Here is a 72,089-nt window from a genome sequence, read left to right on the forward strand (position 1 = left end):
ACAAGGTAGCACCCTCGCATAGCGAGGCTGCCTCTCCTCCTTCCAGGTGCAGCGTCGCGAGGCTAGGAGCACGGATGCCACAACAAAGCCCCCACCCTCGCATAGCGAGGGTGTCTCGTAGTATAGAGCTTCATCCGTGAATAAAATTCTCAAGGAGAAATTTCCACATTTACACTTCCCCCCGAGTCTATAAGTACACTTTTAAGTGTGTTTGTAGACTTTCTTCACTTCTCTTGCTTGACATGCACGGCCAATCTTGGGGGATTTTGCCTTGGCAATTTTTCCAACGCCTTTTGAAGAAGCATGAGGTGAGGCTTGGGGTTGTGTTTCTTTTTAGTGTCCAAAGAAACACAAAAGTCACCCAACACTTGGGGGATCCATGAAAGATCCTAAGATTGCATAAGGACCCATCATCCTCCATCGCAGATCCCAAGGTTACCCATACTCTTGATCTCCACCATTTATAGGGAAATAGATCCGAGGGCTAGGGAGCATTGACTTTCCCTATAAATACTCCAAGGCTTGAAACCACTTCTCTACACAAAGACTTGCTTAGCCTAGTGGTATTCTTTCTAAGCCTCTTCCAAGAGCTCCAAGGTTCTATTCTCAATAGAAGCATTTTTGAGGTACCCCTTCTTTTATTTCCATTCTCCTTTCTTTTTTTTTTTTCTTTTTTTTGTTTTAATAATTGTTTTTTCTTTAGCTTCGTGGTGACGCTGGGCATTACCTCGCTCCTACGGTCTCGCTCCTGCTCCTTCGTAAGTCTGTCCTTGCGTCCCCTCAGCTTCGTATTCCCACAGGTATGTCTGATGGGTCAGTAGAGCGGTACAAAGCTTGTTTGGTTGCTAAAGGCTTTGCTCAGGAGTATGGGATGGATTATGAGGAAACTTTCGCTCCAGTTTCCAAACATACCACTATTCGTACTCTCATTGCTGTTGTGTCTGCTTGACAGTGGTGCATTTCTCAAATGGACGTTAAAAACGCCTTCTTGAATGAGACTCTTCAAGAAGAAGTTTACATGGTTCCTGCACCAGGTGTTCCTCATAATTCAGGAGAAGTTTGCAGATTGAAGAAGGCTCTTTATGGGCTTAAACAAGCTCCCCGAGCCTGGTTTGAAAAATTCTCCATCGTGATTACTTCTCTCGGCTTCTATCCCAGTGCACATGATTCAACTCTCTTTGTTAGGTGTACTTCTTCTGGCCGCACTTTACTCTCTTTATATGTTGATGATATGATTATCATCGGTGATGATGCGAATGCGATAGCGGAGTTGAAAATGCTCTTGACTCGTGAATTTGAGATGAAAGATTTGGGTTCCCTTCGGTACTTTTTAGGGATAGAAGTAGCTTACTCTCCTTGTGGCTATCTTCTTTCTCAATCCAAGTACATTGCTGACATTCTCGATCAGGCTCGTCTCTCTGATGCTCGCACTGTTGATACCCCTCTTGAGCTTAATGCCAGGTATTCTTCATCTGATGGTGTTTCCTTGTCAGATCCCTCTATATATCGCACTCTGGTTGGTAGCTTAGTGTACCTTACTATCACCAGGCCAGACATCGCTTATGCAGTTCACATTGTCAGTCAGTTTGTTGCGTCTCCCACTGCCGTTCATTGGGCAGTTGTGCTTCGTATTCTTCGATATCTTCGGGGAACTCAATTTTAGAGTCTGCTTTTTCCATCTACGTCTACTTTAGAGTTACGTGCCTACTTAGATGCAGACTGGGGTGGTGATTGTACTGATCGCAAATCTACCACTGGTTTTTGTATATTTTTTGGAGATTCTCTTATTTCTTGGAAGAGTAAAAAACAGACTGTTGTCTCTCGATCGCCTACAGAAGCAAAATATCATGCCATGGCCTCCACTACTGCTGAAATTGTTTGGTTGCATTGGTTACTTGCCGATATGGGTGTTATTCTCACAGATCCCACTCCGATGCATTGTGAAATTGTTAGTGCTATTCAAATTACTCGCAACTCCGTTTTTCATTAGCACACGAACACATATTGAGATAGATTGTCATCTTACTCGTCACCACTATCAGAATGGGACCATCACTTTACCATTTGTCACTTTCGCTATGCAGATTGCCAACTTGTTTACGAATGCTCATACTATTTCTCATTTTCGTTTCTTAGTTAGCAAACTCTCGATGCTTCCCGCAAATGCGTCGTGAGTTTGAGGGGGGATGTTAATAATATAAGTTTTATTAATATGTAAGGGTAGTTCAGTCTTTTAACCTCTCATTATTTTGGCTATATATTTGTTGCTCTTGTACTCTTATTTTTATCTTTTTGACATAATGAAAACCTAGCCTCCCTTTTGATTATCTTTCAAAACTGCTTTGTCTATTTGCAAAATTATCACTATGATCCGGAAAATAGCATTCCTGGAGAATCTTACTACATAAGGAATAATATTATGAATATGCTTTGTAAAAAAATAATTTTATTAAAACTCATGACATGCCACTGCCACATCAGATGGTGTAAAAAATGGTTAGAATATGTGGTGCACATGTCATTACTCTATAAAATAACTTTGTTAGTTGTACCAAATATTTTCTTCAAGAAAAAATATTAATATTAAATTGAAGAAGAAAAAAATGTTCAAGTAAAATAGATTATGTTATTACTAAAAAAAAATTTCTCCTTCAAATTACCAAAACAAATTAGTTCATCTCTTTTTGTTGTTGTTGCTAATAAGAATATTACAATTTCTCTCTAGATTTTAGTGATCTTATGAACAAGGTCTCTCATTTGATTACATAATTTATATGATGAAACAAAAAATAATAATAAAATTATGGGAGATCCTACCACAAATATATAAATAAAGAAAGGGAAATTTGTTACAAAGACCTTATTCTAAATTTTGGCAGAGAAAGTACATTCCATCCACTTTCTTTGACGGTAAAAGTATCTTCCAACCATTTCCTTTGACAACTGTTAAAAACTTCTATTATTCGCAGAAAAAAAACCTAATTTATGCATTATTTTACTGAAAAGACCTTAATCTAATAAATTGTACCAAAAAAGACCTTTTGTCTACTTTTAATTTTTTTAATTTAAATTAGGATTTAATTCTTGTAAAATATAAAAATAACTTGTAAAAAAAAAGACTTAAAAAAATAACACATTTATTTAAAAAAAACTTATTTAATTTTTTTAACTCTTAATTATATTTTAAAAGAATTAAATCCTAAAAAAAATAGACGGAAGATCTTTTTTAGTAAAATATATTAGATTAAGGTCTTTTGAGTAAAATAATGCATAAATAAAGTATTTTTGCTACAAATAATGAAATATTTTTAACCGTTGCCAAATGAAATGAACGGAATGTACTTTTACTGTCAAAGAAAGTAGACGGTAGGTGTCAGTCCCAAAATTTGGAATAAGGTATATTTTAGTACAATAATGCATAATTAAAGTCTTTTGGCCATACATTTCCCATAAAGAAATAACAATCAAATCAATTATATATTTTAATATTTACTTCCAAATCAAAATTAAGATAATTTTAACATATTTAAGTCTAAAACAAGATGAGTAGAGTACAAATTAGCATAAAACAATGAGATTGTGAGTCCATGATTAAAATATAAAAAAACGAGAGGCAAAATCACAAAATAGAAAGTTGATTTTACCAATGTAACAAATTGTATTATTACTATCTTGTTTATTAAATATATAACTTCTACATAAATTGTTGTTTTTCGTTAAATTTAATATTTTTTATTGTTTTCCAACACCATTAGTTTTAAAGTCATCTATATAAGATAAATGTTTTTTTTTCAAAAAATAAAAATAAAAATTAATAAAGTCATCTAAATAAGTTAAATAAAAAGTAATAAATGAGCCATAATAATTTCTCATAACATATTTTAAAATTTCATATCAAAGCATTTAAATTACTCTATCAATTATGTTTTCAAAACTATAACTGAAAAATATTTATGTGCTTAAGTTTATTCTTTTATTTATTTTATTAATGATTTATTTTATCATTTAGCGTATGTTTTTATCCAAACATATATGTAATAGTGAAATAAGACATAAATATACTTATTTTCTTATTTTGATGTTTAGTTTTTTTAATAAGAAATTAATTATTTTAATTACTCTAGCCACTAATTAAACAATATATATTTATATATACCTTTTTGTGGGCTCTAAAATTTATAAAATTAAATAACTAAAATTTGATCAAATAAACCTTCTAAATTCATAGTTTTAATTTAGAATTTTATTATATTGAAATTCATAAATATTTTTTCTAAAAGAAAATTAGAAAAAAAAATAATTTTAAAACTAGAATGCACCATATATTTATATTTAAAAAGTGTGCAACAAATTCTTGATTTAGTGCTTTATATTTAAAAAATAAAAATAAAAAATTATCTTTTTTTTAAAAAAAATTATAGACAATATTTTGGTTTTTTCAATATGTTTTGTCATTATTTTATAATATATGATGTTGTGCCCTAATTTCACCCTGAATTTATTCACCCAGCTCGGATACAACAGACAAATAAATATACGGAGACGTAGCATGGGAGTGATATCTGATTGTTATGCACGTGGATAGCTCGGGTTTCGTGTGGTCACCCATGGTGTTAGGCACCCTAGGTCTAACTTGAGCAAGGGATACGAAGGTCTTGAAGTGCGAGCTCAGGATATTAAAATAGCTTCCTAAGCACGAGCTTGGAGGAAACAACCAACTCCCCAGAGACTCGGGTCCTTTTATGCGTTTATTTATGATCAGGCTGTCATATTTAATGTCCCAGATGTTAGGATCAAATCATATCCCATTATAAATGGGAAGTATATGTATTAAATGTAATAATTATGTAAATGCGTGATTGACTCACGCGGTTACCCTAACATGTCTATGGAATTCCCTTATAAATACTAGGAATATTGGACAGGGAGGGGGACCATTATTCTGTAATACCAAAACTCTGCCAAAATAGAGAGAGAAACAGTAATAATATAGACTCGTGGAGTAGGTGGATTTTAACTGTTCCGTGTTCTTGGGTGAAAACATTTATTTTTCATTAAGATTTATTAAGCTTTGATCTACCTTATTATTTCTTAATACACTGTTGGTGAAAACCGTGTTAACAGTTTGGTGCTTTCATTGAGAGGAAAATTAGTACTTTATCAAAATCATAATCGAATCTAATCATGGTGCTCACTCGCTCAATGCATGACAGTGAGATAGAATAGCCTGGTGGGCACGAGGCCCATCATACCGCTGTTTCGAACGAGCATGACCCTGAAGTCCATCAACGTCCAGAAAAACAACTGACGGGTCACGACGAAACTGGGTTAAGGCTGATTCATTAGCCAATGTAAAGTAGCAACATGGAGAAACATTGAAGGCATATCTAAGTAGATTTGCCAATGTCACTGCATGAGCTAGGGATGCTGATGACAACTCCAAGCTCATGGCAATGAGGACGAGAATCCTTGTTGGGGGCGACCTGTGGTAAGAATTACAGAGAAAAAGAGTTAATAGTGTGGAAGTTCTTGGAAAAAGCTCAAAGATGGATTAACCTGGAAGAGGTGCGAGCTTCCGTCGCAAAAACCAAACAGATCCCTGTCTAGCCCATTGGAGCGGTAACGGACGTTGCAGCTACGACTTAAACCGCTACCCAGAATAACCAAGGGGGGAGTAACAAAAAGAAGGGAAATGGTGAGGGCGACCAGAGCGGAACAAAGAAAAATAAGTATGGGGAGAAATTCAAGCCTATTTACGCCACTTATACCGACCTCACGGATACTAGGGAGCGCATCTTCCTGGAAAATTTTACTCGCCTTCCATGGAAGAAGCCAGAACCGTTGAAAAACCAAAGAGCGAAGAGAGATCCTTCGAAGTTCTGCCAATTTCCTAATAATATCGGTCATAACATTGATGACTGTCGAGTTGAAGGATGAGATCGAAACTCTCATTAAAGCGGGACCTTTGGCCTAGTACGCCCGAAATCGGGTGGTCCCTAATCAGCCTGTTGGACTAAACCCTCCATCAGCCCCTGAAGCTCCAGTAAGTCAAACCGGAGCTCAAGCAAATCAGGACGATCCTCCTCCGATAATAGAGGGAGATATAGGCACCATTTTGGGAGGACCTCATCTGGCAGGCACAAGCAGAGGGGCCCAGAAAAGGAACATTAACAAACTAAAATCCCATAACGGAGTGGAGTTCGTCCCGGAATAGTGGTTATTGAAAAAACAACGATTGGCAAAACAACCAATCATTTTTACTAAAGAGGATGCTAGCCACGTCCAATTCCCACATAACGATCCCTTGGTCATAATCGTTCAGCTTGCCAACCGGAGGGTCCAGAGGACACTAGTAGATAACGGGAGTTCTGTGAATCTACTTTTTAGGTCCACCTTGGAAAAAATGGGGTTATTTGTAGTAGAATTGAAGGCAACCTCAATGACTCTGTATGGATTTTCTGGTGCAGGGTCAGCAGCCATCGGGACGATAAAATTAGTGGTAACATTGGGAGAAGGTTCACGAACTGTCTCCAAGCTACTTGAGTTCGTGGTAATCGATTGTCCAGCTGCATACAATGCGATTTTGGGCCGACCTGCGTTGATTGCATATGAAGCCATAACCTCTATCCACCACCTAACAATAAAATTCCCCTCAGCTGCAAGAATATGCACCATCAAAGGTGATCAGCTCGCTACCAAAGAATTCTATAACATTTCTATGAAGGGAAAATCACAACCTGGGTAGCAAGCTATGGTCATAAATGATGGAGGCGAGGAGTCTCGTGAAGTAAAAGTTACTTGTGGGACGGAAGAACCTCAGCAAAAAGAGGACAGTAACGACGCCCAGTGCGATGACATTGACCCACGAATAGGTGAAAACAGGTTAGAACTCCGGGCTATAAAGGAGCTCGAGGAGGTAAACATTGATCCCAAAGAATCTTCAAGAGTCGTGAAGATTGGGAAGAATCTTAATGATAAAAGGAAGGAGAAGCTGGTCAATTTCTTACAAGAGAATCTGGACGTTTTCGCCTGGTCACATGAAGACATGGTGGGAATAAGCCCGAGTGTAATCACGCACACTTTAAATTTGGACAAGAACGTGGCTATAAAATCCCAAAAATGAAGACACTTGGGAACAGTTCCAGCTGAAGCTCTTGAGGAAGAAGTAGCTCGACTATTAAAGTGTGGGTTTATTCGTGAAGCAACATACTCGATCTGGGTCGCCAATCCTGTGCTGGTCCCAAAGCCAAATGGGAAATGGACCCGCATCGATCTCTCCGACCTGAACAATGCTTGTCCCAAGGATTTCTTTCCACTACCAAAGATTGATCAGTTGGTAGATGCCACGGCAGATCACGATCTCATGTCATTCATGGATGCGTCTTCAGGATATAACCAGATCGCGATGAATCTTGCGAACTTGGAACATACTAGCTTCATGACCCCAAATAATGTATATTGTTATAAAGTCATGTCCTTCGAGCTGAAGAATGTCGGTGCTACATATCAACACTTAGTCAACAAAACGTTCACTAATCAGATCGGGAGAAGTATGGAAGTGTATGTCGATGATATGCTTGTCAAGTCAAAGATTGTCGATAACCATGTATCCGAACTACAAGAATGTTTTGGAATCTTAAGGAGGTATGACATGAAGCTGAATCCTCCGAAGTGCACGTTCGGAGTGGCATCTGGAAAATTTCTAGGTTTCATAGTCAACACGAGGGGAATAGAGGCAAATCCCGAGAAAATCAAGTCGTTGTTAGAAATTCCCTCGCCCAGGTCGTGTAAAGAATTTGAAGGGCTGACTGGAAAGGTAGCAGCTTTAAATCGTTTTATTTCAAAATCTACTGACAAGTGCCTGCCATTTTACAACTTGCTCAGGAGAAACAAAAAATTTGAATGGACCGAGGAGTGCGAACATGAATTACTCAACCTAAGAACGCACCTGGTCGAGCCCCTAGTGTTTTCTAAGCCTATGGATGGAGAACCCCTGTTCCTTTATTTGGTCGTGACAGAAAATGTCGTCAGTGTCGTGTTAGTCTGAGAAGAAGACCGTGCTCAAAAACCAGTATATTATATAAGCAAGATACTTCTAGGAGCTGAGTCACGATACCCACTGATAGAGAAGCTGGAGTTCTTTCTAATATTGTCTTCTAGGAAGCTCCGACCATATTTCCTGTCCCATTCAATCAACATCATGACCGACCAACATTTAAGGCAGGTATTGCAAAAACCTGAAACGTCGGGACATATTTTAAAATTTGCTATCGAGCTTAGCTAGTTTGAGATATTGTACGTGCCACAGACCTCAATCAAAAGTCAGGCCCTTCCTGATTTTGTGGCTTAATGCACCAGATTTCCAGAGGAGCTTTTGGAGGAACCGGTCCAGGAGTTATGGAAAATCTTCATGGATGGATCATCAAACGAGAACGGATCGAGGGTAGGGACCATCTTAATTTCCCCAGAAGGACATCGATTCCATACAACTCTGAGATTCAGATTTGAAGCATCCAACAACGAAGCCAAATATGAGGCTTTACTAGCTGGGCTGAGAGTGGCAAGGGAGCTCGAGGAAAAAATCGTCCAATGCTATAGTGATTCTTACCTCGTGATTAATCAGGTGTTGGTAGAATATCAAGCTCGAGGTACCAAGATGGCGGCTTACCTAGCTAAGGTGAAGGGAGAGCTGTCTGAATTTGAGTACAGTATCGTTGAACAGATACCTGGGGAGCAAAACTCTAATGTTGACGCTTTGGCAAGGCTTGCCACCACCAAAGAAGCTAAGACATTGAATGTAGTACCAGTGGAGTTCTTGGAGAATCCGAGTGTAACAGAAATGGTAGAAGTCAAAATGATTGACACAAGACTAACCTAGATGACTCCCATAATTGAATATCTCACAACAGGAAGGTTACCTAATAATAGAAAGGATGCAAGAAAAATACTATATCAAGCTCCGCAGTACTGACGTGGTCATTCATTGCCTCTCCTACAATGTGTTCTGCCCGAGGAATCTAAAACCATTTTGCAAGAAGTGCACAAAGGCTTTTGTGGAGATCATGCTGGAGGGAAAACCTAGCACTGAAAATACTGAGGCATGGCTATTTTTGGCCCACTCTAACAAAAGATTCAATCTCGTATGTCCATAAGTGCGACAAATGCCAACGTTTTTCCATAATTTCCCGAGCTGCTCCAGTTGAGCTAACGATGATCTAAACCTCATGACCATTCGCGGTATGGGGAATCGACCTAATAGGGTCCCTACCTATGGGATAGGAAGGAGTTTGTTACGTGTTGGTGGCGATCAACTATTTCACGAAGTGGGTAGAAGCCAAACCTCTAGAAACCATCACTTCAAAGAGAATCCTAGATTTCGTGGTGAAGAGTATTATATGTCGATTTGGGCTTCCTAAAAATATCGTGTCAGACAATGGGTCACAATTCGACAGTGATCTCTTCACTGACTTCTGTGAAAAATACAACATTATTAAGAGTTTCTCCTCAGTAGCGTATCCGCAGGCCAATGGATAGGTCGAGGCTATGAACAAAACCCTAAAGGGGAGCCTGAAGAAAAGGTTAGACGAGGCCAAAGGATTATGGCCCAAACAGCCCCCGCAAGTACTTTGGGCATACTGAACTTCTTATAGAACCTCCACGGGACATACTCCTTTTTTCCTTAACTTTTGGAAGCGAGGCCGTACTTCCAGTCGAATCCATGGTAGCCACTCACAGGCAATGGACATTCAACCAAGAGCAGAATAAGGGACTACTTAATGCATCCCTCGATCTGATTGAAGAAAAATGAGAAGAGTCGCAGTTACAGCTCACCCATTATCAACAAAAAATTCTCTCGCTATTTTAATTCTAAAGTTAAGATGCATAGATTTGGATTGGGTGACCTGGTTCTCCGGAGGGTATTTCTAGCAAATAAAGATCCCAAGGATGGTGTTTTAGGCCTGAATTGGGAGGGACCATATCAGGTCGTTGAGTTTTTGCGAGAATGAACTTTCAAGATAGCTTGGCTGAATGGGGAAGTAGTCCCGCGGACCTAGAACACCCTACATCAGAAAAAATATTATCAGTAGCACCACCATCAATGTAAGGCTTATTTATAAAAGACATTTTATTAAATAATAGGTGGATTATTAAATAATCTTTAAGATAGTATGATTTCGTGTTCTAGTTTTGTAAAAGCAACCAAGAAAGTTTCTACAATCTGGTTACTTGGGGGCTTAATAAGTTTAAATCATTAAAATCCATGGATACAACCAGGTCCAAAACTTAGAGGCTTGGAAAAATTGATTATTCGACGACTTTTTAAGAGCTCAAGTTTTTAATGAACCTAGCGCGAACTAAGTTGAAATCATTTAAAATCCTGGGCGTAACCAGGTCCGAAATTTAGAAGCTTGGAAATATTAATTATTCAATGGCTTTTTAAAGTTTGAGTTATCAATAAACCTAGCACGAACTAAGTTGAAATCATTTAAAATCCTGGACGCAACCAGGTCCGAAACTTGGAAAGTTGGGAAAATTGTTTAATATCAAGGGCTTGTTAAAGCTCGAGTTATCAATAAACCTAACACAAACTAAGTTTAAATTATTAAAAACCTCGGATATAACCAGGTTCAAGGCCTGATTCTTAACATGTGTGATACAAATCAGCACACAAAACTTGGATATAACCAAGCTTGATAAATATTATCCCGATCTAAAAATCAATTCCTAAAATCTCGAATGTACAAGTCTAAGGATTCATAAACATGAGAGATAGTAAAGGAAAGATAAATGGATCAAAATGTTAGATGTATATTGAAATAAAGCAGGCAAATTATTCCGAGGAGAAAAACCTGGAACTGAGCCTGAAGGCAATTGTTTAATAAAAAAAACTATTAAACAATTACAGACAAATACAAAAGAGCTATCATTGAGCTCCACCAATTCACCCCACCGAGGTGACCTCCTCGCCATCTGCCTCAGCTGCTTCGGAAGCCTCACCAGTCTCTGACGGTTCTTGCAAGAGCTGACCCTTGAATCTTGCAAGGAACGGATCCCACAGCTCGGCCCCCATGATAGAGAAGTTCCCATCTGGGTTGAAGGCCCAGCACTGGTATAGCATATCTTCCATGGACGACAATGAGGCCACCTTTTCTTCTTTGACTGTGGCCTTGGACTCGAGCAGTTTTGCTTTGGATTCATCAACCTTGGCTTGAAGTTGTGCAGTTTGAGCCTTGAGAGCAGACAATGCAGTCTTTGCAGCTTGTTCGCTTTCCTAGGATGAGGCGAGAGCAGCCTTGGCCTCATGTTCACTCTTTTGAGCAGTCGCCAAGGCAGTTTTAGCGGCCTGCTCGCCTTCTTGAGCGGCAGTTAGGGTAGTGTTGGCAGCATTCAGATCGGCCCGGAGCTCATCGTTTCTAGCCCTAGCATGGGCTATGTTGTGATACTAGGCCAGGACGGACTGCAAAATAACATAACAAGTTAGAGATATACCCTTGATCACAATAAGAATAAAATTTTCCCCATGGAAAGACAACTTACAGTGAGGTTCATCCCCATAGCTGATTCTATGACATTCTCCGGGCTGCGCTCCTCGATGGTACTCAGATCCCTCGAGCTGGCCTTATAGGCATGCCCCACCATATATCTCGCAGTCTCATAAATAATACCCCGAAAGGCTTCAGAGATCTTGTCCAGGTCCTGAGGATCTACTGGTATTCGGACGGTAGGAGCTGGGGGCTCAACTTGTATCACTTGAGACTGGAGAGGTATGAATCGAGGTGGAGGAGGAGGAGGGGGAACCTTAGCAGTAACAAAACTCACCGAAACTGATTCCTGAGTTGAGCTTGTGTCTTTCCCCTTGGCAGGGGATCTTGAGGTGTTTCCCGCTGCAGGAGGAGTTTTCTTCGTGATCCTGAGCCTCTTTGCGACGGAGCCCAAGCTGGCTTTCTTAGTTTGGAAAGCAGTTCGTAGATCAGGAGCTCCGGGTTGTTCCATCTCTTCGCCTGAAAAGAACAAAAAGGAATTAGTTCACTAATAAGGTTGTCAGAAATATATATAAAGAAAGAAAATAAACAAAGATCGTACTCTCTAGGCTGGGGGAGAAGTCTATTATCACGACCTCTAGCCTTGGAACTAATGGAGGAGAGGGGGATTCTACAACTAATATTTATAGGATCCTAAGGGGTTCAGGTTCAGGTCCTTCCTCAGGGCTGGATTCCTCTACATACTATCTAAATCTAGGGACAAATGCACCTTGGAGCAGAGAAGTCCAGGTCCTATGTTAGTCCCATACTCTTCGAAAATGGCAGATCTAAAGTTTAAAGTGTTATCTACTACGATTGTGCCCTTGGGATAACTGCTATCATGACGTACCACTAGGTGGTCTACGCAATGGAGCAGGGTTATATTTCAATCTGGGTTATAAGGATGGAGGTGGATGAGCTGATATGGGTTAAATTGAACTAACCTAAAATTGGAAACAACCCTACCTAATTCCATATAAGGGTATGGGTTACCTGGGCCGGACGGGCCGGCTGCTGCCCCTAACGCAACTCATTCTAAATCAGGTTCCTGAACAGCCTCGGGAACCCACCATTTTTGCATAAGAGGCATCTCATCCTCTTCCTCTTCACCGCCTTCAGTGGCTGGCAAGGCCTCCTCTTGAGAGGATGGGAGCTCATGGATCATCGAAAGGGTAGCCCGAGTCCTTAAGGCCAACGTTTGACCTTCATCGATCAACTTTCATGCCAGCATCGTGACGTCATTAATGATCTGGCGGTAGTCCTTCTCACAGGGTGGAAGCCCAGACAACTTCTCGTACTGACCCCCGAGGGTCACACATTTTTCCGTCCTCACAAATATGGCTACACCCAAAAAAAATTTAGTTAAGACTTGGGAAATAAAAATATATATAAATTCACGAGCTGAATTCGCCAAGATGGAAGACTTATGAGGTCGGTTGAAATATCGGTGTTCGCAGTTTTGGAATCCATTCGACATAAAGAACAAGTCCTTGATGTCGTTTGGATGACTGGGAAGTTCGATGATGGAGGCCGAGTTAGTGAATCGCATGAGGTACTCGAATCCGTCACCGCGTCCCCTCTGCTCCAGGCTAGCTTTGAGGTAGAAAAAGTATAGTATATCTGTCGGGGTGGGGACCTCCTACTCATGCTTCAAAATCAAATATTTCAGCCCCACCAAAAGTCTATAAGAATTTGGGGGGAGCTGAAATGGAGCCAACTTCATGTAATTTAAAAAGTTCGCGAAGTATTGGTCCAGGGGAAGAAAGGCCCCAGCCTTCAGATGCTCATCACTCCAAGCTGTGAAGTTGTCTTGGAGAGGGGACCAGCTCCGTTCCCGTTCAAAAATAGGTTGGGCAAGGAGAGTTCCGGTCCCGACCTCTATGTTGTGGCTCAGCATGATTTTATTCACCCTCCCCTGGGTCATGATCTTTGATACGATACATTCAACCTCAAAATAGACGTTGGGGTCAACCACCAGCTCCTTCTCCACCATCGGACTGAAGTACGGGATGTGAGACTCTAGGGCGATCTGCTTCCCCTTGTTCTTCTACTGAGCGGACGAGCTTGAGATTGATGCATTCTTCTTGGGGGCAGTTTTCTTTTGAGGAGCCATCAGATCGCCTAACGAACAGAATGGCCTAGTTAGTAGGAAGACTATGACGCAGAAGTACGAAGGAGGGAATGGTTTACTTTTGTTATACGAGCTGAGGTTAGCCTCAGCCCCATCGCGTGATACCACACGATACCCTAAGTTACGTGCCTCAGTTTCCTAACAGACCCCTGATATTTAGGGATCCATGTGTCAGACTGTCAGACCACTACTTTCCTTGGGAGGTGGTTTAGTGCAAAACCACCCAAGAAACATAACCTCTAAGCTATCTGGTTCTAAACCTATCTATGGAATTCCCTTATAAATACTTGGAATATTGGACAGAGAGGGGGACCATTATTCTGTAATACCAAAACTCTGCCAAAATAGAGAGAGAAACAATAATAATATAGACTCGTGGACTAGGTGGATTATAACCACTGAACCACGTAAAAGTTCTGTGTTCTTGAGTGAAATCATTTATTTTTCATTAAGGTTTATTAAGCACTGATCTACCTTATTATTTCTTAATACATTGTTGGCGAAAAACTGTGTCAACATATGATATGTTTTTTTTTTCAAAATTTATTTGACAATTAAAAAAACAAAATAAAAATAAATTAATACATTTTCTAAATAAAAATAAATAAATTAATACATTCTCTAAATTTTTTTAAGTAAACATGCATTGCACGTTTCTTTTACCTAGTATATATATTAGTTCTCAAATGGTCTTAGAATAATTAGATATATAAATATATTTACAAACTACATATATTCAGAAATTAAAAAAATGAGGGTGGGCAATCTCTCTAATTTAAGTCCGTCCTTGATCTCATCATTCTTTCAAAATTATATGGATGTAGTTGGCGCCATCAGTACATATATGTGGGTAATGCTACATCAACATTCTTTAAGTTAAAAAAAAATTGTTCTGCATATTCTATTTTAAATTTATATATATAAGACCCTATTGACTTCCTTTTTCGCTATCAACCTAAAGATGAGAGATTAAAGAAATGAACAAACAAGAACACAACAGTTTTTGCGTGGTTCAGGCTATAAAAGAGCTCTAGTCCACGAGTCTCTGGTATTAAAGAGATTGAAAGCTTGTTAGGGCAAGCTCCAATGGAGTTTTCTTAGGCATCGTTTATATTGCTCTCAGTACAAGGTTCTCTCTCTCTAAAAATTTCGAACCCTTTACAATGAGATTTCCAACTCTATTTATAGAGGCTGGGATCATTAATACTAATTATCTATAATTAATACACATTCTCCCCGCTATTGGGGTATTAATACCACTTTAATGCATTGGGCTGCATTAATTAGAGACCACGACTAAGGTGAGATATGCAGGGCCCACTCTATAAAGTTACCTACTTTATGGGGAACATCCCTCTGGCACTGTCAGGGCGTGTGCACATCTCTCTATGTCAAATGGCATAGTGGGACTATCAATTGCCAAGTCGTACCATTGACAACACTGTGAACAGTTCGCCAAAAAGGTTGTCAGACGATCCTCTGACGCTGCAAACCTGCATTGGTTGAAACCTAGCTAGCCTTCTAAGTCCTGAGGATAAGGTCCTTGACTTGGAAGACAACTACTTGTAAAGTGCTTGAGGACTACTAACTAGTCCTCGAGGCATGGCCTTAGAGAGACGTCTTGGCCCTACCTTTATCCGAGGGACGTGGCCTTTAGTCTAGATATCCACCCTCCAAGGATTGACCTTTGGGACGTGGCCTCACTTGAAGAGGCATGCGTCTTCACCACGTGCCCTACCTGCACCGGTTTCGCACTACCACGTGTCCTTTGGTGAAAACACGGAAAACATTTGCCCCCAAGTCTTTATTCGTCCTCGGATAGTGGAGACTTAAAATTGGGGAGAAATTGAATAGTCCTCAGATGAAAACATTTGGACTTCTTCTGACGTCACTACGAGATTTCCTGCCACTTTTTCAGCCCCTATTGTTGGGCCCATCAATTCATGCAATTAATCAAGGGTCAGGTCCGCGACCCAAAATGTCTTTTCCGTACCCTAGGTGTCTTTTCATCTTATAATCAAGGTTTTTCTTTTCCAATGCTAATGATGACGATCCATGCCTTTTGGGATCCTGTCCCTTGGATCGCTCTCGAGTACCTATATCCTAGGTAATCTGCCGATCAGGGTGAACTTACTTTGCCCCCAAGCGTTGGGTATATAAAAGGTCGAGAACCAACTTTCCAACATTACCTTAGCTCATTTAAAATTTCCTGCATTTTCTAGTCTCCAACCTCTGTTGGCTTCCCAAACCATTCTCTTTCCCAACATTCCCTGGCTTTGCATCCTTTTTTACTTCTCCATCACCCTGGATGATTGGTGTGAATCGTCTTACTTCTAGATAAAGAGCAAGTAATTCTTCAAAGTTCACACTCGATTCAGCACCATCCGAGTAAGTGCCTTTGAACTATGACTTTCTATTTTTGTGTATGTTTGAGGACTTAGGATGCATTCTTAGTTGTGTTGACAAGCTTTTTAGAGGTTATTTTGACCTTACTTGTCGTTGAAAAAGGTCTAAATGGCCTATTTAGATGTTTTGTGGTGTATTGAGGCATTTTTTGTTATTTTGGACCTTCGACCGGAATCTGGAAAATTTTCAGATTTCGGTGATGTTCATCATCTCCAATGGTGTTCATATTTTCTGGTGGTGTCTTCGGTGCCAGGTGTCTGGCTTTGGGACACTCCAATATCATTAGTTTTTCTTTCCTTCCCTTTTCAGTAAGTAGTAGTCTTAGGGGTTCTCGTTTTGGCCTAGCTTTCTTCGGGTCAAGGCACTAACTGCTTTGTGTTTGTTTCAGATGTCTGAGGAGCTTTATCAGCTCCATCAACAATGTTTCTACGTATTTGCCACAAAGGTCCTCTAGATGGCCCGAGAAGCGGGACAGCGCCCCGAGAAGGGGAAATAAGTGGCTGGTAGCAGCCAAGCTCTTGCAGTACCGGAGAGCTCAGAGCTGGTGGCGGTGAGATCCCTCAGAGCTGGCCTCTCGGAGGAAGAGGCCAATGCAGGCATAACTCCATCTGACACTCCTTACCCTGCCATAGGGTTCAAGGCAGAAGACATCCCAAGCAAGCTACAACATCGAAGTGCCTTGCAGAGGATCCTCGACAACTACGGGGTAGATGATGGCGAAATACTAGTGCACCTTGGGAGGATGAGAGGGCGCACAAGAGGATTCATGGGCCGAGCCCTAGAGCGCCTCCCATCTCCAAGCGGGTGCATCCCTGCCACTGCACAATTACTACGTCGACTTCCTTAAATTTGTCGGCATAGCTCCCTTCGAGTTGTCCCCGAACGGATACTGGGTACTGGTAGGGCTCTACATTTTGTACAAAAGGCAAAACTGGCCCACTTCGTCCCCCGATGAGATATTGTACATCTACAGGTTTCAACAATGCTCAAAGAAGGGGGATATTATACCTTGATGAAGCACACGGTCCTAGGGAGAGACTACAATGCCTCGAGTGGCAACGAGAATCACGCTCAGGCCAACATGGAAAAATTCTTTTGGGTGGATGGGTTCCTGATGAGGACCAATCCTACTTTACTCCTGGACTTCGCTACAGTTGGTAAGTACTTTTGTCCTCGCATAAGTTAGTATGATAGTATTTATCTCGTGACTTATCCCTGTTCGTGTCATCTTAATCAGGTCCGTATCGCTGCACTCCTTTTGTTGACTCTTTTGGCGAAAGGCTTCAGGCAATGGATTCCATTTGCAACGAGGAGCTAGAGCTCCCCTTCCTTGTCATCGATGCTCATCTTTGATAGTATGGGCTTCCACAAGCGAGACAGAGCATAAATCTGGTGGTTCTAACCAAATTTCAAGATTCTAAGCAATCTCAGAATGTGGCAAGGCTACACACAGAGTATATGGCAGCCAAGGTGCAACATCAATACACACAGCGCCTTCACGAAGAGCACGTGGAGAGCATCCATGTCATCAAGGCATTTGCAGAGGCGAAGGAAGACAAGGAGCTCAAGGTGGAGCTCAAGGCGGGGATCGAGTCATCTTCCATGCCACAAGGTAAATATCTAATCATTCTTCATTATGCTAGGCGTGTAGGGGAGGGAACTAGACCCGACCATTCATACTTTTCTCCTTCTCTTCTTGAATGCAACCAAGTCTCGAGGCGTCATTGGTATGATGAGGAGTATCAAGACTACCAGGACCTCATCGACGTGTTTCTCCGTAACCCGAAGAGGAAGAGATACCTTCAAGGCTTCGTGCCTCTTGGAGAGATGACGGCCATGCATGCCTCTTGGTTTTGTCAGTAAGAGATCAATGTAACACAGGAGATGGGTCGACTTATATGCGAATTCACTCATTCTTTCCTCCACTCCGAGGAGCCAGATTGTAGTGGGGCTCTCAAGGAGTTTTATACTTTGTCTCACATTTTTATCTTTTGTGATTTCTCTTTCTTTTTTGGAGACTAACTAGTTGTTTCCTTTGGGCAGAAAGTATGGGCCTCTCTGATCTAGTTTGGTTGAAATGTCAGAGGGTGTCGAGGCCTTCTGAGATAAACACCTAGAAAGCACCAACCACAATGCCCGTATCCACACCAATTGCTCAAGAATCCTCTATGACTGCTCCACCGGTCCCTACCCCCAAGCATAACGACTATCGATGAGGTCATTGACCTCGAGGCCTCCTCTCCCCAATATGAGGGATTTTTTGGGAAGGGTAAGGAAATCCCTTCCAACTTATCCCAAGCTAGGGTGCCTCGGTTGGTTATCTTCCCGGAGCACTATAAAGGGGATGACTCGTATCTACACAGGGAGGTCGTCGAGTACTACAATGCTCTCATCGAGGAGGGAAATGAGGACTCTCGACTTCTAGTCGAATATCTCTGTGAGGACTGGCCAAAGGACCCTGTCATCCCTCTTCACTGCGAAGAGCTGGAACCTCTCCTCGCGGAGAGAATATGAGATAGGGCCATACTGCTTGGCACGGAGCTCATGCAAGGACTAGCAACGTCCCTATGCCAGATGCTTGCCAGCAATGTTGCCCGCTATGGCCGCGACAACAAAGTTGCTCTAGTGGCTACCAGCCGTCACTTTTCCTTGAGGGTAAGTCTCCTAATTTTTTCCTAAGTTCAGTGTGTATTTATGTCTTTTCAGCTGTCTCAATATTTTGATTTTACAGATTGCGACCCTCAATCAACGGCTCGGGGAACTTATGTTGACGTGATCCCTTGAGCTGAAGAAAACTTGGGAGGGGCTAGCCCGGGCGCAGGTAGAACTTGCTCAACTCAAGGAGACCACAATCCCCCTAGAGGAACATTCGCAGCTCTAGAAAGAAGTGGAGGACACAAGGACCCGTGTCCTTGAGGTGGAGGACCTACTGGCTACCGAGTGGTCAAAGTTGTCTATTACGGAGGAAACATCCTCCAAGTTACTGGAAAATGCTGCAAGCCGCACCCGAACCATGGAGGAGGAGCTGGCCAAAGTCCACGAAGAGCTCCGGTTGCAGAGGTGTCTCTAGTTTGTGCCGATAAGCTAGAGAAAACCAGGAGAACCGCCAAAGAATTTTCGAAAGACCTCGATGTGATGGCCGATGATACACTCTTTGTTGAATGGCAGAGCAATAAGGACATGGATCTCTCATTACAGAGAATGCCGATATGAAGACAAAGTTCAAGGCATGTCTCGAGGCGAAGATTGTCCGTGCAGCTCAGGAGAAAGAGGCCTTGGCAGAGGGTCACATCCCCAAAGTTGACCCAGTGATCGAGATGGTTGCAGAGGTGCCCCCACGCCAAGGGCCCCAGTAACTTTGTCCTGTTTAGAATTTTTTTTTCTTTTTAAATTGAGTAGGCCTGTGTGCCATAGTTTATTGGGGTATAGACAAACAACACTCGAGCCCCTGAGCACAATTGTAACTATTTAATGTAATGACATCCTACACTACTTTTAAACTCCTTTGATTCTTTTAGTTTGTCGTGACATTACATTAACGAGAATAAGAACCCTAAATCCTGTTTCACTTGGTTTGGTTCTATAAATTCAACGTAACCTAGCTGCCACGAGAATAAGCACTCAAACTATTTTAAACACTTGACTCGGTTCTATAAATTCAACATAACATGACTGCCACAAGAACAAGAATTCAAACAATTTTGTAGGTGAGTCCAGCGTTTAGTGTCTCATGTAGGCTCGTAGTCCTAGAAGTAACTTTAACGTGAAATTTAGCATTAATCTAACACAGCTCGGCGTCCTCGAGTTCCTACGACTCGAGATGGAGCTGGACTGTTGTGCTCAAACCTTTAGACATTTAGTGTTTTCCCAGGCTTGAAGTCCTCGAATTAACTTGTCGTCCTCCTGTGTCCCCGCAGTCATAACTCGTCGATACATAATAAAATTCTATAGTCTTGCACATCTTTTGCTTCAAAAGTAAAAAACAGAAACACAACAAGATACACAAAAAGTAAACCATGAAGCTTGCTCCACCCTCCAATTCATCATCCATTCCATTGTGCGCTTGTCTTTGTTGTGAGGTTGATTTGCTTAGCTACACAAGAGTTTAAATAATTAATGCTTAAACTTAGAGTTAATAGTAAACTAAAAGAGTACAAAAAGAAAGAAAGTAATCTTGTTTCAAAGACATCAAATTCCCTTCTCCATTGTAACATTCTCCATTCCAAGTAATCTTGTTTCAAAGACATCAAATTCACTTTAGATGACCCTGAAAGAAAATGGTTTAGAAAATGATCTAACCACTATTTTTGAGAGTTGCGTTCTCTTCCATTACTTTCCGAAGTTTACTACACTTTACTTAAAGTTATATATTCCAAAAAATTCAAGTACTGTTTCATTCACTTATGGTATATTTTGATGAAATAATTTCCTTTTAATGAATAATTACCTAATTACTTGAGTTGAGATTATTAAGCTTCTTGAATTTTGATTTAAAATGTGAACTCTGCTAGAAAACATTCAGGCAAAGGTTACTTTAGTTTTGATAAGAAAATGTGTGTCCCTGTGGATATGGGGCATGCCTAACACATCTAATTGCAATTGTATTGTTCTGATTTGGTGTGGTGGGGCAGGGAAAGAAGGGCAAGAAATTGCAGAGAAAAAATGTATTGGAATTTTTTTCTTAAAAATATGACATAGAATCCTTATCATGGTATATTATTTGGTCTCTGTCTTGATAAAAATTTTGCGCTATTAGTCCCTGAATTATACTACTTATTACAATTTGGTCCTAAAAGTTTCAATCTTTAAGCTTCTATTTTTCTAACAATAAAGTATTTAATAATAACAAAAGTTAAAAAATTTACGAAAAAATGCATGTTCTTCATCTGTCAGCATTTAAATGTGTGCAAAAAAATAAATAAATTCTTAATCTGCATAATTCTTGCTAATTTATTTAGTAAAAAATTCAATTTTGTTAGTAAAAAGGACTTAATTACTAATATATTAACATTTTAGGGACTAAACTACTAAATTGTAATAAGTAGAGTATAGTTCGAAGACTAATAGAGACGAATACCCAAAGCAAAATCATTATGGTAAGGTTCAAAGAGATATTACCACTCCTAATCCAAGCATCGTGTAAGTTGTCAAACCAAATCCAACTAGAGAATTTTTTCCAAAAGCGCCCTGTAGATACATGTAAATAGATTGTGACAAATGCTCTACAAATTAATATATTTCTAATATGGTACTTCTAAGAGGACTTATAAAGAGAAATCTGTATGTTTCTCAAAAATGGAACTTCTAAAATAATTTCCCAGCTAAATTCATAATACAATTTCAACCTATATACATGCCCAGGGAGAAAGCTTGCACTCAAATTAAACAAATGGTCAACTAATATTTAGAGTACATAATAATGTGGATATAATAATTGGAATGGTGGTATTTAAATTTATGGGTTATCTTGAAGACGGTTTTGTCAAGAAACTTGCCACTCACTACAATCACAGGGTTCAAAACATGGCTGCACCTAAAATGCAGATTTGGATATTATGATTTTACATCCAAGCTCTAGAATAGTTGTTGATTACAACTAGGCCTCAACCATATGATTCAAGTGGTTGAGGTAGAAGACACAAAGGGGAATATTACCTGCACGACTCTTCCACCGTCAAGACATCCAACTGGAAGCATATTAAAAGCAGTTGTTGTTAAGCCACACCTGCAAGATGCAAGAATGACGTACTATGAAATGCCTATCGCAAATAGGAATGAATCTATGGATGGCTCGGGAATGTTACATTACCAGCCAGCAATCATAAGAGGATGACTTACAACCGTTGCAGCATGCATTGCCCTGCACGTTCATAATGGTACAAGTTTAATCATAAATGTGATAATAGACAAATAACAGGGACTTTAATTTAAATTACAACATCACCAAAAGATGAAATAAGACTTAGCAGGCTCTCATTAAGATCTCTTTTGAATAATAAACAAACTATTATTTTGGCATAATGAAGATTGAAAAAGAAAACAGAGACATACGCATAACCAAGAGTGGCTCTACTGATGAGCCCAAGAAGCAAAGAACCTTGAAACAGCATGCTTGGAACCTGCACTAGGTCTCCCATGGCATCAGGATTAGATGAAAGCAGCAGACCAACAGCAAACATTGAAAAGGATAATGCAGCACCAGCAAATGGCCCCGCAAGTGATATGTCAACTTGTGTACTCCGATCTGGAAGAATGGATTTAAACTGCACATATAAATAGCCATGTCAAAATAAATACATCATCAGAGGGTTAAATGTAGCCATTGATATTGTATTTGATCAAGTTATTGCATCACATAGGACATGAAAAATAGCTATAGTTACAATTAGAGTACAATTTTTGGATTTAAATATGCACAAGGGAGTAGATGAATTCAAAAAATTTAGTACTCAGAATCTAGAATTTCTATAGAAGATTTACATTGATAGTAGTTAATCTCCATTTCTGATGATCTATGGAAATGATTGATTTTCTTATGAACAATAAATCTATATTCTAAAAAACCCCTTCCCAAATCCACTTAGTAGACCAAGTACGAAACTAGAACCCCCACCAAAACCCTACAATCTTAGAAAGCAAGAAACCAGATTATTAACTAGGTAGGATTGAATCGCAGAAAATGCAAGTATGTGACAATGATAAATAACAAATTAATAGTGATGCTACACGGTAGACTTGATGGCAGGGCTCTAGTTCCAGCACTAACTTCCTCAAATGATGGTGTTAGTGACTTTCGGTAGCTGGGTTGTGTACTGGGACCTGTAATGACACCTTAGAACAAATAATAAAACTTATCTCAAACTAAGGAAAAATAATTAAACAAGCTGTTATGCACAAAAATGAATTAAGAACAAGAAATTTTCAAACAGGTTCTTCAACACGCAGCAAGAACCAACACTTTCACAACATTTGTGCTCTCAAAAGTTTCTCTCTTAACACAGAAAAGCTCTTTGCTCTTTCTTGTATTCTAATGCTTACAACCTCTCTAATTTTTCTCACTATATCCTCTCCATTAGAAACAATTCTAACACAAACAAATATATGTATTGATATATTCAAAATGTTTTCTTGATATTAAACTGAAATCTAAAAAAAATAAAAGGAAAAGAAAACTCACTGAGACAAACGACTTCTTCATCAGTTGAGTTGCTTGGGTTCTTGCTTCAGCAGGGGCGTCGTCATGTGTGCTTCAGCAGCTCAACAGAAGAGAGTGACGAGAGACTAAACTGTTTCAATACGCTTAGTCGTGGTGTTACAGTCAAACTAAAGAGTATATGCATGAGGGAGAGAGAGCCGAGAGATTGTGACAAATAAAAAACTTGCAACCTACAAATTTGCACACTTGTACATATATCAATAGTGGAAAAAACTTGTTAAACATATGAAAAATAAAAAAACATGATCAAAGCTTCTATTCTAGTAAATAGAATATCTGCATAACATAGTATATGATCTATTGCTCTATCTCAAGACTGTTTTTATACTCAATCAAAAGTTGAATGCATGAATTCAACCAAACAGACCATTCTATTATTACAGAAAAATTGCACAGTAAATAAAAAGTAGAGCAACCCCATGGCCACAAATGAGGAAAAACTAAACAGAAACCAAATGAGAGACCCAATAAATGGTCAACCTCATGGACAAGGCAAGCCAAAATGACAACCCAAGCAGTAACAAGTTCCTAAAATGCCATAAAATCAACTAGCAAAGAAATATCAAAATATAAACTAATGTCTTCATTTCATCTGCACAAGAGCATTTATGTTATACTTTATGATTATTATTTGGCTAAGTTAGTACTTGGCAAAGTTTTAGTTCTTTCTCCACCACCAAAGAACTCATTTGAAGTACAAAACCAAACATTGCAGTTGCAATAAAAAATGGTTGTCCTACGGTAATCATTGCAGAGAGACTTTGCACCTTAGGGTGTGCAAACTCCTTAAATGAAATCATCCAGCTAAAGTTTGGATTTGACAATGAAAAAACTCATCACAAAAGTAACACATTTATAGACCAAAGCAATTCTTAAAAGTCAAAGCTTCTTTTAATTTATCATGTAACCAGACAAAAAAAAATTGCTACCAAGTATCTATAACATTGATACCTCCAATGAGAGACCTAGCAATTTCACGCTCTGCTGCAATCTGAAGTGGTATTTGAAACTTGAATGTGGGGTCTTCATAGTTCCCTTTTTTTTTTTCTAATGGAGTTGAATTAGTCTGTATACCATAGCTAATTACAGTAGCATTTAGTTTAGCAAAATGCAAGGCTCCGGGGGTCAGCATAGGATTAGAAAACAACCACTCACCCAAAAAGGGATGGTATCAAAACCAAGCGACACAATGCCTACAACAATGCATACCCCTGTAAAAAGGAAAACTACACCAGCAAACCATAAAACAACACTAGATAGTAGTGAGAATAACTCACGACCCCAATCCCAAAATCAAAATGTTAAGTTGCTCTGACACATAGGGATCGATTACAAGATTCAAACAAATAATCCTTTTAAGATTTTCACCAGAAAACCATATTAGAGTAATGATTCTATTGATCTAGAACCAGAAGAGTATCCTAAAGTAACTGAAAAAATGCTCAATAAAAAAGGTAGACAAAGACAAGTGTTAAAAAGGGTGAACTATCGAGCTAAACCATTGGAAGTCCTAACCATTGTTGGCCTAAGCGGAATAACGACACTCAGTATATATATATAATATGATTTAGATACATAGCAACGTAAGGGAGAAATCGCCAAAAATCTGAAACTAAAAGTGTAGAAACTTACCCACCTAAAGAAGATGTTGAAAGTTGGTGATAGTACATGGGGGTTTACGGAGCAGCAGCAGGTGGGAAAATTTTAGGGAATATAACATCTTTAGTTTCAGTTGTGAGGTTTTGAAGAGGAAAGAGGGAAAGAAAAAACCCTAATTTCTTAGAGGAGCACACATTCAGAATTGAAGAGAGAAAGAGGGAAAGGGGAAAGAGGTTCAGATGGAATGAAGGGGTTCTTTCCATAGGTAGGAGACTCCTGGGTTCTTGCTTCCAGCTGGAGAGATGTCGTGAGGGAGAATCGCATGAGGGAGAAGAGAGTCGATGGAGTGAGTGTGAAAGAGAGGGCAGAGGAGGCAAATGGGTTAGATAGAATTTTCATTAGGCGCCAACTATTTCATTTGGTGCCTAAATTGTCTCTGGAAAAAAAGCGTGTGTTTTTCTTAATTTGCCCATTAATAACGCTTTTTAATATATGTCATTTTTTACTGTAATATATAGTCAAAATTGTTGTAGTGAAAACACATCAAGTAAAATATATGGGCACTAGAATCCCCAATACCTCCTTTGATAGAAATCAAAACCCACAAATAACTATGGTCACCCTCTTGATTGCTAGCCTCCAACACCTTATCATCATCACCAAACAATTAGACATACCAAACCAAATTCTCATATCAAGCAACATAAGGGACTAGAGAATAAACTTACCCTTGTAGGTCGAAACCCTAGGCCAACACCTACCTAAGCTCTTGTGAGATTAAATCCTAGCATCAGCATGAATTCCACCAAACTTAGAATCAAGAAGAGGAGGAAAAATGAAATCATAAACCCAAACTCATACCTTAGGGGATTCAAAGCCTCCTCTTCCATTCTTCTTTCCTTCTCTTTTTCTTCTCTTTTCTCTTATTTTCTCCTTCTTCCCTCTAGGTTAAGGCAGCCACAAGACCCAAATGAGCCTTCAAGCTTTTTTCTTATTTTATATTTAAAGGCCCCAATCACCAAAACCTAGCTAAGGACACTACAACAAATTTGATATACAATGACTCCCTACAATGTCTTACACCATTGGTGTAAGACATTAAAACTTATTAGGGGTTTTAAATGTCTAATGGTGGAAGACATTGAAAGTTTATATTAATGGCTACAATTGGAAGACATTAAAAATGGTGGAAGACGTTGGAAATAGGCTGGAGAAGTGGTCAGGGGTACATCCAACGTCTCCCACTAGGAGACGTGGGACATGTGGCACGTCTCCCAATGGGAGACGTTGGATGTATTGGGAGACATGAGATATACACCTACAATGACCCTAGCAACAACGTCTCCCCAATTGGGAGACATTGTAGACTTTCAATGTCTCCCAAATAAAGTCATAAAACTCTTATTTTCTTGTAGTGGGAAAAGGTAATTATCATTTTCCTTTATTATCCCTAAATCAAAAATAAAATCAATTAATAATTGTACTCAACCAATCATATCCCTTTGACAATTTATAGCATATTAACTTCGCTCTATCCTTCACTGGCACACCACACTAATAATGAAAAGTTTAATTTTTGTTCTAGGTTCCTACCACTTGGGATTCAAATTTGACCCTTGTTTGTTGCGTTTTAGGAAAAATGCTAGCTAACAAAAATTATAGTTAAATTAATTAGCTTTCTAACGGTACCAATTTTGTCTAAATCAGATATCTACAACTCAAGTTATGACTATTTTCTAAGGTTTGATCTTGGTTTACAGGAATTCAAAAATGACAACTCTATCCCTTCTTACCATTTGTTTCCCACTTCTTTCTTGTGTGAACACAAGCCTTGCCTTCTCTCTTTATTGCTCCCACTATTTTCCTTTTAATTAAATAGAAAATAAATAACAAATAAAAAGAATAATCTAGAATAATGCATGGAAAACTATTGCGGCTCACCATGGAATCATGCACATGCACACACACAAGTGCTAATGTGTATTTCTACTAACCATGCACCTCGGTGCATACAACCAAAACTCATTCACTTACAAAATTAAAAAAAACTAAATAAAAAATTAACAAAAATAAATTCGCATAATTTCTACCAAACAATGTAAATAATTAAAAATAATTTCCTAACACTTAACAATTAATAAAAAATTTAAAGCACAAAATTAATTAAACTAAAAATAAAAATTTGGTGCCCTACAATATACCCTTTTCAATGATAACTCAGGGTATCTTTCTCTCATGTCTTCCTCCAACTCCTATGTTGCTTCTCTTTTCGTACTATTCTTCCACGGGACCTTAACTAATGAAATCCTTTTAGATCTCAGTTCTTTGATTCTATTTTCAATTATATGCTCTGGCTATTCATCATAACTTAGGTCTTGCTTCAGCTGTAACGGCTCATAACTGAGAACATGAGAGGGATCTGACACGTAATTATGCAACATCGAGATATGAAAGACATTATGTGTTTCGGCTATTGCTGGGGGTAGTGCTAAATGGTACGCAACTTACCCTACTGTCTAAAATCTTAAATGGACCTATAAATCTTAGGCTAAAGTTCCCTTTCTTCCCAAAACGCATAACACCTTTCATTGGAGAGACTCTCAAGAGCACAAACTCGCCTAATGAAAACTCGATGTCCCTTCTCTTATGGTCGACATAGCTCTTTCGCCTACTTTGAGTTGTAAGCATCCTTTGGAAAAAATTATTGATTGCCTCGATGGCTTCCCTAAGTTTGTCATGGCATAATATTTGCTTCTCCCTAACTACATTTGAGCACAAAAAACATCTCATAAGGAGCCATCGTAATAGTGGACTGATAGCTATTGTTATAGGAGAACTCAATCAGGGGTAGATTTCGACTCCAAGATTCTGAAAAGTCCAATGCACAACATCTCAACATATCCTATAGAATCTGAATAGTCCTCTTAGACTTCCCATTGGTTTGGGGATGAAAAGTGGTAATGAACTTTAACCTTGTACCTATAATATACTGCAATCACTTCCAAAATTTCGATGTGAATACTGACCCTGGATCAGAAATAATCGACTTTGGAACCCCATGAAGTCTCACTATCTCGCTCATGTACAACTCTGCATACTGATCCGCCGAGTAGGTGGTCTTAACCAGCAGGAAATGGGAGGATTTAGTGAGTCTATCAACTATTACCCAAGAAAAATCATGTTGTTTTATGGTCCTAGGTAACCCTAACACAAAATTCATTGCTATGTCATCCCACTTCCATTCGGGAACATAAAGTGGCTGAAGTAGCTCTGCTGGCCTTTGGTGCTCTGCTTTGACTTGCTGACATGTCAAACATCTGGCGACAAACTCAGCAACATCTTTCTTCATTCCAGGCCACCAATACAACACCTTAAGGTCTTCGTACATATTTGTCGACCCTGGATGTGAGAAATGGGGTGTTGTATGCGCCTCATTCATAATACTTTCCTTACTCTCATCATTTTTAGGCACATAAATCCTATCCTTATATTGTAGAAATCCACCGTTAGACATAGTGAAGTCATCGCTACAACTTTTCTGTACCAAAGAATCTTGCTTCATTAGGGCTTTATCCATTTTCTGCCCTTCTCTAATCTGTTCCACTAAGGGTAATCCTCCTTCAAGTGGCCTGCTTGACCATACTCGTAGCATTTGTTTGAGCCTGCCTGACATTCTGCTAAATGTCTGCGTGAACACTTGGGACAATTAGGTAACTTGGTCTTGCAATTCAAGTGGCTTCCACGAGTATGATTGTTGTTGTGGTTGTTGTGATTACCATTGGGAGCTGCGACCTTGGGCCTTTGGTCAGTGCCACCATTTTGACCTTATTGGGCCTCCACTTTACTCTTGTTAGTTTCTCTCCTTGCAGCACCGTCCTTCTATATACAATTCTTCATGTACTCAACGTCTCAAGTTTTGTCCAGAATCTCAACATAGCTAACTAGCTTTGTACTGGTCATTTCGACATCCCTGGCAATCATAGGCTTCAGTCCCCTTATGAATCTTTGAACTCTCATTACCATTGTTGGGACTTTCTCAAATGCAAACCTTGCCAGTCTATCAAACTTCTGGGCATACTCTGTGACTGGAAGACTACCTTATTTCAGTGTCACAAACTCATTAACTCTAGTTGCTAGTACTGTAGCATTGTAGTACTTTTTGCTAGAAACTTGTACAAAGTCAACCCAAGTCATGGTGTCTAAAGTTTGTGTCTACTTAATCACATCCCACCAAATTCTAGCATTCATCTTTAGGATTGCTAATTATCTTGTTGTCCCTAGACATCCTTAGCTTGTACTAGTAGCCTTTATCATGTCGCAACTCATTACTTATCTCATTGTTGCATCGGTTCGTAGCTTGTCATTGTCCTCTATGTTGAACTATGTTATTGTGGATTTACTCTCCTTAGTCTCCATTTACTCCATCAAGGTTTGGCTGTTGGTTGCTACGAAATGTTGTGGTGTGTCCACTTTGTACGCTCCTCTGCTGAAGACTCCTCAGTGACAGCGTGTATCTCTCTAGTTAACAACATCACCTCGCAAGATAATGTCATGGAGTAAATTCCCTAACCTATGTCTTTATTAACAATCGTTTTGTAAAGCTTATGTGTCCTTTGATCTTGATAGTGTCCAGTTATATTATCATCGTCGTATTCCATTCTTCGCTTTACTTGAAACTTGATAGTGTCATACTTGTGATTTCCTATATTGCATCTTATCCATTAAGTACGTTGATTCACAACAAACAACTTTCGGGGAGCTGATATCCACTCATCTCCGTCGTTTACCTCATCTATACGAACCTTTGAGATCCCACTAATCTCTTCGAGAAGTTTCTTTCTAGAAGTCCTAATTACTGGAGGCATACTTTCTACACTGCATTCACATAACTAATAATTTAAAACAGAGAAAACAAATAACAATTAAAGCAAGTACTTACCACACGGTGAGGTGAGATTTTTCCGTCTTTAGCATGTATAGGGGGTCCTTGGAAACATGAACGATTGTCTCTGATACCATTTTTAAAACTCCCTAATCTAATACTTTATAAAAATGTCACTTAACTCATAGATAATAGAAAAAAAAAATATCAACTAAAGGATAAACTCAGTGGGGCCTTGATAAACACATGCAATTTTGGGCCCAATAGTTGAAAATAAATAAATGGGTCTTTATGCAATATTTAGAAATAAAAATAAAGAATTTAAGTCCCACAGGCGTAATTGTAAATATTGTTCATAACATAAGTTCTTTTAAATCTTGGCGCTCATATTGATTGTTTATTCGTTCATGACACCCCACTCCATACATACTCTGACGTTGGAACTCCCCACATCACAGTGCATGCCAAAGAGAAATTCTATTGTTTACCTGAAATGGGGAAAGTAAGGGGGTGAGCTAAAAGACCAACAAGTAAGTACAACAATATCAAAGAAAATACAAGAAGAACATATATGATAAATAGGGCAGTACATAACATCATCATACTCATATTTCATAATCATGAATAAGTCATTGTCATACATCATTAACATGTGAAAATTCATAAATAAAGTGTGGAAAAAAAATTACATTTTTATATATATCATTTAAGACTTACTTTATTGGAGTGTATGACTAACTTATCATGATTTAAAAGATATTTTCTTTTAATAATCCAAAGTTTCAGCAACTAATAATTTGTTTAAAAATCATAAATGAATTTAAACCACAATCTTTTCACATTTTAAATAAAAAAAAACGGCACATATATAATAGTGTGATAATACATAATTATATTTTGAAAATATCATATTCATCATATACATAGCTTAAGGTTCAATTTATTTGATGCACTTGTTTTACTTATCTCATATAAAAGACGTTTCTTACTATTAACTAAAAATTCTACCAACTATTTTACTTAATTAAAATCACATACTTGAATTAAAACTACTAAATTTCCTTTCATAAAAATATCCTAAAATTTGTATGTATTTAATTTGATAAAAACACCATTAACATGTGAAATAATATGTCTTTTTGTTTTTATAAAATCAAATACAACTTTGAAGAGTCATATGTGCATTTCAAAACATTATTTTACCATTACCATCACAAAATATATTAAAATAAAAACAAGCACAAAATCACCGATTCATGTTTAAACAATGCTCATAAAATGCTTTTATCCATTTAACAATTTACCGTAACATTCTCATACACTTGTACAGCACACTATTACATTTAGCATGAAATTTAATCAACACAAAAATCAAACATCAAATATGACCCTATGCTGAAACCCTCATGATCAACATCTCATACTTATTTTGCATTTTTACAAGAATATTTAAAAGACAACATTATCATAACATAGGCCAAACCAAACTTAAACCCTAGCACGTGTCTATTAGCATTCATGCATTCTTGTTACATAACCATTTATTTAAAAAAACCATGAAACATAACCATAAGAGCATATACTTCATGCATGCCCAAAAATTTCTTTTCATGTTTTCCTTTATACACCACACGCCCAAGCACACTCAAACACATAAAATCATAGAGCCCACCCACCTAGGCCATATACACTTCATAGCAAATCCTTTAAAGCACTACTCAAACCTAATCAATATGCATATTCCCCTTCATGCTCTTATATACATCAATAAAGTAAATAACAAAAGAGAAGAATGAACATAGACCAAAACCCTATCCCTTGGCCAAAACTCAAACCATAAGGACAAGAGTATCCACAACACATATTCATAACCCAAAACCAATATTACAAATCAACATGCTTTTTCCATGAAGATGACTCAAATCAAAAGAACACAACAACACATCAAGTAAATTATAAGGGCACTAGAATCTCCATTACCTCATTTGATAGAAATCAAAACCCACAAATAGCTATGGTCACCCTCTTGATTGCTAGCCTCCAACACCTTATCATCATCACCAAACCATTAGACCAACAAAACCAAAATCTCATATCAAGCAACATAAGGGATTGGAGAATAAACTTACCCTTGTAGGACAAAACCCTAGGCCAACACCTCCCAATGCTCTTGTGAGATTAACTCCTAGCATCACCATGAATTTCACCAAACTTAGAACAAAGAAGAGGAGGAAAAATGAAATCATAAACTCAAACTCATACCTTAGGGGATTCGAATCCTCCTCTTCCATTCTTCTTTCCTTCTTCTTTTCTTCTCTTTTCTCTTCTTTTATCCTTCTTCCCTCTAGATTATGGCAGTCACAAGACCCAAATGAGCCTTCAAGCTTTTTTCTTATTTTCTATTTAAAGGCCCTAATCACCAAAACCTAGTTAAGGAAAAGGAAATTATAATTTTCCTTTATTTTCCCTAAATAAAAAATAAAATCAATTAATAATTGTACTCAGCCAATCAAATCCTTTTGAAAATTTACAACACACTAACTTCTCTCTTTCCTTCATTGGCACACCACACTAATAAGGAAAGTTTAATTTTTGTAGTTCTATGGTCTTGCCACTTGGGATTCGAATTTGACCCTTATTCGATGCGTTTTAGGAAAACTGCTATTTCATATAACTTGTAGATAATGTTATTATCTTTCTAACGGTACCAATTTTGTCTAAATCAGATATCTACAGCTCAAGTTATAACTATTTTACTAATGTTGAGTCCAAGGTTACGTGAATTTAAAAATGACAACTCTATCACTTCTTACCATTTGTTTCCCACTACTTTCTTGTGTGAACACAAGCCTTCTAGAGCCTTCTCTCTTTATTTCTCCAATTTTTTTGTTTTTAATTAAATAAAAAATAAACCAAAAAATATAGAATAATGCATGGGAAAACTATTGCATGCTCACCATGCAATCATGCACATGCACACACACAAGTGGTAAAATGCATTTCTACTAACCACACACTTTGGTGCATACAACCAAAACTCATTCACTTACAAATAAAAAAAATTAAATTAACAATTAACAAAAATAAATTCACATAATTTCTATCTAACAATTAAAAATAATTTTCTTACACTTAACAATTTATAAAAAAAAATTAACACAAAATTAATTAAACTAAAAAAAAAAAAACAACTCAACAAAATAGCTAAACCCAGATTTTTATTAAACACATAAAAACACAATCTCGAATAAAAAACATAAAAAATACAAAATTATTTACAAACATAAACTAAAACAAAAAATCATTAACAACGTTTTACACAAACTAAAAAAAAATACAAAAACAAATCTGAACCCCCCTAATCCACCTAACCCAGTGACCCCAAGCCCCTCGCCGACCTAACCCCGTAGCAACTGCAAAAACGTCGTCATTCGTCTGGTTTCTGAAGAAGTCGTGAGCCCCACCACCACCACCTGCAAATGAAAACCCCAAACAGAAAAAATATACGCCAAAAAAATCTAGCAAAAAAAGGAGGAGAAGAAGAAGAACTTATCTAAGATGACCGGTACAGTGCGCCTAAGCCCGAGCCTCCACGTTGCCTAGCCCCTCGCAACCCCAAAGCTTCCACGTCACTAAGAGAAAAGGTGAGAGAGTGAGAGACAGCCTAGAGATGAGAGGAGAGAGAGAGAGAGAGAGACCATGGGTGGGAGAGGTTGAGAAATGGAGAGATAAAGAGAGAAGGGGTTGAGAGCTGGAGATCGAGAGATAGGGTGAGAAAGAAACGTGTGAGGCGGCTGATAGAGAGAGGGAGAGAAAGAGATCTGTGTGCATATTAGGTTAATGGGGTTTTTGGACTGATAAATGGGCCAATATTTTTTAAATATTAAAAAAATAACATCTGTGACAGTTTTCAATGGTTGTACCCCAAAATAAATATGAGCTAAATTACGTAGCACATGAAGAAAGCGTACAGATAAAAAATCTAGGTAACTCTGGAGTGATCAACTCAAATTAAACTTGATAGCTTATGACAACCAGATAATCTCTAGATCACCTTTTTCACCAAAAACTTCGTTCGAGATGCGCGATGGCCAGATCCCCATCTGGGATACGTGACAGCCATCAAGATGGAAAATGCCCAGTTAATGAGCCATCTTGTTCAAGATAACAAGAAGATTGAGGAGATCTTGGCTCGTTTACCCCCTCCTACAACTGATGTTAACATCGGAAGGAGGAAAAATGGGTCCCATAGGTCCCACAGGAATAATCGACCCAATCTTAGTCCCTCTGTCAAAACTACAAATCTGAGCTCCATATCTTCATAGCAAATCCAAAAAATTACTCAACTTGCTAACACTCATAGGATTCATTGACCTCATGTCAGTCGGTTTGTTTGGACTACGACCGCAAGCTCTGTACCTTCTAGACAGACCCCACGGAATGCTCAACCTACCAACCCTTGCAGGAATAATCATTCAACTCATACCCATAGGAACCAGCCTGGCCAAACAGGGTGAGCTGGGACCAATTCGAGGAGGCGAGACACCCCCTCAAATCTATCTATGCCACGGTCAGAGCCTCCGGCACGAAGAAATGAACCACAGCCTCTAACCCAGGAAGTTGGAGTAGATCAGGGGCGAGTTTATTAGGAATGGTTCCTAGTGTGCAGCGGAAATTGCGGTAATGGTAGTATTATATATAACAAAAAATATCATATAAACAATTTTATATGAGGATCCTTTAATATGCAATATGTTAATCAACTAAAATATGTATATGTAAAAATAATACGAAATGATTTACCTCATGTAGCTTATCAAGAATCCTTGAATCTTTTCGTATATATTTCGATCTTCCTATCCTCACTTAACTACTCACACCAAGATCTTCCAAGACGTTCTCTACACATCAAGATGTGTGTGGGCACATAGAGAACAAAAATCAAATTTTTGAATCAAAAGTATTTTCAACACATAAGACTCTTGATTATAGGCTACAGAGAAAGGTTTATCTTTTGTGAGAAAAGTTTATCAGTTTTTCCCAATGCTTCTTGTTGTAAACTTATGTTCTCCTATTTTCTATCATATAGAATATATAGGTATTATTATCATAATTAAATAAAATTGATCATCTTAATAATAATAAAATAAATGACAATTAAAGAAAAAGTCTTACATTCCATTTTAAAACCCTTTTCAAAATGTTTTATTAATTAATTAAATAAAATAAAAAACAAATAACTAATCACTATCAGTAGTGATACACGCAGAGGGCAGTCCAGGAACCCCTATGCGTGTAACACCTCCCTAAAATAAGGGGATTTAATTTTTCATACATATTTATTTTAATTATTTAATAATTAGAAATTCAAATAAGGTATCATCTTTTTAAGGAAAAGATAACAACTTAAATTTCCAAATTCAAAATTTGAATTTCCATTGTCATCTTATTATTAATTAAATAAATATAATAATTAAAATCAATTTTGACTATCCATATTTATCATTTCTCACTTAAATAAAATAATTGATTAAAATCAATTTATTTTATTTCTACACAATTTCGAAAATTGCATTAATGCAATAATAAATTGTGTAACTTCAATTATCACATAATTGTATATTTATCCCGAGAATAAATATTCTCTCAAATAGCCCATTCACAGTTTGATCCTTGTATCAACTCTTACCTTGAATAGTGTTGATAGAGCCACCTTGGGGACCTATGGACCAATAATTCCAAGCTCCAATAAATAAAAGATTATTAACCAAAACTCTTTGATTCAATAATCATATTTATTAATCTCATTATTACTCCACTATAAATATGAGACTGCACTCTTGAGAATTAAAGATATATATTTACTTAGTAATTTATTGTAACCATAAAGTGTCCATTAATATAATCATTACATACAAATTAATCCTTTATTGATGATTCATAATTAAGTGGGAATAAAATTACCGTTTTACCCATTTAATAATGTCTTGATTCCTAATGTACCATTGACTTTACTAGTGAAGGTTAATTCATAATTTGATTATGAATTTGACGCCAATAACCTTTTCAGTTCCAAAAACCAACCCAATAGGGAACTATCATTCAATCTATAAGAAGGTATAGATTCTATATCTGTCAAGCTATGTCCCCAGCCATATACATCATTGATTCCCCAAAACAATAGTTCTTAGCCTTATCATTCTGACAAACCGTAACACATGAATCAAAGGATCAAATGACATATAGAGAAGTTCATAGTAACTTTAGGATTAAGATCAGTTTGTATATGATCATCACTTGATGTGTTTTATAATACTAGGAAATGTTATTTAAACAAGTATTATCAAAGCAGATCTGGTCCAGTTCTACATACTCTCAGTATGCTAAGTACCTCCACTAAAGTGTCCTACTACACTAGTAACCCGGATCTAGGTCACATGTATTCATAATACTAGTGGACCATACTTGCGGTAATTAATCTAAAGATTCCATAACTTTATTTTACTGCGAACTATTTAAGTTCATTTATCTCAAACACAATCCTCCCGTACCAATACGTGATTGAGATCACACATATGAACTTAGGAATTTTTCTGATATTTACTTAATATTATCACAGAATAATATAGTCCATAAGCTACATATATAAAAAAATTCAATTCATTTATTCTTTTCATTAAAACCATTATCAACTACAATTGTTTTAAGGGCACAATTTCCAGCAATCTCCCACTTGCCCTAAAGAAAATGAGGCATTTCCCTTAACCTCATGCTTCTTACACAACCCTAAAAATATTTAATAGATAATGTCTTTGTGAACGAGTCTGCAAGATTATCTTTAGAGGAAATCTTCAAGACAGCAACATACCCTCGGTTGACTATCTCTCGGATCAAATGATATTTTCTCTCGATGTGCTTTCCCCTCTTGTGACTTCTGGGTTCCTTTGAATTAGCTATTGTCTCATTGTTATCATAGTATAGAACAAGTGACTTATCCATGCCTGGAACAACTTCTAGATCAATATAGAATTTCCTGAGCCACACAGCCTCTTTAGCTCTTCACAAGCTACTATGTATTCGACTTCCATGGCGGAATCTGTAATACTGGATTGTTTAATACTTCTCCAAACTACACCACCTCCTCCAATTGTGAAAACTAATCTAGATGTTGACTTTTGACTATCTTTGTCTGATTGTAAATCAGAATCAATATATCCAGTGGGGTTCAGGTCTCCACCTAAATACACAAGCATGTAGTCTCTAGTATGTCTGAGATACTTGAGAATATTCTTTACTACTGTCCAATGACTCAATCCATGATTGGATTGATAACGGTTGACTATCCCTATTGCATAACAGAAGTCAGGTCTAGTGCACAACATTGAATACATTAAACTGCCTACCACAGAGGCATAGGGATACTGTCTCATGTCATCCTCTTCTTAAGGTGTTTGTGGACATTGTTCTTTAGACAATTTAACTCTTGACGGGGTAGGAATAGTGCCTTTCTTGGATTTTTGCATGCCAAAGCGTTCTAGCACTTTATCAATATAAATTGCTTGAGACAGTGCCAAAATTTTGTTCTTTCAATCTCTACAGATCTGAATTCCCAAAACATATTTGGCTTCTCCCAAATCCTTCATTTGGAATTGCTCAGCTAACCATTTCTTTACTTTTGATAATGTTTCTATGTCATTCCCAATGAGTAGAATATCATCAACATAAAGAACAAGAAATACCACAATCTTATCTTTCATTTTTTTTTTGTAAACACAAGGTTCATCAATGTTTTGTTCAAAACCAAACATTTTGATTATTTCATCAAATCTAAGATTCCAAGATCTTAAATCTTATTTGAGTCCATAAATAGACTTAAGAAGCTTGCAAACTTTTTGCTCCTGTCCTTTAACTTTGAACCCTTCTGGTTGAGAAATGTAAATGGTTTCATCAATATGGCCATTTAGAAAAGTGTTTTAACGTCCACTTGCCAAATCTCATAATCCATGCAAGCAGCTATGGATAAGAGTATGCGGATAGATTTGAGCATGACCACAGGTGAAAAAGTTTCTTCATAATCAACTCCTTCTTTCTATGTGTAGCCTTTTGCTACTAGCCTTGCTTTGAAGGTCTCTACTTTCCCATCTGCTCCTCTCTTCTTCTTGAATATCTATTTGCAACCAATAGGTTTAACATTTTTAGGTGGTCTTCAAGAGTTCAGACAGAATTGGAATACATCGATTCCATTTCAATGTTCATGGCGTTTAACCATTTTTCTTTGTCAGAATCTTTTATTGCATCTCTATATGCTAATGGATCATCTTTATTTGTGTCAGACACAAGCATCTGAACTTCATGTTCATAGCAAACTGGTTGTTTACCCTCCCACTACGACGAAGCTCTCCATTGTTCTAACTAGAACTAGCAATATTCTTGGGTCATTTTTAATTTGCCACTACTAGTGATTGGTCTTGCTTATTTGAGACCATTTCATCAAGTATGACTTTACTTTGAGGTTTGTGGTTATTTATATAGTCATGATCCAGAAAAGTAGCATTGGTAGATACAAACTTTTTGTTATCTTTAGAACGATAAAATTCACCACCTTTTGTTTCTTTAGAATATCCTACAAACATGCACACTTCAGTACGTGATTCCAACTTCCCAATTTTTCCTTTGACCACGTGTGCAGGACAACCCCATATACGAAAATGGCGTAAACTAGGTTTAGTACCATTCCATAATTCTGATGGTGTTTTCTTAATAAACTTAGATGGAATAACATTGAGTATGTATATAGAACATATTATTGCATAATCCCATAATGACAAAGGTAATGATGAGAAACTAATCATCAATCTAACCATATCCAATAAGGTTCTATTCCATCTTTCTGAAACACCATTTTGTTGTGGCATTCTAGGTGGATTGAGTTTGGAATGAATATCACGCTCACGTAAATGGTCCTCAAATTCATAATCTACATGCCCTCCACCTCGATCTGATCGAAGAACTTTTAGTTATTTACCTAATTGTTTTTCAGCTTCTCCTTGGAATTCTTTAAACTTACCAGAAGTTTCAGATTTCTTTTGCATTAGGTATAGGTAACCATATCTCGAATAATCGTCAATGAAAGTGACAAAATATTCATAACCTCCTCTAGCTTGGACATTTAATGGACCACATATGCCCGTATGTACAAGTTGAAGTGGTTCCACTACAACAAAAAGGGTCTTTAGGGGCAACGGATGTCGCCCATAATAATACCCAAAGTCACCGCTGATGGTCATTAGCGGCAATATGTCGCAGCTGACGTGTCACCGCTACTATTTCGATGCTAATGTCGATTATTAGCGGCGACAAAAAAGTCACCCCTAATAAAAAGTATTAGTGGCGACACTTTCACCCCTAATAAATTGAACGTCCCCCCTAATAATCTTAATTCTCAGATCATATTTCGTCCTTGATAATAAAAAGTAGCCCCTAATAATATAATATTAGTGTCAACTTTTATATTATTAGGGGCAACAAAAGTTGACCCTAATACTTTTATATAATTAAAAAATATATTTTTTAATTTATAATATCAAAATTAAATATGTATAAAAATAATAATACTAAAATTAAATATGCAAAAAATTAATAATTTATTTAAATTACACAACTAATACAATATTATCCAAATTAAATATCTATACAATAATATAGTAATTAAAAGTTATTGTTTAATACAATAATATATAAAACATCTCAACCCTCGATGTCCTCCGTATTTTCCCCTTCTTCTGATGTCTGCGGTGGCTGTGGTGTGTGCGGAGGTATTGCCCATGGATAATGATGATCCTCTAGGTCCATACATGTATGGATACGGATAGGGCGGAGGTTGAGACAACAACCCACTCATATGAGGAGGCAGGGGTTTGGACGAAGGTCCGCTCATATGAGGATGATAAGCCTGAGGGTACGGAGGCATCGGCCATTGATACATATATGGCTGGGCCAAAGGTTGAGATGGCAAAGTTAGTGTGGGTGTGTCAGGATGGCCGGGTGAAGGCTGAGAAGTTGAATCTTGAGACGTGTGTTTTGTTTGAGTTTTAGAAGACGAGCCTACATACTTCTCGAAAAACTGCTGATATGAATTCTACATCTCCACTTTTGTTGACGGATGTTTCTCAGGTGGAAGTTGCTGATACACGTATTGAAGTTTTTCATTCATAACCTTCACAATGTCAACCAATTCACGTATTTCCTCAGTCGACTGTTAAGGTGGTGCCTGAGACTGAATGTTTTGAGAGGGACATGTTAACGATTTTCCCTTTAATTTGCGGCCAACTCCTTGCTGGTGGTCCCCTCTTTCACCAAGAACTTGACTTAGTATCTTCATTTTATCGACCGAGGAAGAATCATCGATACCAGATTCAACTGTCTGTTGAGTCTCTGCTTCAAGAGTTGACTTCAACTTAACCTAGTTTTAAAAAAAATTATAATACAAAAGAAAAATATAATTATTTGAATTGATAATAAAGTTAAACTTACATAATCTCGTTCAACATCCTCATTGACAAAATTCTTGTTCTTTTTTTCAGTGATACTCCTTCAATTCCTAAATTAGGTCCGGGTTCAACTAATAAAGAAAATGAGAATGTTAGAGAACTTATAAATTCATAGTTACTTTTTCATGACGAGTGGCCGCTAATGATTTCGTGTCTTATGTTGTAGAGTACTTCATTTGGTCTCGGTTTATTTTGTTCTTCATGGAGCGCGCAATAAACTCTGGACTCCTGAAAAACTCACAAATTTGTTTCCATTCAACATCTTGGGTGGATTCTTCAGGACCACGTCCCAATCATCTGGTCCTTTGTAGAACTTTTTGAAGTGGGTGTGCCGCTTGGTTTTCCTATCTCGGTATCTCGCAGCCATCTCAGCATTGATACTGTCAATGAGGGTGGTATAATCTGGTCGCCCATCTATTTGATAGATGTGCTGCAATCAAGAGAAAACATGTTAATCGTGCTTGAATTATAATACAATTATTATTAAAGTAAATTCTAAAAATATTACCTTCACTTTGCTAATGACATTGTCCTTATATCATTTTGGGGGACTAGTCAATCCTTGTAATATCTTGGAACTGCTGATGTGACTTGGGTGCCCAAAAGACAGAAAAAAGCAGCATGTTCCATTCCCACCACCTTGTACGTGATAGGGTCAAACACTTTGGGGAGTGGATGTCCAGCTTCTCTCCTTCTCTCGTCTAAATTTTTCCTAGCAGCAGACCCACGACCTTTTCTCTTTAGTGGAGCTACTATATTGTTATAAATAAGGGAATCATATAATTTAGCATGTTGTATAATAAGGTCTAATTAGAAATAAATAAAGAATAAATTTTAAAATACCTGACTCGCAACTAGATGGGATCGTAGTAGGATCCGGTGGATCTTGACTACCACCATCTCCGCCATGGTATGAAGCTACATCTACTGACATCTTTAAACTAAATATGACCAAATTTGTTTGTTAGTATGAATATCATATATATATATATATTATTTATGAATATATAGTTGTAGTGACCACATAATTATTATTTAACATTTCGAACTACAAATCCACAACATAACAAATCCATAAATCCATAAATCGTTCAACATTTCTGATATATAATTATTTAAATATAAAGTTTTTCTTACACAGATACAAGAACTAAGTACAATAGTCACTGCCATCACTTATCAAATTAACATCTATTGGTTAAACATGATTGGTGTTACCATCACCACTGAAGTCAACAAGTAAATCATCCTCGTCATCGGCTTCCTCTACGTCTTCGAGTTCTTCTTCATCATCATTAATAAAATCATCGGTATCTTGAGCAGTAGAATAAGGTCAAGGGATGGTGCCTAAGAATATTTCTGGTTGATTAGATTGACGAACAACCAACTCCCCGAGCTCAACAGTCAGTACCAAATTGGATTAGTTTGTGTCATGTACAACATCAATATCAGCAATCTGATCAGAACTGTCTGGGATATCCCAAACTTGCCTATGATTCACTTCTTCAACAACTTTCCAAGCTCGACCTCTAAGTAGATCATCGAGATTGAAAACCTATTTAGCTTGGCTAGCATGTATAGTTCATCTTTATACCATTCACTACTCACATTTATACTGGTGACATTATTTTCAGTAATTGTTTCATTTTTTTCGGGACCGTGTTGAACCATTTACATCGAACAATACCACTAAATATACACCAGTATAAGATACCTCCAATATCTCTTCAAGTTGTTCATAATAGTTAAAACTTTCTATCCCAGAAACACATACTCCACTATTTTGTGTAATACAATTTTGATCTCGATTGTGCGTAACATATCGAACCTCGTTCACTATACATGCTTGATAGGACTATGCCAAAAGATCACACCCAGATGCTAAAGCTAACAACTCATCCCCATATTATAATAAGAAACTTATACTTCAATCTAACAACAAAGAATGTCGTAGGTATAAATTACCTTCTCGTGAAACCAGGAACGAAAATCTTTTTTGTGCAAAAGGTTATGATCGCCCAATGGATCCCTCTGTTTGATCTCACGAAGGTGTCCACTGTTGATTAACATAATGTTACAGTTCAAAGATGTTACATTAAAAACAACATAAAAAAGATAATTAAATTAACATACTCCATGTAGACTTCAATTTTAGAAGAATTCTCCAGTATGAACCACTCAACTATATTCCGAGTCTTTTCGTTGAGAGGCACTTGAAATCCCTTACTCAATGGGCGACACTGAGATTGAAACACTGAACGGTGGCGTGGAACATAAACTATATCCGCATTTCGATCTGGATGATTAAATTTGGTTTCCATACCTTTGAAATACATGGAACAAAATGTTAAAGCCTCATCTGCCACATATCATTCAGCTATGGACCCTCCAGGATGAGCTTTATTCCTGACGTAGTTTTTTAAATTTTTTTCATTTATCTTTCAAAAGGATACATCCATCTCATAAATACTGACCCACCCAACAATGCTTCTTCTGGCAAATGCAAGATCAAATGTATCATTATGTCAAAAAACGCTGGAGCAAAAATCAAATCCATTTTTCATAAGATGTGAATGACCTCCCTTTAAGCTTTCTCCATATCATTTATATTCAAGGTTCGTATACATAATTGTCTGAAGAAATTGCATAGTTCCATTATGGTGCCTGATATAGATTCTGGTAGAAGCTTGCAGATACACAATGGAAGTAATCATTGCATTATCACATGACAGTCGTGTGACTTTAACCCAATGATATTTGAGTCATTATTAGTCACTTTCTTCTTCAAGTTTGAACAAAAACCTTATGGCAATTTAAGACCTTTTAGAAATTGAAGAAATTCTCGGCTATCTTCAGGAGTCATCACATAAGGAGCATGTGATTTCATTAGCTTTTTATTCTGATCTTCATATATCCACAATGTGTCCCTAACTCCCATATTCTTCAAATCATGTCTTGCATTAGTAGTGTCTTTGGCCTTATCGTTATCCAAGATAGTACCAAGGACACTGTCACATACATTCTTCTCAACATGCATAACATCTATGTTGTATTTTAACTCGTTCGTACTCCAATAGTCAAGTTCATAAAAGATGCTTTTTTTTCCTCCAGTTACTATCCTCCACACCTCTTTTTCATTTCAAACCTCCAAACCTCTCATGCTTCCCCGGGACTTAAGGTGGTAGGGCATTAACTTGATCTAAGATATCCTGACAAGTATGCTTTCTTGGAGGATGTCTCCTCTCAACTTTTTCATCGAACTGAGTATCCTTTCTCCACCGATGATTGCTGGCCAAGAATCATCTATGACCAACATAAGATGTCTTAGCAATCACTCAGATAGAGGATGTGTCTTCGTTGCATGTAGGAAAAGTCTTGTAATCTTGACCACTCCATCCAGACAAACTACTTCAAGTAGGAAAATCGTTCACCGTCCACAAAAGGGTCGCACACATCTTGAACATGTTGTTGTTTCCACCCTGTTAATCCACAGCTCTTTCAACTAGTCCACCAATGGCCTCAAAAATAAATCCATGTCCTTACCTGGTGATTTTAGCCTAGGAATATGAAGAGTCGGCATGAAATAATGGTCCTTCATAGAAAGCCAGGATGGCAGATTATAGTTCGTCAAGACAATATGCCATATGCTGTACGATAAACTAATGTTGCCAAATGGATTTAACCCATCGGCAGCCAAGCCCAGACAAACATTTCTAGGATCTCTTGCAAAATTAGGATGTCTGGCGTCAAAATCTTTCCATGCTAACCCATCAACCAGATGACGCATTTCTTTCGATCTCCCAGTATGATGCCATAGCATATCTTCCATTGTATGCCTTGAACTGTACAATCTTTTTAATCGTGGAATCAATAGAATATAACACATCACCTTATGCGATACCTTTTTCCCTTTATTCTTCTCATTTATCCACCTACTACTCTCGCACACCGAACATGAATCTTTAGATGCATGCTCATTAAAAAATAAGCAACAATCATATCTACACACATGTATTGATTGGTATCCCAACCCTAATTTACTCAGTTTTTTTAGCCTCGTAGTGGGATGCTGGAATTTTGTTTTCCTTAGGAAATATAAACTTTAATAACTTTAACAATTCATCAAATGTGTTGTTCGATATCTTCCCCCTCACTTTCAAGTGCATCAACTTAGCAAAAAATTTCAGAGATGATATCCAATCACAACCCGGATACAACTCAGCTTCAATCTCGTCAAATAACTCGTCATAGTACTGACCCATTCCATTGTTAGCTTCTTCAGCATTGTTCAGTAAAAGGAAATCGTCAACGACATCTCGCATCTCATCTATGGGCTCATTCATATGCACCCCTTCATCATCAACATCTTCCTCGACTTCCCCATGGTAAATCCATTGTTCAAAACTCTGTTGGAAACCCCGATCGAATATATGTGCTTGAACGACATCAAAAGTTTGCAGTCTAAGATTCTTGCATCTGATGCATGGACATCTTATTCTCCCATCACAATCTTTGTGCTGTGAAGCCATATTCATGAAATTTTGGAGACCAATCCAATAAGCATCACATGCACGATTTCTCAATTTCATCCAACTCTTATCAATCGCCATCTATGGTAAATAATAACAATTTTTTTTGTTATTAGAAATAATAAAAAAAATCATTATAAGAAATAATAACAATTTTTTGTTATAAGAAATAATAACAATTTTTTTGTTATAAAGACCATATCCCTATCCCGAGCCCCAGCCCTATAAAGACCCTATCCCGACCCCCGACCCTTTAAAGACTTATCCCAACCCCCGACCCTATAAAGACCCTATCCCAACCCCTGATCCTATACTGACCCTATAAAGACCTTATGCCAACCCACGACACTATAAAGACCCTATAAAGACACTATCCCGACCCCCCGGCCCTATAAAGACCCTATCCTGACCCCCGACCCTATAAAGACCTTATCCCGACCCTAACCCGACCCTATAAAGATCTTATCCTGACCCCCGACCCTATAAAGACCTTATCCCGACCCCTAACCTTATAAAGACCTTATCTCGACCCTATAAAGACACTATCCCGACCCCTGACCCTATAAAGACCCTATCCCGACCCCCGACCTTATAAAGACCTTATCTCGTCCCTTAACCCTATAAAGACCCTATCCCGACCCTATAAAAACTCTATCCCAACCCCCGTCAATATAAAGACCCTATCCCAACCCCCGACCCTATAAAGACCTTATCCCAACCCCTGACCCTTTCCCGACCCTATAAAGACCTTATCCCGAACCCCAACACTATAAAGACACTATCCTAACCCCCGTCCCTATAAAGACCCTGTCCCAACCCTATAAAGACCGTATCTCGACCCCCATCCCTATAATGATCCTATCTCGACCCCCAAACCCTATAAGGACCTTATTCCGGCCCCGACTCTGTCTCGATTCTGAACCCCGACCTTCTAAAGACCCTATCCCGACCCACGACCCTATAAATCTGCAAAAAATTGGGCAACATCTCCCCTATACCAAAGACCTAGCCATTTTTAAAACAGTTAAAAAACTAATTCAAACAACACACTATAAGTTTCTTCCTTATATCTCCGCATCACACAAAAATTTCACAAAACCTACTTCACTAATACATGAAAGTTCATAACCTCCCTTATCACCATAGCACACAACGTGTATCTCAGAACCTACTTCACTATGGATGAATATTTAAGATATTCAAACTCATCTAGCAATAGTAAATTATAATAATAATAATAATAACAATAATAATAATAAACCAAGAAATAAGAGACACATAACAATTAATAAAATGCTCCAAAAGAAAAGGTTACAAAAATTACACCAATTTATTTTCTCCTAAATAGAAAAGAAAGTTAGTAAAACAATAAAAAATTAAAACACATATAAAATAAATACATAAAACATATATATACACCTCACACACATATACGTACACACCACACACATGTATATCTATATACTTACATATACACACATACATATATATATAAATATACACATTTACGTATATATATATATATAAATAAACACACACATACACATCCACACACGATCACATATATGTAGTCTATACACAGACATATATATATACACACAAATATAAATATACACATTTATATATATAGTTATACACACACACATATATATATAACACAAAACTAAAAGAATTAAAAACAGAAAACAAAATATAACAAAACAAATGGGTATTTGCGGCATAAATACCCAATGTGTCACACTTGTTACAGTATAATACATAATCTTTTATTTTTACGGCAAAAATACTCAATGTTCAATATATGTTAAAGATAAATACATAATATTTTTTCTTTGCGGCATAAATACCCAAAGTTGCTATAACATTGCTTTTATAAGTACATCCTCTGTTGTAGTTGTTGAATGTTGACTCACTAGATATGTATCACTCCGTAATTTGGGTATTTTTGTCCCCAAAATATGTATTTTTTAAATTTGAACTAATTTAAAATGTCTTTTTAATTCATTTTTCTAATTTAAAAATTTTTCAAAAAAAAATTAAGAAATTTACCGATTACATAGAGACAAATGTCTGTTTAGTCAACATGTTTTACAAATCTAACAGATGAGGTACTTGCAGAAGAAATGTTTTAGCAACTATATGTATTTTTGCTGCAAATAAAAAAGATTAGGTATCTATCTTTAACATATATTGAACATTGAATATTTTTATCGTAAAACTAAAAGATTAGGTATTTAACTGTAACAAATGTGAAACATTGGGTATTTATGTTGCAAATACCCCTAAAATAAATTATAAAATTAAATAAAAATTAAAAACAATCAACATATAAATAATAAAAAAAAAAACATATATAAATATATTTACATATATATAATATATATACCTTAGGCGGTGAGGTGTGGAGGCGCCATGAGGGTTGGGGTGGGGACGGAGGTGTGGGCTCGGGGGTGGGGCGGCGATACAGAGGGGCGCGGAGAAGGGGAGAAGGGAGACGTGGGGTGGGGTCGGAGGGGCTGGGGGAGAGGGAGAGGGTGGCTGGGGGTTTTGTAGAAAAAGAAAGAGGAAAGGGGGAGGAGAAGTCGAGGCATGGGACTGATATCTGGGCGACTATTAGTGGCGACGCATGTTGCCGCTAATAGTCTTAAATATTCACGTTGGAGAGAAATTTCCCACATTTTCTCTGGGTATTTTTTAATTTATTAACGGCGACACGTGTCATCGCTAATATTAAAAATGTTGCCACTAATAATATTTTTAATAAAAAAAATTAACTGGTCTGATATTAACGGTGACTAAGCTTTGTCGCTGCTAAAGACCATTTTTCTTGTAGTGTTCTGTGGCTTTTGAACCTTTAGCAGAGAAAGGTCTCTTGGTCATTTTGCCTTCTAGGCAGGATCCACAGACTTGGAGAGAACCAATAGATAGTTCTCTTAAAGATCATCCTTTGTTAGTCTATTAATTCTGTCTAGACCAATATGCCTCAATCTCAAATGCCACAGATATGTTTCACTATCAGAATCTGTTTTTTTTTTCTCTTTTAATAGATGTAACATCCTGTATTTTGAACATGCGTTAGTAGCCGGTGAAGAATTATGTGAAATATTATGTTGTTAAATGATATTATATGAATTTGCGATGATTAGTGAATTTTATAGCTGCTATAATGATCCGATAGTGGATCTAGCTTTATGCAAAGAAAGATTAGTCTCAAACCAAGGACTACACCCTAATGGGAGAAAAATCTCAAATTAAATAAAATAGAAAATACTATGGAATAAAAATATTAATTTTGTTTGGAAAATGGGACTTTATAGTTGAGCCAATTAGTTTAAGAAATATTGATTGAGATTTAAATTTCAATCAACCGGGCTTAAGAATGAGAATTTCTTGCTTGGGCCTCTAAGAGCATTTTGGTCAATTTGATAAAATTACAAAAAATTATGTGATATGTGAAAATTTTATTTTTGGATCACATTTAATTTAATTAATTAAGCTTGGAGATATTTAAAAGCTACAGGTTAAAAGTTAAGAGAAATTTAGAGCACAAAATTCCCAAAGGGCCCTTGGATCCCTTAAATGTGAGGTAAAATAAGTAAGGGCATAAAACTAATTTCCAAGGGTAAAGAGAGAGAGGAGTGGGCAGCAATGCTAGGTCCTAGGGCTCTCAAGAGCTAGGACAAGATTCTTACCCATTAACAGGCTAAGGGTTTAATCATTGTTTTGCTTTTTCTCAAAACAATTTTCTCTACCATTTTTCCCCAAAATCGAGGCACCCTCTTCCCCTTCCCTTTTAATTTTTTTTTCTAAATATGAAAAATAAAAATTAGAGGCTCTCTCTCCCTCACATTTTGTTCCTCTCTCTTTCTCTATCAAGGAGAGACTCCATTGGGCTAGTGTTCAACCATAAGTAAACCGAGTTCAAGGTAAGTGAAATCCTCTCTTGTGATTCATTCTTCTCCTTCTTATTCAAACCCGAAACCCTAGGGTTCCTTGTGCATGCATGTGATTTAAAAATCCATGCATGACCTTGTTCTTGTGTTCTAGGGTTCAAGAGAAGCCTTACTAGTCGGATCTCCAAGTTGAGCACCATTGGGACCAAATAAAGCAAGGTAAGAGATTTTTGGGAGCTTGCATGTTCTTGTCCCTCGTCTAAGTTTCTTTCTATCCTAATCCTTTTCTTAAAATATTCATGTGGGACTTGGGGCTCGGTTTTGAGAGTTTAGAGCACCAAAGGAAGGTTTGGAAGAGCTAAGGAACACATCTCCAAGCTAGGGCTTCAAAAGGTAGAATCTATGGTTGAGTTCTTTATGTTTTGTGGTGATTCTTGTAGATCTGGCTGTATAGGGTGTTTCAAGAGTTTTTGAGCTTATTTTATGCTTCAGGCTTATATTTATGTGTGGTATGATGATTTTCATGCATGCATGTGGCTAGGGTTATGCTAGAAGTGCTTATTGATGTTAGGTTGTGTAAAAATGCATGCTTCCAAAAATTTGTGGTCTGGCTTCCAACGGGTCAGATCGCATTCTACTTCCTCTGTCTATAAAAAATATTTATTTACTTGCATAGTTCTTTGTGATTACTTGATGATTGGCTTTGGAAAATCATAAAAAGGTATTTTTCAACCAAAGTTATCAACATTTTGGCATTTCGATGTAAATCTGGAAAATTTCTAGGCAGCATGCACAACCCAGATTGTCTTGTCTTTTGAACGAGTTTTACTAATAACAAAGTTATGAAATTTTTGTAGGGTGTTATTTTAAACATTTATAAGGGTCACCTTAAAATTTATAGGAAAATTTGCTAAGGTGTAAGAGATGTGATTTTTAAAAAATTTCCCTAGAATCTGGAAACAAAACTTCTGGGCAGCAAGCACTGCCCATATTTCTTTAAACATTTTTATGAGTTTTGTTATTCCAAAATTTTTGAAAATTTTAAAGAAGCTAGGATATACATGTATAAAAATCCCTGTAAAATTTTAGAAATAAAAAAGCTACGGTGTAAGATAAATGAATTTTTCAAATTTACCTTAAAATCCGGGAAAAACTTCTGGGCAGCAGGTACTGCCCAGATTTTTTACAAAATTGAATAAGTTTTGCCATCCCAAAAATTATGAAATTTTGAGAGGAATTATTTAAGATGTTTATAATGTCTTCTGTAAATTTTTAGAGAAAAATGTGTCATGGTTTAAAAGAAATAATTTTTCTAAGTTTTCCCTAAAAACTGAAAGGTAGTAATTTCGAACCTTAACGAAAAATGATTTTGGGGAGGTTAGTTCTCTTAACCTAAAACAAGTTTTAACGCGAGGCTTTCGCCTAGTTCCCATTATTATCACACAGAACACATGAACGATAGTTTAAGGGTTTTTTCCCAAAACTCAACTCAAGGCAAAAGTTTAAAAAGGAGATTTTACCCCTTAAATTAAATAATAGAAGTAAAGTTTTGGAAATAAGAAGCAATAATCCTTTGTAAAGATAACTAAGGAGTTGGAGACTTAACCAATCCCAAATCAGCTTGAGTTAATTTAAAAGTTGATTTTTACCATTTTTAAGTTAAGGGTCCAATTGCTCTTCTTTTAAAAAATAACGTAAAAAGAGTTCCTAGGTTATGGATAAAAATGTTAAGAATGGGAGTTGAGTTTTTGTAAAAGCTTTAAAAGAACGGGATAACATTGTCATGTATTATTTGTAAAGGGTCAAAAAGCAGTATTTTGGTAAATGATAGAAAATGGCAAACTTTCGTGACAGGACGACAAGTTGGTATTTTTCTAAGATAGGAGTTGAGTAGAACTTCTTTTTTCAAAAACCAAAATACGAGTTATCCAATAAGAGAGTTTTCTAGTTAATGAATATTAAGATGCACAGCATGGAGAGCGTGTTACTGTGAGGCCAATTTTCTCAAGTTACTATAAAGACTGAAACAAAATCCAGTTTTTATACACTGTAAGGTGTATAAGAGGCTATAGTATAGAGTCTCTAAGAGAACGTTATTGCATGTAGCTATCATAGAATATTAGCTATAAGAGTATGCCATAGTTAAATCTGAGTACATTGTATTAATTACAGTAACCGCGAAAGGGAAAATAAATAGCGGTGTTAAAGATCCAGCAGGGAGCTAAGGAATCCATGTAAGTTAGCCTTTCTCTTTCTTGGCTACAACATAAATATACTAGTGTGTGCTAGTAGTAGTAGAGTACACTAGTTTTGCTTGGCTCATTAAGACAAGAGTATGCTTAATGCCTACTCTTGCAATGCTTTGGCATTCTGCGGCTAAATGGTAAGTAGGTTCGGGTTGGAGCCAGAACCCTAACGTAAAATAGTCCGGGTTGGAGCCAGGACATGGTAAGTATATAGTCTAGGTTGGAGCAAGGACATGGTAAGTATATAGCCCAAGTTGAAGCCAGGACAATGGTAATATAGTCCGGGTTTGAGCTAGGGCAATGGTAATATGGTCCGGGTTTGAGCAAGGACGTGGTAAAAATATAGTTCAGTTGGAGTTAGGACAATGGTAATATAGTCTGGGTTGGAGCCAGGACATAAATGTTGGAACTAGATTTAGGCCCGGATCCCTAGATGTTGATTCATTGATTAGTTATGGTATGTGTTATATATCTCGAATGTTTTGGGATTTTCTGAGTGTAGGTTATCATGATATGTGTAATGTTGTTTGCTAGGCACAATCAAAGAATTTGATTCTGATTTGGCTATTGTTTGAGAGATAGGGTTAAGATTTATCCAATACCCTAATAATTGGTAGTGATAACTACCTTAGGGCAACCCGTTATTGAGATTAGTATATTTGTGTTGCAAGGCTATTCTTACTAAGTATTTTCACTTACCTAGTTGTTTCATGTTGTAGGTAAGGGCAAAACCAAAGTGGAGCAGTGAGCGCCGGAGTCTGCTTGTGGATATGTACATGTGACCTGACCTGGGGAGGTTTTTGATAGAACACCATTTTGAAAAGAAACGTTGGGAGCTTGTTATTTCTTTTATGACATTTTTTTTGCTTTAACTCTATAAAAGAGTAGTTGTAATTCGGTTTGCTAAACTAAAAGTGTGCGCACACAATCTTTTAAAAGTTTTTTTATATGGATTTTCAGTACAAAAAATAGTAAGACTAATCACAAATTAACCTTGAGACAAGATCTCAACTCCATAAGTGAAAACTTAAAAAGTCATTTTTCTCTTTTGACTTATGAATTATCGTTAGTTTGGTCAAGATGTACTAGTCATGCTCAAAAGCCTAGATACATCTTTGGAGTGTAACCCATTATTTTTCGATTAATGACTTAACTCAAGAGTGTGCCTTAGGATCAGTCAAACGTGAAATACATCACTGATCTTATTCTCTTATGAGAAGTCAACCTTGAGATCAAATAAACATATTCGGAAGTCTTTCCTTAGGGAGGCTGCAAACGGAGGCGGCATGAGGCCCTTCCTATGCCTCTCGGTATTCAACCAATAATGGTGACCATGTGACTTATTGTCATAATTCCCTCTCCCACTCACTATTTTAAAAGAAATGTGTTTTTTTCAAAATCAATATTTTTCAATTTGGTTGTAAAACTAATTAAATTGATTTTACCAAATGATATTCTAATAAATATTAATCTAATTGTGCAAAATAAATAATCGTGCCCTAGATTGATTTAATTTTTCTTTTTAAGTAGAATACCATATAATTTAATAAAATAAATTTATTAAATAAGAAAATAAACAGCTTTTAAATTCTATTTACCATCTTAACTAATTAAGATTAAATTAAGTATATGAGTTATTAAATAAAAACATATAATCAATCCTGAGCATGTTTCTAAAAAAATGCATGCTTAATATGTATTGTGTGGGTAATATGTATGACATGTTATAATGCATGATAAGTATTAAACAATTTAATCATGTTCAAACAAATAAATAAATGCGGGTTGGGTGCTTTGGGTATTTCTAGAAAATTACAACACTTGTAAAAAAATACACAAAATTAATTAAACTAACTAAGGCCTAATGAAGAGCAACTCCTTTGATATTTGGACCTTCTCTTTTAGTCTTTGGGTCATTACCATTTTAATTATCCATTATCAATTAAATAACCTTTTAATTATTTTAAACAACTTTAAAATAATCAAACTTTGGGTATTAATGTCCAACAAGTTATTAAGCCCCAATTGGAATTTGGACTCACCATAATTCATTCAAAAATTATAATTAAAACATTATTGGGCTCAAAATGGCCCAAATAGTTAATTACACATCCATTAGGGTTTGCATGACACAAACCGTAATGGGTGTGTCAAGGTGGGCGGCGGTTAGGGAGGCCAACGGTGACTGGCAGGGCCATGGGTGGAGGCTAGCAGGGGCGCGCATGGGCTGGGTGCAAAGGCACGGCTCAGCGTGGGCGCGCGGGCATGGTGTGGGTGTAGGGGCGAGGCTTGGCGTGGGCGCGAGGGGGTACGGCGTGAGCACAGGGGCAGCGGCTCAAGTCTCGGGGTTCATGCTCAGGGCTTGAGCCATAACATAATTTTATTCAATAACAAAATTTTAAAATTACAAAATTCTTATGCCCCAAAATGGCTTACAATTTTTGTATGTCTAGAAAATTTAAGAACTTTTCCTAATCCAAAAGCACCATTTAAACCAACCCTTAAGAACATAAACAATTCATACATAAACATCCATCCATTCATACACATAATATAAAAAATGCATATGATACCTGCACAATAATTAACATACGTAGGGATTAAAGATGGCTCTGATACCAATTGTTAGGAATGGTTCCTAATGCACAGCAGAATTGCGGTGATGGTAGTATTGTATATAACAAAAAATTTCATATAAACAACTTATATGAGGATCCTTTAATATGCAATATTTTAATCAACTAAAATATGTATATGTAAAAATAATACGAAATGATTTACCTCTTGTAGCCTATCAAGAATCCTTGAATCTTTTCGTGTATATTTCAATCTTCCTATCCTCGCTTGAGTACTCACACCAAAATTTTCCAAGACGTTCTCTACACCTCAAGATGTGTGTGGGTACATAGAGAACAATAATCAAATTTGTGAATCAAAAGTATTCTCAAATTCATGAGACTCTTGATTATAGGCTAGAGAGAAAGGTTTATCTTTTGTGAGAAAAGTTGATCAGTTTTTCCTGATGCTTCTTGTTGTAAACATTTGTTCTCCTATTTTCTATCATATAGAATATATGGGTAGTATTATCATAATAATAATAATAATAATCAAATAAAATTGATCATCTTAATAATAATAAAATAAATGATAATTAAAGACAATTTTTTACATTCCATTTTAAAACTATTTTCAAAATATTTTATTAATTAATTAAATAAAATAAAAATAAAAATCAATAACTGATCACTATCAATAGTGGTACACACATAGGGCAGTCCATGAAGCCCTATGTGTGTAACACCTCCCTAGAATAAGGGGATTTGATTTTTTATTATTATTTATTTTAATTAATTAATAATAAGAAATTCAAATAAGGTATCATCTTTTTAAGGAAAATAAAACAACTTAAATTTTAAAATTCAAAATTTGAATTTCCATTATCATTTTTTTATTATTTAAATAAATATAATAATCAAAACCAATTTTGACTATCCATATTTATCATTTCTCACTTAAATAAAATAATTGATTAAAATCAATTTATTTTATTCCACACAATTTCGAAAATTGCATTAAAGAAATAATAAATTGTGCAACTTCAATTATCACATAATTGTATATTTATCCCAAAGAATAAATATTCTCTCAAATAGCTCATTCACAATTTGATCATTGTATCAACTCTTACCTTGAATAGTGTTGATAGAGCTGCCCAGGGGACCTATGGAGCAATAATTCAAAGCTCTAATAAATAAGAGATTATTAACCAAAGCTCTTTGATTCAATAATCATATTTATTAATATCATGATTACTCCACTATAAATATGAGACTGCACTATTGAGAATTGAAGACATATATTTACTTAGTACTTTATTGTAACCATAAAGTGTCCATTGATATAATCATTACATGCAAATTAATCCTCTATTGATGATTCATAATTATGTGGGAATAAAATTACCGTTTTACCCTTTTAATTATATCTTGATTCCTAGTGTACCATTGACTTTACTAGTGAAGGTTACTTCATATTCTGATTATGAATTTGACGTCAATAACCTTTTCAGTTCCAAAAGCCAACTTAATAGGGAATAATCATTCAATCTATAAGAAGGTATATAATCCATATCTATTAAGCTATGTCCCCAGCCATATACATCATTGAGTTCCCAAAACAATAGTTCTTAGCCTGATCATTCTGACAAACCGTAACACATGAATCAAAGGATCAAATGACATATATAGGAGTTGATAGTAACTTCAGGATTGAGATCAGTTTGTATATGATCATCAATTGATGTGCTTTATAATACTACGAAACGGTATTTAAATCAGTATTATCAAATCACATCTGGTCTAGTTCTACATACTCTCAATATGCAAAGTACCTCCACTAAAAGTGTCATACTGCACTACTAACCCGGATCTAGGTCCATGTATTCATAATACTAGTTGACCGTACTGTTAGGGTTTTATGCCCTAATTAAAACTCAATTTCTTTGTAATCTCATTTATTATCAATAAAATAATATAAATCAATTTTTGACTTGGTCAATCACTTTGCTCACATGTGTTTATTTTCATGATTATTTGTTTAATATAAACTTCTATTAAATCCCGAGAGCTAATCGTATTTATAGTGACGTAATCACAGTGGAATATAAATATGATTATATGTTCAAAATAAGTTACCCTAAGATTAGTCAGTGCGCAGGATTTACACTTACTTGCCAATTTACGATATGTTCTACTTACACGTCACAGTGTTATGTTCTTTTCAGAACATTAGCAAAGTAGATCAGATCGGATATATTTGTTACATCGGACAGGACCGATATTGACAATTGATAGAATAAGTAAACATACCGTTATTATCTATTCTAGTCGTATCTGTTGGGGTTTTATGCCCTAATTAAAACCCAAATTCTTTGTAATCTCATTTTATTATCAATAAAAGAATAGAAATCATTTTTTGACTTGGTCAATCACTTTGCTCACATGTTTTATTTTCATGATTATTTATTTAATATAAACTTCTATTAAATCCCGAGCATATAGCTAATCTTATTTATAGTGACGTAATCACAATGGAATATAAATATGATTATATGTTCAAAAATAAGTTAGTCCTAAGATTAGTCAGTGCACCAGATTTACACTGACTTGCCAATCTACGATATGATCTACTTACACATTACAGTGTTATGTTCTTTCCAGAACATTAGCAAAGTAGATAAGATCGGATGTATTTCTTACATCGGACAGGACCGATATTGACAGTTGATAAGATAAGTAAACATACCGTTATTATCTATTCTAGTCATATCATATAGTTGACCATAGGTCAATTCAATCTCAATTCTGAGTGGTTAGTATTCTAACTGATTGTATTATTTGAGTTCTTTGACTTGTCGTTACCAGCTTACCCTACGGACTAGCCCATACTTACATCTTGGGAACTCGGTAGTATAATTGAGTGGGAGTGTTAATCATAGATATGAACATCTATAGCTTCTGATGAAGAAGTGAAACGATGGTTTCCTTTTAGTTTGGTTCAAGGTGTTAAATGATAGAGATCTCATTTCAGTAATTAAATTAGTTTACTGAAATATCATTTACAAGGAACTAAGTGTTTTAAGGATAAAATACAATGAGGGGTAAAACGGTATTTTAGTCCTATCTCATTGTAGACCGTCTATAGAGGATTGAGTGACAATTATGGTTGTAACAATGGATAATTAATAGCGTATCTATATTTGTTATAGAGCGTTCTATGAATTCAAGAGTGCAATTCCAAGTCTATAGTGGAGTCACGAGGAATTAATAAGTTAGTAAATTTATTTGTTAGATTTATGATAACTTATTGGAGCTTGATTTCATAGGCCCATGGTCCCCATTGTACCTTGGATAAAATCATCTAGATAGTCTCAATTAATTGATTTAATCATCAATTAGAATTATCAAAGTTGACCAGGTCAATTTTGGATAGTTTCACAGAGTTGTGTAATTTTGAGAAGAAAAGAGAAATTATGGCAGATTTATTAATTAAGATAAATTGGTATCTAAATTAATAAATAAATTTAAATCAAGGTTCAAATTATAAATAATTAATTTGATAAAGGATTTAAATAATTATTTAATTAATTAAATCAATAGAAAATAATACAGGCCTTGATTTTAAGTCCAATGGGCTTATAATCAAATGGGAAATTTCACGGGCCTATAGCCCATGATAATTTCGACCTAGGGCTTCAAAATGGCTGTTATTTTATTGATTTTTTAATTAAATTAAATGACCTAATTGAGTCTATAAAAGGAGTGCTTATAGAGAAGTCAAAAAAATGGTTTTTGATAAGTCAGATTTTCTGATAGTTTTATATTCTCTCTAAACACAAGTCCTTTTCTAAGCCTCTTTGTATTTTCTCTTCTTCTCTCTATATCTATCTCATGTGTTGAGAATTTCCCACACTAGTCTAGGTGGTTCTAAGGATACATTGGAAGATCGTGAAGAAAATAGAAGATCGGTTCAGTTTCTTGATAATACTCTGCGACAGAGAGGATACAAGAGTTAGAGAAACTGAAGGAAGGACTCTTAATTCTGCTGCGTATACTGTAAGTATTATATTGTTTGTTTCTCTTTGAATTTAATTTAGAAACATGTTTTAGGCTATCTCGTATTAATTTGTTTAATATCAGATATACATGAAAATAAATAAAGATCCTGTATAAGTTTTTCCAAGAACTGGCCTCAGAGCGTTTGGTAATCTTTATTTTCATGCATGAACATGTTTAAAATTAGATTATATGATATGTTTGAATAATTGGATGGTTTTTCATGTTTTTATGAACATATTGATTTTATGTGAATTTTAGCAATTTTTAGGTTATTTTGTTGTGTTTTCTATACTCTTAATTTTTATATATGCTTTATTTTGTGTAAAACATGGTAAAAATTAATTAGAAAATGGTTTTGGTTTGAAAAATTGCTTAAAAAAAAAATTTGGAAAATTTTTGGCCTGGCTGCCCATGCGCGCGTGCACGCCCGCGTGCCCCCGCGCGCCTCCGCGCGCCACCCGTGCGCACGCCTGCGCGCGCGCACACCAGCCACCATCGATGAACAGTACCCCGTGAACAGTGCCACGGGTACTATTCATCAATTTTTATTTTTATTTTTTTTGAAAAATAAATAAAATTAAAATTGTGAAAATTTATTATGTATAATCAAAACTAAAAATATCTTTTTTGTTTTATCATTTAAATTTTTTAAAATAAAGATATTTTTGTTAGTTGATTTTAATAATTAGATATTTTCTACAAAGAATCAAATTCAAATTTAAAATTAGACTAACAACTTAATTTTAAATCTTTTAATATATTAAAATATTAGAATTATGATATCAGATATTTAAGATATTTTCATTTAAATTCTTGATATTTTTATTAAATCTTTATTTGAAAATATAAATATCTTTTTATTCTATAGTTTTTAATATATAAATTATTTAAAATTTAATATTGTTAGTTAGATATTTTTATGGATATTTGAATTTGTTTAACTATTTGAGATATTTTAGGCTTGTTATAACTATTTGTATTTTTTTTTTTAAATGGTTAAAATATTAGATAATAGTTGTAACAACACAAGATATTTTTGGAAAATAGTTTAGATATTGATTTTAAAATTTAAAATTGGTTAAATTTTGAAAAATATCATGTTTTTCAGCCAATTAATAAAATATTTTTTTTTAATAAATGGGATTTAAATTAACTTTGGTTAATTGTTGATAAATCCTATTTAAATTAAATTAATATTTTTTTTTTCAAATTAACCTAAAACCAAGTTGATTGTTGATAAATGAAATTTAAATTAACTATTGTTAATTGTTGATAAATTTCATTTAAATTGACTTATTTTTTGTAAAAATTTAATTAATTTGAATTTTTTTTTGATAAATTCTAGATAATTAATTGTGGTATTTTTGCAAATGAAATAAATTGTGGTATTTTTGCATAAATTCATAGAATTGCTCATATAGTAACATGATTAGGCCCATCCAATTATAACATGTCTGTTTGCACTATATGTGGTATTTTTGCAATTGGGCTTAGATGCATATAGTGGCCCATATGTTTGTTAGATATATGGTATTTTGCCAAATAAAATATTCATAAAATGATAGGTTTTATTTGGGCCCATTAGAAAATGTAAAGTTTAAATTCCTCTCTTGTGGGTGATTCCACTTGTGAAGGCCCATTTGCTTTGCATGACTATAGTGGGCCTAATCAATTAATAACAATTAATAAAACGAAGGTTTAAATTCCTGTCTTTTGGACCTTGTATGGAAGATAGGGGGCCTTTGTAGTGGGAACGACATACTGACCCAGCCCTCCTCCATACAAGTCCAATTGTTAAGGCTCATTTACCTGAGTTGGACTTAATTGTATAGGTTCATTATATTAGTTAAACCTAAATATTGATTAGCAACAAATTAATTCTAAATTAATTGAATTTGTTTCAATGTGACACTTTAGAATTAATAATAAATTATAGGACTTTGGGTTTAAAAAAAAAATTTAATCTGTTTAATTTTTTTTTGAAAACCATAGTCATTAATTTTCTAAAAATAAATAATAAAATACTATTTTTAATTTTATAATGAGCTTATTTTAATAATTTTATTCGATCTCCACCGTTGGTTTAACATAGTCAATAGCTTAATGGGGCCTCGAGGCGCTTTGATTCGTCCCCCCTACGGAAGGTGTTCATTAGTTATTTTGACAAGGTTAGATTTCGAAAGATAGATAATTATAGGTCAAATTCTACTAGACTCACCCCTACGGTGACTACTAGGACTAAATCTATGATTATTGAAACCGTGGGTCTAGCTCATAAAATAAGAGATTTTGTTTTCTTATTTTGATCGAATAGTAGGTTGTTAATAATGGTGACCATTATTAAATGAGTTTACAACTCTATTTAACTAGTGGTATTTTTGACTCTCGCCAACCGGGACAAGGATATCATAGATTAGTTAAAAACCTAAAGAAATAGAGATATGATTGTTTTTGGTATTTTTTCTCATATCTTCATATTTTTGGTATATGTTGTGCTATTTCTTGAAATTTGTGTGATTAGAAGTTTTATTGAGCAAATGTGATTGATTTCTACTTTATTGATAATTTGTAGTTTTAAGTTAAGTAGTGTCTACTCCCATCCTTTCTCAACTTTCGATGGAGAAACTCACCGGAGAAAACTTCCATAATTGGAAGCAAAATATCAACATAAAGTTGATTGGTGACAACTCCGAGTTCGTCATGATTGAGGAATCCCTAGAACGAGCATCGTCTCCGCACGTTCTTGATAGCATCGTAAATGCTTGGATAACACCGTCTCCACACGAACGTGATGGAACCGTGAATTCTCGGATGGCACTGTGTCTGCACGTTCGTGATCAACTCAACTATGGTCTGACGCAACTCATGAACGAGCTTCAGATTATTGAACCTATCATGGGTGGACCTAGTAAAGGAGGTGAAAATAAGACCACTGATGTTGCTGCTCATCTAGCTAAGGCTGAAGCTAACCAAGCTTCGTCTTCGAAAGCTGGAAACAAGAGGAAAGGTGGACAAATAAACAACCCCAAGCCTGCAAAGGCTGCAAAGACGAGTGCACAACCACGTGCACAGACGCCTAAGGGGAAGAACATAAAAAACAAGAAAGGTAAAGATAAATGTTTTCACTGCAAAGAGAAGGGGCATTGGAAACGAGATTGCCCCAAGTTTCTAGCAGCTAAAAACAAAGGTAATGATTATAGTTCATTTATCTTGGAAACATGTGTTTTAGAGAATGATAACTCCGTTTGGATTATTGATTCTGGATCTACTAACCATGTTTGTAACTCTTTACAGCTTCTTGAATCGTGGGAGAAAGTGAACGAAGGCGGCTTAAAGCTTAGAGTTGGGAACGGAGCGTTCATTGCGGTCCAAGCTAGAGGAAGAGCTCGTCTGAAGTTCGGAAATAAATTTTTAATTTTAAAAGATGTATTTTTTATTCCGGATTTTAGTAGAAATTTAATTTCAGTTTCCATGTTGCAATTAGAACGATTTGTTATGACTTTCACAAGTTTTAATATATCTATTTCTTTCAATGGATCACAATTGTGTATTGCATGTTTGGAAACGGGCTTTATATTCTGCGACCTAACGAACCCATCGCTCTTAACAATGATTTATTCAAAGTAGCTAAACCTAGGACCAATAAACGTCAAAAGACCAATAACAATAATATGACGTATTTATGGCACTTGAGACTAGGTCACATTGGCTATGATAGGATTCAAAGACTTACAAAGGACGGACCTTTGAGGGAACTCACCTTAGGTGAATTACCTGTCTGTGAATCTTGTCTAGAAGGCAAACTGACCAAGTGTCCATTCTCTGCAAAGGGTGATAGGGCCAAAGAACCACTTGGTCTTGTGCATTCAGATGTTTGTGGACCTTTGAATATACAAGCCAAGGGTGGTTTTGAGTATTTCGTCACTTTCATTGATGATTACTCTAGATACTCATGTCTTTACCTAATGCATAGGAAATCAGAAACATTTTCAAAGTTTAAGGAATTCCTAGCAATGGCTCAGAACCAATTAGGTAAAAGGTTAAAGATCTTGCGATCTGATAGGGGTGGAGAATATTTGGATATGCAGTTCCAAGATCATTTAACTGAACTTGGGATTTTATCACAACTTACTGCCCCAGGTACTCCGCAACAAAATGGTGTAGCGGAACGCCGAAACAGAACTTTATTGGAAATGGTTAGATGCATGCTTAGTTACTCAACTCTACCAACTTCGTTCTGGGGACATGCAATTGAAACCGCAAATGACATTCTCAATGTCGTGCCGTCAAAATCAATCCCCAAAACACCTTTAGAATGCTGGAATGGTCGTGAACCTAGTTTACGCCATTATAGAATCTGGGGGTGTCCCGCTCACGTCCTGAGGAAAAAGGAGGGAAAGCTAGAACCGCGAACTGAAGTTTGCATGTTTGTTGGCTATCCTAAAGGTACTCGGGGTGGACTTTTCTACAGTCATTCAGAAAAGAAAGTGTTTACTTCTACAAATGCTACTTTTCTGGAAAATGACTATGTCCAGAACTTTAAACCTCGCAGCAAAGTAGTTTTAGAGGAGATGGCTAAAGAATTGACTCCAACCAATGTTCCATCGTCATCAACGCGTGTTGATGATGAAATTCCCACTCTTCATGTACAATCGGCGCAAGTCGATTTAAATGAAGAAAGTACCACTGTTCCTGAGCAAACAGTCACGGAGCCTCGTCGTAGTGGGAGGGTTTCTAGAAACCCAGTTCGCTATGGTTTGGATGGTGAAACCAATATGGTTGTTGGTGACACTAGTGATGATGATCCATTGTCTTTCAAACAGGCAATGGCTAGCCCTGAAAAGGAACTATGGCTCGAAGCCATGAAACAGGAAATGGAATCTATGTACTCAAATTCCATCTGGGATCTTGTGGAAGCACCTAGTGACTTTAGGGCCATTGGGTGCAAGTGGATCTACAAGAAGAAACGAGGTGTTGATGGAAATATCGAGACTTATAAAGCTCGATTAGTGGCAAAGGGTTATACCCAAAGAGAAGGCGTGGACTATGAGGAAACTTTTAGTCCGGTAGCCATGCTCAAATCCATTCGCATCCTCCTATCCATAGCAGCCGCTCTCGACTATGAGATTCGGCAAATGGACGTCAAGACAGCTTTTCTTAATGGAAAGCTTGACGAGGTCATTTATATGGATCAGCCAGAAGGATTTAAAGTATCTGGACAAGAAGGAAAAGTTTGTAAGTTAAATAGGTCCATCTATGGACTTAAGCAAGCTTCTCGTTCCTGGAATCTTAGGTTTGATGAAATAATCAAAACCTATGGCTTTGAACAAAATATTGATGAGCCTTGTGTTTACTAACTAAAGGCAAATCAAATAGTGGTATTCCTGGTTCTTTATGTAGATGATATCTTACTCATTGGAAACAATGTTAAGAAATTATCAGATGTGAAGAATTGGCTGAGCACTCAATTCCAGATGAAGGATTTGGGTGAAGCAAGTTATGTTCTAGGTATCCAGATCATCAGGGATAGAAAGAACAAACTTTTAGCTCTATCTCAAGCAGCTTACATTGATAAAGTGCTTGAAAGTTTCTCAATGACAAATTCCAAGAAAGGGCGTCTACCGTCCCGCCATGGAATTCATCTTTCAAAGAAGCAGTCTCCCCAGACTCCTGAAGAGAAAGATGCAATGAGAAAAGTTCCTTACGCATCTGCAGTTGGAAGTCTGATGTATGCCATGTTGTGTACTAGACCAGATATCTGCTATGCAGTGGGAGTAGTGAGCAGGTATCAGTCAAACCCAGGACCGGAACATTGGATAGCAGTTAAGCATATCCTGAAGTATTTGAGACGGACTAGGGATTATATGTTAGTCTACAAGGGTGGTGTTCTGAACCCTGTAGGCTACACCGATTCGGATTTTCAGACTGATGTCGATGACAGGAAGTCTACTTCTGGAATGGTGTTTACTCTTGGGGGTGGAGCTGTGATTTGGAGAAGCGTAAAGCAGTCTGCAATCTCAGATTCCACCATGGAGGCTGAGTACATAGCCGCGTCAGAAGCAGCTAAGGAAATAGTCTGGCTAAAGAAGTTCTATTCGGATCTTGGTGTTATTCCAGAAATGGATAAACCGCTTGTGTTGTTTTGTGACAATACAGGAGCGATAGCCAACTCAAAAGAACCTCGAAGTCACAAGAAAAGTAAGCATATAGAAAGGAAGTATCACATTATTCGAGAATATGTGGCCAGGGGAGATGTGAAGGTTATGAAGATTGCAACTGAAGACAATCTTGCGGATCCGTTTACAAAGACACTACCAGAAGCTACATTTGATAAGCATATCAAGGAGATGGGATTAGTAGAATTAAGGCATTAGTTTCAATTAGTGCAAGTGGGAGTTTGTTGGGGTTTTATGCCCTAATTAAAACCCAAATTCTTTGTAATCTCATTTTATTATCAATAAAAGAATAGAAATCATTTTTTGACTTGGTCAATCACTTTGCTCACATGTTTTATTTTCATGATTATTTATTTAATATAAACTTCTATTAAATCCCGAGCATATAGCTAATCTTATTTATAGTGACGTAATCACAATGGAATATAAATATGATTATATGTTCAAAAATAAGTTAGTCCTAAGATTAGTCAGTGCACCAGATTTACACTGACTTGCCAATCTACGATATGATCTACTTACACATTACAGTGTTATGTTCTTTCCAGAACATTAGCAAAGTAGATAAGATCGGATGTATTTCTTACATCGGACAGGATCGATATTGACAGTTGATAAGATAAGTAAACATACCGTTATTATCTATTCTAGTCATATCATATAGTTGACCATAGGTCAATTCAATCTCAATTCTGAGTGGTTAGTATTCTAACTGATTGTATTATTTGAGTTCTTTGACTTGTCGTTACCAGCTTACCCTACGGACTAGCCCATACTTACATCTTGGGAACTCGGTAGTATAATTGAGTGGGAGTGTTAATCATAGATATGAACATCTATAGCTTCTGATGAAGAAGTGAAACGATGGTTTCCTTTTAGTTTGGTTCAAGGTGTTAAATGATAGAGATCTCATTTCAGTAATTAAATTAGTTTACTGAAATATCATTTACAAGGAACTAAGTGTTTTAAGGATAAAATACAATGAGGGGTAAAACGGTATTTTAGTCCTATCTCATTGTAGACCGTCTATAGAGGATTGAGTGACAATTATGGTTGTAACAATGGATAATTAATAGCGTATCTATATTTGTTATAGAGCGTTCTATGAATTCAAGAGTGCAATTCCAAGTCTATAGTGGAGTCACGAGGAATTAATAAGTTAGTAAATTTATTTGTTAGATTTATGATAACTTATTGGAGCTTGATTTCATAGGCCCATGGTCCCCATTGTACCTTGGATAAAATCATCTAGATAGTCTCAATTAATTGATTTAATCATCAATTAGAATTATCAAAGTTGACCAGGTCAATTTTGGATAGTTTCACAGAGTTGTGTAATTTTGAGAAGAAAAGAGAAATTATGGCAGATTTATTAATTAAGATAAATTGGTATCTAAATTAATAAATAAATTTAAATCAAGGTTCAAATTATAAATAATTAATTTGATAAAGGATTTAAATAATTATTTAATTAATTAAATCAATAGAAAATAATACAGGCCTTGATTTTAAGTCCAATGGGCTTATAATCAAATGGGAAATTTCACGGGCCTATAGCCCATGATAATTTCGACCTAGGGCTTCAAAATGGCTGTTATTTTATTGATTTTTTAATTAAATTAAATGGCCTAATTGAGTCTATAAAAGGAGTGCTTATAGAGAAGTCAAAAAAAGGGTTTTTGATAAGTCAGATTTTCTGATAGTTTTATATTCTCTCTAAACACAAGTCCTTTTCTAAGCCTCTTTGTATTTTCTCTTCTTCTCTCTATATCTATCTCATGTGTTGAGAATTGCCCACACTAGTCTAGGTGGTTCTAAGGATACATTGGAAGATCATGAAGAAAATAGAAGATCGGTTCAGTTTCTTGATAATACTCTGCGACAGAAAGGATACAAGAGTTAGAGAAACTGAAGGAAGGACTCTTAATTCCGCTGCGTATACTGTAAGTATTATATTGTTTGTTTCTCTTTGAATTTAATTTAGAAACATGTTTTAGGCTATCTCGTATTAATTTGTTTAATATCAGATATACATGAAAATAAATAAAGATCCTGTATAAGTTTATCTAACAGTATCATATAGTTTACCATAGGTCAATTCAATCTCAATTTTGAGTGGTTAGTATTCTAACTAATTGTATCATTTGAGCTCTTTGACTTGTTCGTTACCAGCTTACCCTATGGACTAGCCTATACTTACATCTTGGGAACTCGGTAGTATAATTGAGTGGGAGTGTTAATCATAGATATGAACATCTATAGCTTCTGATGAAGAAGTGAAATGATGGTTTTCTTTTAGTTTGGTTCAAGGTGTTAAATGATAGAGATCTCATTTCAGTAATTAAATTAGTTTACCGAAATATCATTTACAAGGAACTAAGTGTTTTAAGAATAAAATACAATGAGGGGTAAAACAGTATTTTAGTCCCATCTCATTGTAGACCGCCAATAGAGGATTGAGTGACAATTATGGTTGTAACAATGGATAATTAATAGAATATCTATATTTATTATAGAGCGTTCTATGAATTCAAAAGTGCAATTCGGAGTCTTTAGTGGAGCCACGAGGAATTAATAAGTTAGTAAATTTATTTGTTAGATTTATGATAACTTATTGGAGCTTGATTTCATAGACCCATGGTCCCCACTGTACCTTGGATAAAATCATCTGGATAGTCTCAATTAATTGATTTAATTATCAATTAGAACTATCAAAGTTGACCAGGTCGATTTTGGATAGTTTCAAAGAGTTATGTATTTTTTAGAAGAAAAGTGAAATTAGGGAAGATTTATTAATTAAGATAAATTGGTGTCTAAATTAATAAATAAGTTTAAATCAAGGATCAAATTATAAATTATTAATTTGATAAAGGATTTAAATAATTATTTAATTAATTAAATTAATAGAAAATAATACAGGAGTTGATTTTAAGACCAATGGGCTTATGATCAAATGGGAAATTTCACGGGCCTAAAGCCCATGATAATTTCAACCTATGGATGTTAATTGGCTATTATTTTATTACTTTTCTTAATTAAATAAATGGCATAATTGAGCTTATAAAAGGAGTGCTAAGTGAGAGATGAAAACATAAGTTCAGAAGTCAAAAACATAAGTTTCTGATAGTTTTTAGATTCTCTCTAAACACAACTCCTTTTCTAAGCCTTATTGTTCTTTTCTCTTCTTCTCTCTATATCTATCTCATGTGTTGAGAATTGCCTACTTTATTCTAGGTGATTCTAAGGATACTTTGGAAGGTTGTGAAGAAAATTGAAGATCGGTTCAGTTTCTTGGTAATACTCTGCGACAGAAAGGATACAAGGGTTAGAGAAATTGAAGGAATGACTATTATTCTGCTATATATAATGTAAGTAATCTTATCATTATTTCTCTTTAAATTCAATTTTAGAAACATGTTCTAGGTTGTCTCATATTAACTTGTTTAATATTAGATCTACATGAAAATAAATAAAGATCATGTATAAGTTTCCTAACAACTGGCCTCAGATCGTTTGGTAATCTTTATTTTCATTCATGAACATGTTAAAAATTGAATTATTTGATGTGTTTGAATAATTTGATGGATTTTCATGTTTTGATAAAGCATATTGATTTTATGTGATTATTAGCAGTTTTTAGGCTATTTTGTTGTGTTTTTTATGCCATTAATTTTTATATATGCTTTATTTTGTGTAAAACATGTTAAAAATTAATTATAAAATGGTTTTGGTTTGAAAAATTGCACAAAAAAAAATTTTGAAATTTTTTTCCTTCGTTGCCAATTGCGCGCGCGTCACTCAGCCATCTGCTGCACAACTCGCGCACGTGTGCACGCGCATCACCCCACTCTGCACGCGCGTCACTCGGCCATCTGCTGCACAATTTGCGTGCACCGCCTGCGCACCACACGGTGAACATTTAATCTGATTTTAAAAAAAAAATTAAAAAAAAAATTGTGAAAATTAATTATTTATAATAAAAGCCAAAAATATCAGATTTATTTTACCATTTAAAAATGTTTTTTAAAAAAATATATTTTTATTGGTTGAGATTTAAATAATTAGATATTTTTTACAAAGATTCAAATTTAAATTTAAAAATAGACTAACAACTTAATTTTAAATCTTTTAATATATTAAAATATTAGAATTAAGATATCAGATATTTAAGATATTTTCTTTTAAATACTTGATATTTTTATTAAATCTTTATTTGAAAATATAAATATCTGTTTATTCTATAATTTTAATATTTGAATTATTTGAAATTTGTTAGTTAGATATTTTCATGAATATTTGATTTTGCTTAATTATTTTAAGATATTTTAGGGTTGTTATAACTATTAATATTTTATTTATTTTAAAATGGTTAAAATATTAGTTTATAGTTGTTACAACACAAGATATTTTTCAAAAACAGTTAAGATATTGATTTTAAATTTTAAAATTGGTTAAATTTTGAAAAATATCATTTTTTTCAGCCAATCAATAAAATATATTTTTTTAATAAATGTGATTTAAATTAACTTTGGTTGATTATTGATAAATCCTATTTAAATTAACTTAATATTTTTCAAATTAACCTAAATCAAGTTGTTTGTTAATAAATTTCATTTAAATTAACTTTTGTTTATTGTTGATAAATTTCATTTAAATTGACTTATTTTTTGTAAAAATTTAATTAATTCGAATTTTTTGATAAATTCTAGATAATTAATTGTGATATTTTTTCAAATGAAATAAATTGTGGTATTTTCGCATAAATTCATAGAATGGCTCATATAGTAACATGATTAAGCCCATTTAATTATAACATGTTTGTTTGCACTATATGTGGTATTTTTGCACTTGGGCTTAGATGCATATACTGGCCCATGTGTTTGTTAGATATATAGATTTTGCCAAATAAAATATTCATAAAATGATAGGCTTTATTTGGGCCCATTAGAAAATGTAAAGTTTAAATTCCTTTCTTGTGGGTGATTCTACTTGTGAATGCCCATTTGCTTTCCATGACTATAGTGGTGGGCCTAATCAATTAATAAAACAAATGTTTAAATTCCTGTCTTTTGGACCTTGTATGGAAGTTTGGGGGCCTTTGTAGTGGGAATGACATACTGGATCCAGTCCTCCATACAAGCTCAATTATTAAGGCCTATTTACCTGAGTCGGACTTAATTGTATAGGTTCATTATATTAGTTAAACCTAAATATTGATTAGCAATAAATCAATTCTAAATTAATTGAATTTGTTTCGATGTGACACTTTAGAATTAATAGGAAATTATAGGACTTTGGTTTTGAAAATTCTAATCTTACAATTTTTTGGAGAACCATAGTCATTAATTTTCTAAAAATAAATAATAAAAATACTACTTTTAATTTTATAATGAGCTTATTTTAAGAATTATATTCAATCTCCACCGTTGGTTTAACAACGTCAATAACTTAATGAGGCCTCAAGATGCTTTGATTCGTCCCCCTATGGAAGGTGTTCATTAATTATTTTGACAAGGTTAGATTTCGAAAGATAGATAATTATAGGTCAAATTCTACTAGACTCACCCCTACGGTGACTACTAGGACTAAATATGTGATTATCGAAACCTGTAGTGTCTTGGAATTTTACTTAGCTAGATAGTAGTAGTAGTAGAAGTATAGTAATAGCTTGTAGTATGTTAATTTTCGTGGATTTTTGTTCAAGCAGGGACTTAGTTGGAAACTCGTAGAAATAGTTATAGATTTTATAAGTTTGACCTATAGTTTAGAAATATTAATTATAACATAAAGTTTGATTAATATAGCTGGTCCTAGAAATATTATTTATTATAACATAAGGTTTAGATAGAATTAATAAGAACGTGACACTTGTCACATGCTTGTTTATTTGAGGATTTAAGGATTTTAGATGAATTAATTAATAATGGATGAATCTAGAAGCTCTAGAATCTTCCAGTTGTTGTTATGATCACATTTTACTCAATGAAAGATGTTTAATCATTTCAAATATGCTGAAAGAGTGCAATAACGTGTTTGATATATCAACGTATGCCGATATATTGAAGCTATAGTGGCCAATATATCACCTATGGAAGATACGAAAAACATGCCGACTTCGTACGAACGAAACCACGGAGGCTCGGAAATATGGGGGAGGCGATATATCGCCTACAGGGGGCGATATATCAGCTCCACACTCATATTTTGAATGTCCGTGGAATCCGAGCAAGAAACAACCCTTAACCACTTGGACTTGCTCTTGAACGTTTTTGACTGAGTTCAGGGCATCTATTGAAACAAAAATTCAAATATTTTCAATTTATATTAATTTATTTAATCAATTTAAAAGGGGTTAGTTTCACTCCTTGAACTCTATAAATAGGACCTAGTACTTAGCCATTTCACTCATCATTCAAGCATTCTTCAAAGCCTCCAAGCTGCTAAGATTACTCTAGAGAGAAAACACTTGTGTTTTGGGTTAAAAGCTTTTCCAATCTAAGCTTTTCTAAACACTTGGGAAGTAAGATAGAGTGTTATTTCGATATCGAGGTGTAGATCAAAGTCATAGTCCATTCAAGGTATTCTTATCCTTAGGTTTAATCCTTCATAGTTCTTGTACTTCCTTCCATTTTCTTTCAGATTCTAACCTATTGTTATGTCTTTTTGGTTAGGTGTTTAAGTTTATTGAAACTTAAGGATTTTGATAAGTTTCTACTTTAATGGTTTACTTCTCTTTTTCATCTCCTTTTCTTTAGAAACTCATGGTTTTTACTGTTGGTTTTAGGAGTGTTCCAATCCCCATCTTGTCTCCAATATCCCGGTTTTTGGTAAGGAAAATTGGTTTGCTTATATGTGTTATGATATGTTTATATGCTATGGTATGTTATGTGTTATGTATTTGTGTATGAATATGTTTTTAGTCGCTTGGGGCTTATAGTTGCTTAGATAGCAAACCCTAACATTTTTATCATTACCGTGTATTAGAGTTATGATTTACCCTACCTAGATTAGTAGACAGAGGACCAAGATAGGTTAGCATATACTATTTTGTGATCTAACCTACCTCGATTAGTAGACTGAGGACCTAGATGGTATTATCACATACCACGGTAATGAGTTAATGGCCATTAACATTGTAGTCCTATACGATATACATTTTTACGTCATATGTTTTATAGTATATGCTTTATGATATAGTCTTATGATTTATGATATATGTTTTTAGTAGATTTTCCTTACTGGGCATTAGGCTCATCCCTTTTATTTTAGATGGTGCAGGAAAATGAACTTGGAAGGCGAGACAGATTCGTGGTAGCTTAACACGTGTATTAGGGATGGATTGATTGAATGGACTGCAGGAAGATCGAGGATGACGTTAAAATAGTCTTTTAATGGTTTTATGTATTTCCACACTTATTATTCAAACAATTAATTAAAGTTTATGTTTTTTATGTTTTATGTACTAAACAATGGATACCCATACCTTATTTTGTATTTTGTACAATATTTTGGATTTTAAATAAAGTTATGTTATTTCTTATGTATGTATTCCAAAATAGTAGCTATGTTTAGTAGTTTTTAATGGTCCGAGGTCTAGAATTAGTTGGTGCATTACAATTGGTATCAAAGACACAGTTCATATGCATGAAGTTCTCCTTGATACACACGCACAAGCTCTGAATCTAACTGCCAATGTAAGTGTTTATGTTATGATTATTATGTTTATGTTAATAGCTAACGTTTTAGCCATTATGTTTTCAGTTAAAATGGATGGAACCTTAACCTATCATGATATCTGAGCCATTAAGGCATTGAAAAGGATTAGAGAGCCAAGGATTAAAATAGAAGTGCTAGAAAGAATCACTCAGAGATTGATCTTATCTCACAAGGAGATAGTTCACCTTCAAACTACTAAGCAAATTATGATGAGAGCTACGGAACAATATATCCTTGTAATTAGGCTTTTTAAGGATTTTCCTTCTGTAATTTCAGCATTAGAAGAATTATGGAAGACAATAGATGATGAAGATGATTTACAGGTAGCCATGAGATATTATTTTCTTATACTAAGGTTCACCTCTAAGTTTAAATTTCAATTCACTAATGAACAAAATCATAGCATCTTCATGAATCTTCCCCGATGTAGTTTTGAGGCTTAAGATAATGATGATTATGAAGAAATAGATGATGATATGCTAGATGAAGGGTCAGATGTAGAAGATCCTGATTTTTAGATTTACCCTAGTTATTTTTAGTTTTGTTTATTTATTTATTTATTTTTGCATTTATGATTATACTTAGTGAAAACCTTTTTCCAAATGA

The sequence above is a fragment of the Humulus lupulus genome, chromosome 4, assembly GCF_963169125.1.
Source record: "Humulus lupulus chromosome 4, drHumLupu1.1, whole genome shotgun sequence".
In the NCBI taxonomy this organism is placed as follows: domain Eukaryota; kingdom Viridiplantae; phylum Streptophyta; class Magnoliopsida; order Rosales; family Cannabaceae; genus Humulus; species Humulus lupulus.